Source organism: Salvia miltiorrhiza, chromosome 1 (assembly GCF_028751815.1).
Source record: "Salvia miltiorrhiza cultivar Shanhuang (shh) chromosome 1, IMPLAD_Smil_shh, whole genome shotgun sequence".
Classification (NCBI taxonomy): Eukaryota; Viridiplantae; Streptophyta; class Magnoliopsida; order Lamiales; family Lamiaceae; genus Salvia; species Salvia miltiorrhiza.
The window spans coordinates 69452585-69505918 of NC_080387.1; the positions used below are offsets into that span (position 1 = coordinate 69452585).

General features: G+C 34.6%; 8 protein-coding genes across 11 annotated transcripts; 5 read left to right on the top strand and 3 right to left on the bottom strand.

Moving 5' to 3' along the window:
* The first annotated feature begins 7530 nt into the window (after nucleotides 1-7530).
* On the top strand, nucleotides 7531-15016 carry LOC131005503 (kinesin-like protein KIN-7F). 4 transcript variants are annotated; one of them, XM_057932513.1, is made up of 15 exons: nucleotides 7531-8054; nucleotides 8393-8541; nucleotides 8666-8762; nucleotides 9114-9401; nucleotides 9549-9638; nucleotides 9769-9869; nucleotides 9996-10109; nucleotides 10183-10264; nucleotides 10371-10438; nucleotides 10545-10610; nucleotides 10715-10839; nucleotides 11367-11694; nucleotides 12554-13453; nucleotides 13573-13850; nucleotides 14426-15016. In XM_057932513.1, exons 4-15 carry the CDS (start codon nucleotides 9179-9181, stop codon nucleotides 14745-14747), a joined length of 2697 nt encoding a protein of 898 aa, XP_057788496.1. In that variant the 5' UTR covers nucleotides 7531-8054; nucleotides 8393-8541; nucleotides 8666-8762; nucleotides 9114-9178; the 3' UTR covers nucleotides 14748-15016. The 4 variants fall into 4 exon arrangements, with proteins under 4 accessions (XP_057788496.1, XP_057788493.1, XP_057788495.1 ...); XM_057932510.1 differs by having other exon boundaries at nucleotides 8639-9401; XM_057932512.1 differs by lacking the exon at nucleotides 8666-8762.
* A 751-nt stretch (nucleotides 15017-15767) lies between these two features.
* LOC131005504 (NADH dehydrogenase [ubiquinone] 1 beta subcomplex subunit 9-like) lies at nucleotides 15768-18625 on the top strand. Its single transcript, XM_057932514.1, has 6 exons — nucleotides 15768-16028; nucleotides 16207-16248; nucleotides 16662-16743; nucleotides 17353-17408; nucleotides 17833-17905; nucleotides 18406-18625. Exons 1-5 carry the CDS (start codon nucleotides 15900-15902, stop codon nucleotides 17872-17874), a joined length of 351 nt encoding a protein of 116 aa, XP_057788497.1. The 5' UTR covers nucleotides 15768-15899; the 3' UTR covers nucleotides 17875-17905; nucleotides 18406-18625.
* Nucleotides 18626-20934: 2309 nt separating this feature from the next.
* Nucleotides 20935-21660, bottom strand: LOC131005509 (30S ribosomal protein S31, mitochondrial). Its single transcript, XM_057932518.1, has one exon. It carries the CDS (start codon nucleotides 21497-21499, stop codon nucleotides 21224-21226), a length of 276 nt encoding a protein of 91 aa, XP_057788501.1. The 5' UTR covers nucleotides 21500-21660; the 3' UTR covers nucleotides 20935-21223.
* A 501-nt stretch (nucleotides 21661-22161) lies between these two features.
* Nucleotides 22162-24128, top strand: LOC131005505 (type III polyketide synthase B-like). The gene is made up of 2 exons (XM_057932515.1): nucleotides 22162-22576; nucleotides 22698-24128. The coding sequence occupies exons 1-2, from the start codon at nucleotides 22408-22410 to the stop codon at nucleotides 23687-23689; spliced, it is 1161 nt and encodes a 386-aa protein (XP_057788498.1). The 5' UTR covers nucleotides 22162-22407; the 3' UTR covers nucleotides 23690-24128.
* Nucleotides 23753-25811, bottom strand: LOC131005508 (snakin-2-like). Its single transcript, XM_057932517.1, has 3 exons — nucleotides 24574-25811; nucleotides 24257-24299; nucleotides 23753-24127 (listed from the first exon to the last, which is right to left on the bottom strand). Exons 1-3 carry the CDS (start codon nucleotides 24649-24651, stop codon nucleotides 23946-23948), a joined length of 303 nt encoding a protein of 100 aa, XP_057788500.1. The 5' UTR covers nucleotides 24652-25811; the 3' UTR covers nucleotides 23753-23945.
* A 4154-nt stretch (nucleotides 25812-29965) lies between these two features.
* LOC131005506 (uncharacterized) lies at nucleotides 29966-33443 on the bottom strand. Its single transcript, XM_057932516.1, has 6 exons — nucleotides 32895-33443; nucleotides 32072-32271; nucleotides 31135-31275; nucleotides 30941-31021; nucleotides 30521-30645; nucleotides 29966-30430 (listed from the first exon to the last, which is right to left on the bottom strand). The coding sequence occupies exons 1-6, from the start codon at nucleotides 33115-33117 to the stop codon at nucleotides 30382-30384; spliced, it is 819 nt and encodes a 272-aa protein (XP_057788499.1). The 5' UTR covers nucleotides 33118-33443; the 3' UTR covers nucleotides 29966-30381.
* A 6008-nt stretch (nucleotides 33444-39451) lies between these two features.
* LOC131005510 (uncharacterized) lies at nucleotides 39452-48988 on the top strand. Its single transcript, XM_057932519.1, has 10 exons — nucleotides 39452-39892; nucleotides 40287-41922; nucleotides 42509-43900; nucleotides 44462-44787; nucleotides 45073-46748; nucleotides 47137-47518; nucleotides 47641-47803; nucleotides 48054-48157; nucleotides 48275-48366; nucleotides 48485-48988. The coding sequence occupies exons 1-10, from the start codon at nucleotides 39666-39668 to the stop codon at nucleotides 48559-48561; spliced, it is 6075 nt and encodes a 2024-aa protein (XP_057788502.1). The 5' UTR covers nucleotides 39452-39665; the 3' UTR covers nucleotides 48562-48988.
* A 1710-nt stretch (nucleotides 48989-50698) lies between these two features.
* Nucleotides 50699-51494, top strand: LOC131005511 (uncharacterized). The gene has a single exon (XM_057932520.1). It carries the CDS (start codon nucleotides 50912-50914, stop codon nucleotides 51314-51316), a length of 405 nt encoding a protein of 134 aa, XP_057788503.1. The 5' UTR covers nucleotides 50699-50911; the 3' UTR covers nucleotides 51317-51494.
* The last annotated feature ends 1840 nt before the right edge of the window (nucleotides 51495-53334 follow it).

A 53334-nucleotide genomic window follows, 5' to 3' on the forward strand; every position in this document is an offset into this window, starting at 1 on the left:
CTTAATTAAAATAGTAAAAAATATATATATTTTTTAAAATATTATGTTTAGATAATAAAATTCTATAAATTACTGTGGACGTCGCATGCCACCAAATAATTCCTGCAATAACTACAAATTAGAATAATATAATAGCAAGCAGGGTCGAACCACAAAGAACGGAGTAATCGCAATCAAATTCCTAAAGACCTAAATTGGTGTAGCCATCACGCCTTAAATTGAGAAAAATATTAATTAGCTAAGAAAACAAATAAATCAACGAAAATAACTCTAGAAAATAATCAATGAAAAGTAACTCGACTTGAATAAATCCATACTAATTTAATAACTCTGTTCATCGACGCAAAGATAAATTAATCCTTATCAACCAACCAGTTATAAGATATCGTGAACGCAACGGACGTACCACAATTCCTACTTGCTGTGTCGATAAACAGCTGGACACGTCAGACGTGCTTATTTCCCTTATTAAAATACTCCCTCCGTCCCATTAAAGTCGTCTACATTCTTTTCGGCACGGAGATTAAGAAAGAGATAGTTAGTGGAGATTAAATGTGGTCCAACAAAATTAAAGAGATAGTTAAGTCTTTCTTTAATCAAAATCTGTATCTTCTTCCCCATTTTCCGGCCGACGGGGTCGCCGGCGCCGGCGCCGCCGACGACAACCACCCCAAATTTTCTGGCTATGCGAATTCGTTTGTCACCAAAAAAATCAAAAACCAAAACCAAATCAGACCCCAATTTCCTCAAAACCAAATCAAACCCCAATCAAAACCAAACGGCGTCAGCGGTCGTCCCACCGCCGCTAACCCTCCCTGACTTCGATGTTCAACGGCCCCATGTCTCGATTTTCCGCCGCTCACTCCAACTGGAGCCCTAGGCCCCCAAATCGCGGCCAGGCTTAGATTTTCACCCCTGTTTCTCGCCCCAAAACCAGACGCCGCCGCCGCCGCGTACTCCTTTCTGAACCGCCGCCACCCTCAGAGAGGGGAAAAGGGTCGGCGGTGGTCGCGGCGCAGACCAGAGAGGCGGCGGCCATCGGGTCGCGGTGCAGACAGAGGGACGACGGCCATCGGGTCGCGGTGCAGACAGAGGGACGACGGCCATGGGGTCGCGGCGCAGACAGAGAGACGGCGGCCATGGGGTCGCGCCACCTCAGATCTGGGCGAACCACCCCTAAATCGCGCGAATCGGAACCCTTGCTCACCGGAGACGACGAGAGAGAGAGAGAGAGGGGGAGAGCAGAGGCAAGAGAGGTCGGGGGCGGGGGCGGCGGCCATGGGGGTTGCGTCCGCCGGAGAAGAACAGAGGGGGAGAGAGGGAGAGGCGGCGGCGGAGAATAAGAGAGAGAGGCGAGAGGGAGGTGCGGTGTGAGAGAGAGAAATATGAGTGAGGATAGGTTAGGTTAATAGGTGTAGATTAGTTGACTTAATTATATAGTTTAATTTGGTGTAATTTTTACCCAAAAAGGAAAGTAGCCAACTTTAGTGGGACGCCCAAAAAGGAAATGTGGCCAACTTTAATGGGACGGAGGGAGTATAACATAGCTGGAGACCAGACATAGATTTAATATTCTAATAGCATTAAGATGAATAAATCCAGACAGATTACCTTAGATACGCTAGTAATAATCAGTCTACCAATTTATTCCTACTACAAACATGGTAGCTTTATCACCAATCATCCATATTTATCCAACAATTACATATTGGATGAACCAATTGACTTTAATCCAATTAAATTTAAGTTGATCAGGCTTAAATAAAATCAAAATTGTCTTTAAACACAAGGAATAAATCGAAATCAATAGGTATCAATTATATGAACAATTAGGCCTCACATATATTAAATCAGTATTTCATTATTCTCGTCGAATCAATAAATTAGCTACTCATACTCTTGAAATAAAACATAATAAAATCGAACAAAGCAACTAAGTAATAATCGAATGATGAAATAAATAAAATTGTTACCAAAAACTCTGGAACAAATCTAAATTAGAAAAAGAAAATAAAACCAAGAATAAATCTATAGCTTCCAAAATGATCTGCGCGCACTTCAACATCTGCACTTCAAAACCCGAAATCTGCTCTCGTCTTTGAAATCTGCTCTCGTCCAGCCGCCAATGGGCCGAGACAAAGGAATAATCAAAACTAAATCCTAACCCACTAATAATGATTTAATAAATTAATATAATTTGATAATCTTTCGAGCTCCCTAAAAAATTCCATCAAAATTGCTTCTTTTCAATCTACTTTCTCGACATCGAACTCTTCAATTTATGCACCAAAAATCATCTAATTGTGTATATTAAATTTCATTAAAGCGCAAAATAATTCAAGAATATGAACAACTAAGAGACACACATCAATTACTTATATTATTTTATAAAAGAGCTCTAATAACGATAATAACATAAAATGAAAATGAAACCATCTTATAGTTGGAGGCTAATCAAATAAATGACGAGGATCTTGACAAAAAAAATTTATCTAATGATTATTATTATTTATTTAAAATTTTCACCAAAATATCTAGACATTTTTCTTTCAAATTTTCTATTAGTCTTGAAAGAGTTTTTGGAACTTTTAATTACTTTTTACTAATTTGCATTTAACAATATATTTTTTTAGGCGTTAATTGACTGTAAATCCACAAACTATTAGTGAATTTTGGTATTTTTTTCAACTATATATAGTTGTAATATAAATACATAAACTTTAGCCAATTTTAAAATTTGCCCTTAATTTTAATTTCGTTCAAATTAAAAAATATATGACAAAATTAAAGATGATGTAATATACACACATCGTATTAAAATAACTTACAGAAAATCTCATGTACACCCGGGTGTATGGTACACCCACGATATTTGGTATGTCAGAGACCAATATGCTTAATAGCAAATATTTCCACCCCTTAAATTGTGAATATCTTTTGTGAAATCATAGCTTTGCTGAATGAATTATTGATCCAGAATTTGAATCTTATAGATTGGCTTTTTTTTAATTCATCATTTTTTTAAATTGCAAATTTGTAATGTTACAAAACGAATTCATAGACAACTTATAAATTTGATTTGTATAGTTACAACAACTCCTACAAATGACATTATATATATATATATATATATATATATATATATATATATATATATGTGTATGTATAGATAGATAGATAGATAGAGAGAGAGATGTTATATTTTTGTATAAATTACATTTATTACTTTACAAATAGTAAATTTGGTATCAAATTTTAATTTTATTAGTTTATATTATTCACTATGTCCCAATTCAATATGCCACGAAGCTTAGCCTCCAATTTTAAGTGAAAAAATAGATAATTATTTGTGGGTCATAATGATATTTAATGTAAATAATGAGTCGAGTGAGAGTATTTATTATGTATTGATTTACCATTTAGGAGGCGGCATATTGAATTGGATTATCCAAATAAAAAAAATATGAGTTTGGGACGAGATGAGTAGTAATTATAAAGTACATGCGCAATTTACACGAGTCTAAAATTATAATCACAGGACGAGATGAGTAATAATTATAAAGTATATATACAATTTACGCGACTCGAACACTAGCAAATAAAAAAGGTGAGAGAGAGAGAGAAAAATATGCTCTTCATGAAAAATTGTATCCCTATTTTTTTTTTGAAACCGGAGAATAATATGCACTACTGCCATAATTTCTGCTGCCATAGCACTAGTCGTCGTCGAAGTCTTTTTTGCCGACTTCACTGTAAACAAACTTCACTGTAAACAAACCACTAGGCGTGCATGCCTATTTCATAAAGTATTCAACTTATTTGTGGATCGTACTTTTACTTATTTATATGTGAATTTATTTGTGTTTGAGAATAGTTTTTTTTTTCTTTTAGAATTTCTATACATAAGACAAATTATCTTTTACGTCTACGTCTTTGTCATTTTATTTCAATCTTCTTGCCGCCGTCGATCGTTCCAATTTTAGGGGCGCATCCCCTAAGTCTAAATTTTTGCCGGTGGCCCATTGTCATGAATTTAAATTAGATTGATTAGTTCATTGTAATATATAATTAATTTTATAATATAATATATATATCTTAAATTTAAAGAGGGAATTCTAAAAGAAAAGTTTCTCTTTTTTTTTAACTCCCTAACCGAAAAGTTTCTTCTTCTTTTTTCTTTTTTTTTTCAATCTATTCTTTTAGCTTTTCATTCACAATGAGGAATCTGTAGGGACTATTTGTAGATAAGTTATTATTAAATACTCTATCCGTTTCATGAAATTAGTCCTTTATTTTATTTAAATGTTCTAAGAAGATAATTCACTTTTTAAATTAATATTATATAAAAAAATTATTTTACTAAATTAATATTATTTAATGTTTCCACTTACATGTGAAAATGATGTGTGAAAATAATAATAAGGGTATAAAAGTTAGTATTTTTTAAAATAAGATTAAATATATTTTTTTAATATGTGTGAAAAAGTAAAGAGAATTAAATTGGTGGAAACGAATGGAGTAGTATTACTGATTTTCATAATCATCTCAACTAAGTGAGATACGCTTTAATCAAGTTGTATATTGAAATGATTAAAAGCAAACTTTTGAAACCAACTTATTAAAAAGGTTAAATTAGTTAAAAGTGATAGGACTCATACTTTTTAAATAATTAATTATTACTATTTATAAAAATGAGACAATATTAATAATGAGACAACGCAAAATAGTAAGTGAAAAAACAATAATGAGATGAAGATAGTAATTATTTTCTAAAAAAAAAAAACTACTTATAAAATCTTAAGTGGGCCAAGTCATGGCCCATGTTGGATTCTCAGCCCAAGAGTGGAAAGTTTGAAACCAATCATGCTACATATATTTATATTTGTATAGAGTGTTAGTTTATTATTTTTAAAAATGATTTACTTTTTACACTTATTATTAGATAAAATATTACAAACTGTCTGTCTATGTGTATTCCTAAAATTATCACAATATTTAAAATATGACATTTCAATACCTAATATTTAAAAAATATCACGAATCACATTTTTCGAAACAAAAAATCTATTACCACGCGTAATCTGAAACCTAGCTAAAAATTGAATTAACATTATGCTCATATACCTTATGTTTGGAAATTTAAATAAACGTGAAAGCCTTAAAAAAAAGCATAAGAATATAGAACAAATTTCAATGACAGTCCATCGTTGACTTGCTGCAAATCCAAAAAGCCCATATAATTCGAAAACTGCCTAAAAAGCAAGTTGCAATAACTTTTTTTATATTCTCCTATAAAAATTTAATTTAATTTTATTTAGAGAAATCCTATGCATATTCATGCATAACTAATGTTTTGCATTGTTTGACAGAAAGAAATTGATTTTTTAGGCAAAAATATATTGATTTTAAGCTCAAAATTACGTCAGAGTGACTCAAAATATAATTTAGAGGGCATATCATAAGTTTGATTAATTATAGATTTGATTGTAATTCCTACGTTGGTGTGCATAGGTTGGAATCGTTGGATTGTTGGAAGCCATCATCTTTCCATTAGCTCAAAAAGTCAACAATTTGTAAATAATTAATTTTTTTATTACTTTCATGGGAAAAATATGGGAATCAATAAGTATGCCAACATTCACATTTTTAATATATATATATATAGACTTACTTCAATAACTAAAAAACTTCAAATTTTTATTTTCGAGTAGCAATTAGTGTATATTAATTAAAAAAAATATCAATCAAAAAATTTTATTTAAATTAGATTTACCACTAAGAAGTTTCGATGTGTTGGTGTAGTATATTTATAGAAGTTTTATTTTTGGAGGGGTTTATTTTAATCGTTGTTTTAGTTTATGCATGGTGAAAGGAGCACCACAATCCACAAAGGTCTTCACTAGCTCCTGGCTATTCAAACATAAAGAGAAAACGGACAAAAATGTTGTATTGAATTTCACAAATTGCTTGTTCTTATTTAATTTTGGGGAATTAATTAGTTAGGTAGTCAGTTCTAGTGTTTTTTTTTTTTTTTTTTCTTTTTTTATTCTTCTATCTTTTGAATAGATAATTGGTTAGTATTGACTTTAATATAATTATCATGTTTATATATGTGCGGTGATGATGATTCACACGATGTACCTAAGCCAACAAATTAATTGCTGATATGACATGGTGTTGTTAACGTAATCTCATCCATTGATCTTATCTAATCACACGATCTTATCTTAACGTAATCCTATTCATTGATCTTATCTAATAGTATTATCCATTCAAAATAGAGGGAATAATATTATACTATTGATAATTATTCATACATTTTGAGTATTTAGAATTTAATAGTATAATTTAATGCTCGTAAAATTAAAATATATAAAACTATATGTAAATATATATATCGTGTGATAATATTATTCATCTTTGAAGTGAAAATAAGGAAGGAAAATTGGTAAATTTCTCTTTGTCAAATATTAGAAAAGAATGAAGACATTTAAAGATATAAATATTTGTTATTCATCAAAATAAACGCAACCTAAGTTGTTATTTCTTTTATGACTTCCTATTTAAAGAAGATGCAGGCGAATATACAGTTCCTATTTTGTAATTATACAGATATCCATAAACCATAATTACAACTCTACCATATATAAATAAATTATTGGACGATATATTACTCATGAATTCTCACCCCACCATCAAATTGCTTCATGGGTGATTTAATTACATAATCCTACATAATTTGAAATTACCGATAAATTTCAAACATGTCAACAACATTATAATAATTATCTAACATATCTAACTTGTATACAAATCCACATCCGTTGAATCGTATATAAAATATATCACACGTAAAAAGAAGCGCCACGTTCATATAACTATAATCAATCATCATAGTTGTCTGCACAATTAAATAAATCCATATATCAACCAAAAGATCACCAAAAATTGAAATACATATAATGGTATAGATAATCGTAGAATAATCTTATAAGATTTAATTGTCATGAACCAAGATGCATTTAAACGCATAAAACCAATTCTAACAAACCATAATGTTTCTCCTCTCTCGTGTCAATCGAAAATGACTCAAGCTTTGAGTTTAATATTTTTTTTAAAAAAAAATTGATGTATTACTTTATGTTACTATCATATGGATATTTTTATCTTTTTAATTTAAAATTATTAATTAAATTATGTTTTATGAGTTTGATTATAGTATAAGAATTGTGTCTTATGTTTTTAGCTACTTAGATATATTTAGACTTGCCAATGAGGCCTTGCTCTAGTAATAAAGTTGAGACACTCAAAGTCTCTCATTTGTGAGTGGTCTTGAGTTTAATTTCGCCTGCGTGCGGTGATGTTGTATTCTCGCTCGCATGCGGTGTTGTATTATTTGGTGTTGAGGTCTCACACGCAAGGCGTTTCTCATCTGCGTGCAGTGATATTTTCTTATCGTTTGAGTGGTGGTGAGATCTCGCCTACTTGCGGATTGCATAATTGAATATAATTTCAAAAAAAAGATATATTCAGGGTTTATTAAAAATCTGATATCTATATATCTTTCTCAAATAAAACATACTAAAAAAATTCTGTTGAATATCCAATCATCGTATAGAAACGGAACACACACCACAACGGTAAAGTGATTTTAAGTAGTAGAAAACACAGCCGTTGTCGCTGGTCCCGTATTCTACGCAGGATTCAATACGCTTCACGGACGACGCCCACGTGGCCACGTGCTTCTTTCTCCCACGCATTCTATTTCTTCAAACCGGCCAAGGGCACAAGCGTCATTTCAACATCCCTCTCCCCGCGCTAACAAATACGACATCGTCTTCCGTCATCGCTCTCCTCATTCTCTCACTACGTCTCACTGTGCTAGTGGTGTGTGCAGCTGAATATATATATACTTACATACTCCAATGTATACATACATATATATATATATATATATATTATTAGTTTAGAGAGAGAGAGAGAGAGGTATTAAATTGAGGAGTAATGCAGTTGCTGTTTGGTTCGAAGATTTTTGACTGAGATCGTGTGAGGAGGTAAGATGTTTTCTCGACCTACTGTGTGGTGGCTTCTTATTTTTCTATTATTTTCCTATTTATGGCGGTTTGATTTGCTTTTTCGAAGCGTAAATAAAGTGTATCCACCTTTATAGTTGATCTCGAGTGCTGTTTTTCAATATTGCATTTCACGCTTCAGCTGGTTTACTTTATGACGATAGAGATGCAACTTTATAGTGGAATGCTCACTTTCTAGGAGTAGATGAAGGAAATATTAGCTGGATTACTATTTCAGAGTGTCGAAGATTTTGCCACATTTGTTAGTGATTTGCAGCGTTTAGCTTATTTTGTTCCTTAATTTCACTGTTCGATTGCAGTTATTCTTAATGTAAGATCGGATCCTGCATTTAGTTTGGAGATTCTTGTAAGGATTATATTCCTTTGTTCTTGGCATATTCGGAAGCTAAGCTTCTCTACCATACAATTACAAACCCTAATCTGAGGTCTCGGTTGAGTGCAGCCGAAGGTGAATTCCCTTTCAATATAGTTGTCAGTCTGTGAAATAAATTCTTTGTTTTAATATATTAATATTTGTGCGTGTTTGCATCTTTCTGCGTGTTAAGTGGGGGGCCACTGTTTTTGTTTTCAAGGGCCTTACCAGATTTGGTGTTTAAAAAAAATGAAGAAAGAGCTACAGGGAAATATCATCATTACTTGGAGTCGAAGGATAGTTGGGGTCCCCATTAAGTTAAGCTTTCTGTTTATTTTTTTATTGATGCTGCTGCTTAAAAAGATGGAACTCTTAGGTTTCTGGTGGGAGAAAAGGATTAACAAGGGACATTAAGCAAATTGCTTAATCACCACCAACTACTGATTAGTACTATTTTAGCAAAATTGATATCGTGTTAGTTGGTAAAATCATGTTTAAATAGCTTCGTCCACTGCTGATGAAAAATGCACTGGAGTTGGGGTATTTATTTCGACTGCAAGCACAGCTAACTTTTCTCTAGTAACCTAACTGTCTTGCCTTTTTGAGTACGATGAAGGGTACATCAAATATCTTTGTCATTATATATTGTTTGTTTGGGTTGCTGGTAGGTTTCTGAGTATGGACATCTCATCTTTCGAGTGATTGAAGTGGATTTGAGGAGGTGGAAGAAACAATGGGGGCTATTGGTGCTGAAGAGTTGATGAATTGGGAGAAAATGCAGGGTATTGGGAATGGAAAGGAAGAGAAGATATTGGTACTGGTGAGGTTAAGGCCATTGAGTGAAAAGGAGAGTGCAAGGGCTGAAGTTTCAGACTGGGAATGCATCAACTCAACCACCATTTTGTACCGGAACAGCCTTCGGGAGCGCTCTGGACTACCGACAGCTTACTCATTTGGTATTAGTGTTGACATTGTCATTTACATTGGTCAATTTTTCAAGTATACCATACGAAACTGCAAATGTTCAACAACATTTTGTTATACCTACATCTTATTCTATTTTACTTTGTTCTGCTTTTCCATGTACACTTTTATGATGGTAGATAGAGTATTTCGAGGTGACTGCACAACAAGGGAAGTTTATGATGAGGGTACAAAGGACATTGCTCTATCAGTTGTTGGTGGCATCAATTGTGAGCATTGTGTTATTAAATTGCTGAATCCTTGTCCACTATGAGTGGTCTTTTCTCCAGATATATCTTTTTCTAGCTCTGCTTTCTACAGATGAACTGTTTCAACTAATTTAATCTAATTTTCGTTCAGCAACTATCTTTGCATATGGTCAAACAAGCAGCGGAAAGACTTACACTATGAATGGTATAACTGATTATGCAGTGGCTGATATTTATGATTACATACGGAAGGTGTGTGAGTTTAGTTCAGTTTTTAATCATCCTGGTGATACAAGACTAGACTAGTTATTGTTCTACGAAGTACTTTCTCTTTCCACTTGGAAGTCTTATCGAATTTTTTTCTTCTGCCCGAACCAGCATGAAGAAAGAGCATTTGTCTTAAAGTTCTCTGCAATAGAGATTTACAATGAAGTTGTTAGAGACCTCCTTAGCACAGATAATTCTCCACTAAGGCTCCTTGATGATCCGGAAGTGAGTTTTCCTCTTCTCAATTTCCTACCTTCTTTCATTTATATGCATTTGATATATTTTCTTTGTTCTGTAGAGGGGGACTATAATAGAGAAACTCACAGAAGAAACTTTGAGGGATCGCAATCACCTCAAGGAGTTGTTATCCATATGTGAAGGTTAGATGAATTCCACCTTGATTGTGTGGCTATACTTCAACCATGCATTAGTTGAAACAACTTTTGTATTCTTTTAATTTTTAGTTTCTCTTTAACTCATATACAGCACAAAGGCAAATTGGAGAGACCTTATTGAATGAAACAAGCTCCAGATCCCATCAAATTCTTAGATTGGTCAGCTCCCCCCGCTCTTTGTATTAATAGATTATGTCATAAATGTTCTAATTCTCCAGTAACATTTAACACTTAATTGCGTGTCTTCTTGATATAATTCCTCCAGACAATTGAAAGTTCTGCTCGTGAGTTTTTAGGGAAGGGCAACTCAACCACCCTTGCTGCTAGTGTGGTATATAAAATTTGAATTTGTCATGATTTTCCTAAATGTATGTTTTTCCCTAAATATTTAATAGTATAAATAAATCTAAAAGACATTGAAACATTTCTCTGCAGAACTTTGTTGATTTGGCAGGGAGTGAGCGGGCATCTCAAGCTCACTCAGTTGGGCAGAGGCTGAAAGAAGGCTGTCATATTAATCGTAGTTTGCTCACTCTGGGCACGGTGATTCGCAAGCTAAGGTTTGTTGATTCTTTGACCTGCTGTTCTAGTTTTTTAGCTGCCTGACTCATTTTTTGTAAAATGTAAGTGCTATAAAGGATTCATGAATTTGAACTTCTTTATCTTTCACTTTGAGGCAGGGTTGTTTCTGCTTTCCATTATAATTACAGGCTGAGGTTAATTGTATTTGTTCATTGAGAATCAAGCTTTAGTAATATCATTGTGCAAGTGTCCAAGTGCTATAACACCATTTGTTCCTTATACTTCCCAATAATATCACCCTTGGACGGAGATCCTGGTTGATAGGACATCCAAACATGCATATCATCCATACAAGGATTTTTCTACCCACATGCTCTGCCTCTGACTCGCTCATATAGTCATATATGCACACATGCTTTTGGACAAGTAGGCAAGCTAATAACCGTATGCATAGTCCATAGATGTCCTATTTGGGATGTAATCTAATGAAGTAGCATGCGATGGCATATCATTTTTATTGCAAATTCCATCCGTATCAGCTTTTGAATAATATAATTTCATGCAGCAAAGGGCGACAAGGCCATGTTAATTACAGAGACTCAAAGCTTACACGTATACTGCAGCCCGCTTTGGGAGGCAATGCAAGAACTGCTATCATTTGCACTTTGAGCCCTGCCAGAAGCCATGTTGAGCAATCAAGGAATACACTCTTATTTGCTTGCTGTGCAAAGGAGGTATCAACTAATGCACAGGTCAATGTAGTGATGTCAGATAAGGCATTGGTGAAACATCTGCAGAAAGAGGTAGCAAGGTTGGAGAGTGAGTTAAAAATTCCAGCATCACTATGCGATCATGCGCCATTGCTAAGAAAAAAAGATATGCAGATTGAAAAGGTTATGATCCTAAATATTTAATTTGCGTACTTCGTCTTTTCTACAGGTTTCTGAATACTGTCTAGTGTCTATTGTTTTTAATGTAGAGGGTGTTTGGCTAAGCTTATTTTAAAGAGCTTATAAGCTCTTGGAGCTTATAAGATGTTTCAAGAGCTTATAAGATGTAATTTTTAAGAGCTTATAAATTGTCAAAGTGTTTGGATAATTGAGCTTATAAACTAGAGAGAGAATTTTTTTGCTAGAGAGAGAAAATTGAAGAAAAATAAACTTAAATGATATATGATGGAAATAATAAATTATAGTTAAAAAATATTTGTAAAAAGATTGTTGCATATGAGATTATAAAAAAATAAGTTGGGGTAGAGGAACTTATTTTTTGGGGAGCTTATAAGCTCCTCAAGAGCTTATTTTGCCAAACACTTTGAAGGAGCTTATAAGCTCTTAAACAACTTATAATCTGTTTTGAGGAGCTTATAAGCTCAGCCAAACACCCTCTTAATAGTATTCAATAACCTAAATGTTCATGGTGTTGAGGTGAAATTTATCATTTAGGAAAGGCGATAATCTTGACTAAAGTTTAACTTTGCTTAAGATTCTTCTAGACAATCCTGTTTATTTGGAATGGTGAATCTTTTGTGTCAAGAAATATATAATCTATCAAATATCTATACTACTAAAGAATTTTAGTTTAAACTACAGTTTTCATAAAATATATCTTAAAAAACTTGTAATATCTGTAAGCTCAAAGCTAATCACTATTAAATTAGCCAAATTGACTGCATATTGTCATTATGGATTTTAAGTTTTCTTTCAAAAAATTGCTGAACTTAACCTTCCTCATTTTACACTCTCTGTGCAGTTGGAGAAAGAGGCTAGGGAACTAAAGAGGCAACTAGGCCTTGCCAATTCTAAAATTGAGGAGTTAATCAGAGAGGCTGAAATTAATGGGAACTTTAGGTGTAATGGAGATTCGGAGCTATTGCTTCCAGAGAATAGTGAAGATCATTATTTATCTGATGGTACATCTTATCCAAGTCAAGTTATAAAGGGAACTCCTATAAAAGTTGAAGATTGTGATGACATCAAGGATGTTCGATGTATCGAGATGGATGAATCATCCCAGGATAGAACATGCGAGTCTTTTGGCCAGTCGACTAGTAATGCTGAAGAAATGTTGCAAACATGGACGGAGCCTGGTAATAATGGTCACATTGTGGATCATGAGATGCTATCGGCTTCACCTAGACAAGTAAGTGGCGCTGAAAATGGTTACTCATATGATGCAGAAGAGCGTAAAATTCCAGATGTAAGGAGTACCGCTGATTCTTTTTTGGGGCCCTACCCTGATTCATCGTCTTCTGGTGCTCCATCAACTAGTCTAATGAGTTCCGGGAGCCTAAAGTTAATTAGAAGCCGAAGCTGTAGAGCTAGTTTAATGACTTGCTTATCTGACTTTGAGCCTGCCGAACAAAGTCAGAGCACACCTCCTCATGTCTTTGAGAAGGACTTCACAGGAAGACCTGAAAGTGGCTTCCTCAGGAAGCACTGGAAACTTCCTCCAACAATTTATGGCGCAAATGATGCAAGATTGACGAGAAACGATTCTCTAAACTCTGATTGCAGTAGCTTCATTGATGAAGCTAAAAATCAGAGCAGCGCCCATGGGGAAGAAGATATTCCAACTCTTGGTTCTTTTGTTGCTGGACTCAAGGAGATGGCAAAGCTTCAATACGAACACGAAGCTGCTGGAAATCTGCAGGTGGGCCCTATTCTCATTTACGCTATCAGCATTCCTCATAGTTATTTTCTTATATGGATTCAATTAGTAATCCATCAAGCATTGAGAACTTATGATGTTACCTCACTTTGTTTCCTTAGGTAAAGGGAGACGAAAATGGCTCTAGAGATCTCGTGATGGACCCTATGCAAGATTGGCCCATGAAATTTGAGAAGCTGCAGAGATTGATAATCGAACTATGGCATGCTTGCAATGTTTCGTTAGTCCACAGGACATACTTCATCCTCCTCATTAAAGAAGATTTCACAGATTCCATTTATATGGAGGTAGAGCATAGGAGACTATCCTTCCTAAAGGACACATTTTCTGGGGGCAACTCAGTTGTACAAGACGGCTGTACGCTCACATTGGCATCAAGGTACGTTTATGCCCTCGTTAACATTGAATTTTGGGTTAATCATACTTTGTTTCCGCAACTTACAGCATTTTCAAAAAAAAGTTTCTAACTTGCGTTTTCACTTCAAGAACCCTCAACTTTGGAAAAAGTTTGCTTTATGGAGCCTTATAGAATCCGACAACAGAATAATGATTGCTGGAATCTACATAATTCAATATTCAATATGAAATTTCAGAACACCCCAAACCCTAAGAATCCGGCAAAGTGACTCATCATTTTGTCATCCAATTCCCTAAGGCGGGACATAAATAAAAAAAATTCAAAGTCGAAGGTTTTTGAAGTGAAAACATAAGTTGGGGGACATATTTTAGAAAACGCTGAAAGTTGAGACACAAAGTATGTTAAACCCTTGAATTTATCGGTCACAAATTTGGTACACCATTCATTATGCAGAATTCTGTGGTCTGAATTTTCCACGTTAAAATGCTGTCAAATTTCTATCGAGTTGATAAGAATATTATCTGAAAAGGGACTCCGTAACACATGTTGATAGCTATATTTAATATCCTCGACTGAGTTTGAAACTATGTGAACAGCAAGAGAGCTCTTCGTCGTGAGAGGGAAACACTGAGCAGGCTTATGAATAGAAGGTATACAAAAGAGGAGAGGAGCAGACTCTACATCGAGTGGGGCGTGGATCTCGACTCAAAGAGGAGGAGGCTGCAGCTAGTTAACCGTTTGTATGGCAACACCGGGAACACAGACCATGTGAGTCGGAGCGCTGCTGTCGTGGCAAGGCTCATCGGGTTCTCGCAACACGGGGTGGCCCTCAAGGAGATGTTTGGACTCAGCTTCACACCTCCGCGCATGTGCAGAAGATCGTTTAGCTGGAAAAACAGTATGTACTCCCTTTTGTGAAGTTGCCTTCTATCTATAGGTGGGGATTGGATGGATGGTTTCATCTATGATATTAGATGTAATGACGTCGTTTTAGTAATGAAATTTCTGGCGCCATTTTCCCAGTCAGATGCGGATGCGGCTATGGTACGAGATAACGACGTCGTTTTACTAATGAATTTTTGGCACCATTTTCCCATTGATTGTAAGACTACGCATATTGAAATTAGATTTGTCCATGAATGATCTATGTTACTAATTATTAATAGATTTTATTGTTTTCCCTTAAATACAAGATATATTCCTCCCCTCGTGTTAAAAGTGATTTGTATTCTATTTTGAGTTGTTCACCTAAAAATGACGTATTTCATAAGTAGCCAAAATTATCCCTTAAAAAATTGTAGTATATCTATCATTTTTAATTAATTTATACTATATTTTTTTAATTTATGTGCCTAAAATTATTGTGTCACTTATAATGAGACGGAGAAAAATATTAAATTTGAATGATATGTCAAAAGAGTTCTACTTAACAGTACAACAATCAAACTAGTAAAATTAGATTATATTCAAACAATATGTTGGTGGGATTGGAGCCAAATTAGGCACTAAATACTAGATGAGGCTTGTGCTTTGCAAGGATATTCTTTTTTTACAAAACGGCGACAGCATGATATGTATAACATATGAAGTACATTAAAATTGAATATCTAATTAAGCGTAGTAAATCGAAATTTTTGGTAACGTTGTTACTTTTATCTACATGGTACATTGGTACGAGTAATTTTCAAAGCCAGAAATATATGACCTTTAAACTCTAGCAAACAAATAAAATATCAAAACTACTGAAAAGTGCAGTTCACTCATCTTAATAATGTTTTTGTAGAATCACAGTGGTTGGAGAGAGGGAGAGAAAAATAATTGAAACTAAACTAAACTAAAATAAAATAAAATCACTTTATTCGATATTAGATTAAATCTGGTCGAAAAATGATCATATAGAGTGGGCCGTGAGCAATGGTGTGAAGCCCAAATATTTTTTGATTCAGCCAAGGCCCAAAAACCAGTGAAACGACGTCGCTTGGTAAATGGCAAAATTAGGAACTCAGCGTCGAAATTACTAGAAACTTGGCTGTATCAGAAATCAGAGACCTCGGAAGAGAGAGAGGAGAAATGAGCGTAGCTACGGCGTCGTATGTGGCTCGGCGGGCAGCGCAGAAGGAGAGGGTTAGGATCCTCTACAGGAGAGCTCTCAAGGACACTCTCAATTGGGCGGTTCATCGCCACCTCTTTTACGCCGATGTAATTTTTTTCTAATTCTCTCTCGCTATCTCTATTTCCTCATACATTAATTCGATCTCAGCCTTTGCGTGGACAAAATTGTGTGATAAAACTGTTTCGCTATTTAGACGAGCTTAAATTTATGCTGGATTGGCCGTATGAGTTATTTATTTATTTATTTGTGCGTTTATTTTCTCAGGCCGATGCTCTAAGAGAGAAATTCGAGGCGAATAAACACGTGGTTTGTTTTCTTTTCTTCATCATTTATTTTGGTTTTGTTCGTTATGAATTAGGAGTTTTTTCGCAGTTCAATGTAATGGTGGTTGTTTTGTTTCATAAATTTGGCCTGGGGAAAACGATTGAGCTGTTTGATTGAATCGTGTATGTTCGATAAACTTTTTATGAGCTTATTTGTTGGCCTAGATTTGGTAAGTTATTTTAATGGCATTACTATAATGTAGGTTTTGTGTGTGTGCGTGTGTGTTATCACGTTAAATACAAAAACATTGAGAAATATTGGATCTGGAAAAAGGTGGGATCATAGTACTTAATTCAGAGAGTAATAATTGGAAGTATGTCAATTTTTATTGATAAAGTTCAACCTAGAAGCACAATGTTGGATTGATTGTGGCATCCTTTCTGCTCATCTTCCAGGAGGATATCGAACTGATCGATAGAATGATAACTGCTGGTGAAGCAACCTACGACAAGTGGAGGCATCCCGATCCTTACATTGGTAATTTGATTTAATTGGTAGCGTTATTTTTTTTATATCCATTTGTAGTGTGGAAGTACATTGATGAGCATGGAAATTCCTAAGTTGAAGAGTGTAATAGTTAGGGTGGAATTTTTACCACTCTGTGTTACAGGAGTGCCATATGCTATACTTCCATAAACTAATCATCTTTCATATAAACAGTTTTAGCTTGCGAAAAGATCAAGATACTATATTCTGCAATGCTAATTGTTCTTCACAGAGAGAGGGAACCAGTAGCATTATATATCTTTCTTGGAACTCTAGTATAGGTTAGTCATTTGAATTGGTTTCTAAGGATGATAGTAAGAAGAAAGGAGGACTGACTTTAATGCTTTGCATCAAATAGCAAATTTCAGAGCATTGGGGGAAAAGAAAAAACCAACTGTATTATCTATCTAGACTACGTGCAAGTTAACATAGTTTGTGCATTTATAAACTTATGAATGATGTCTTGTCTATTCCACCTTTACTGAAGCCTGCATAATGTACTATATTCTAGATGAGGGCGCAAGAATCTGTGATAGTAAATTTTAATATAAGAATAATAGTTGTTTTTGTTTAATTAGGTTTCATTTTTTCTTTCTACAGTTCCTTGGGCTCCTGGTGGCTCCAAATTCTGCCGGAATCCAACACCACCTCCTGGGGTAACTGATCAAATACTAATTATTAATTGCCCTGATTTAGTCAAATGGCTATGTATTTAGTTAGCAATTGCAATTTTCTTGTCTTCTATTTCTGTTTTATATTGATTTCACAAAAGGTGTTTGCATTTTGACATTTTAAATTAACATTTGTCATGAAGGCAAACTAAGTCGTCGTTTTTAGTCTGAATTTTATGCATTAGATTTCATTTTAGTACCATTATAAGTGCATCAATGCCTGCCTATTGAATAGATGAGATGCTAGCTCATTATGATATCTTGTTTGGCTTTATGCTCCTGTTTCCACTTATATTCTTTGTGTTGATATTCCAAAAGTACGAAATTCTTCTAACATGTAGTCGCAAGATTTACTCTTAAGTGATAAGGTTTTAATCTGCGACATACTGTTGCTATGTGGTTAATGCAGATTGAGATTATACACAACTATGGCATGGAAGAGCGTGAATGAAGAGGACCATCATCCTCCAAAATAAATGAAGGTTGGTTGTTTTGGTACTATTATTCACATTAATTCTGTCACTCTTATTCTGAGAGGTTGTATTAAACGTGAATTCTACACAGTGACATTCCTCCTGTTTTAGCATTTGGTGGTTGAGTCTTTATTCGGTATTTTTATTTCTTGCTGGTTGCTTTTATAATCCTCCAACCCCATCCCCACCACCCAGGCTAGATGGCAAACCCAAGGGGGGCTTAAGCCCCCACCAAACATTTTTTTTAAAAAAAATCTTTTGAAATTGTCAAATTATTGGTAATTTTTGTATCATTGTACAATAGCCTCCATACCAAATGCAAATTGTGAGAAAATTATCTTTTCGAAATCTCAAACTCAAAATTTAGAAAATATAGCTCCATTACGATTTTTTTCAGCGTTCACCCCTGTGCCTACCAATTTATTATGTGAGAAGCGCACAAGAATGTTTGGAGCCTAGTATGGTTAACAATGAATATGCTGATGAGATCTTGATGAATAATGATGCAGATTGGAGGCTCACAAATCACGATAGAGGATGAATTTCGATCCCCATTTTGTGGTCTGCAGTTTTCAATTTCCTTCGAAAGAGATGTTGATGATCATTATTGTATTTGAGTAGTTTTGACTCCCAAAATTGGATGCTCAAAGATAATGTTGATTTCCCCGCTTTGTTGGATGTTCATACTTATTTGTTTCCATTTGAATAATGCCATGTTCGAAAAACTCACCTAGGCTTGCGTTCTGAAATTTTCAGTTACAATTCTTTACTTAAATCTGAAGTGAATGTTGGTGACAGATGATTATAATACTATATATTTCTGCGTCACATTTTGATTGTAGTTCAATCCTGTAATAAATGAATGTGCCATGTTACTATATAGAAAGAACAACATACATTTGGCGTATTTTCACTTCCAGCTGCCAAAATGTTTCGAAATGGCATTTTAATTCTCTGTCATTTGAGTTAACGGTCATGGGCTCTCAAGTTTGGCAAACTTTGGCCTTTTTATTGAATGGAATTGGCTACACCGTGTGAAAATCAGGTCGTATATGTAAAAGTAGAATTGTAGTTTTATGTGCAAAATTAAAATTAGGCGAAAATCATATATTTGAGGCAGAATTATTAGTGCAAAATTAGAATTAGGCAAAAAAGTAATTGTATATTTAGAGGCTAAATTATTAGTTAAAGAATTTTATCTATTTATCACAATTTTAGATGGATTATATCAAAATAAATTAACTTAATTATATGGATATTTATTAAATAACTGATTAGCATTTAAAAGAAGTAGGGATATTATAATTAATATCAAAATTTGTAAAATAGTAGTAGCTCATTAATCATCTTGAAATTTGTAATTGTACAGTCAAATATGCCGGCTTACCCGGAAAGTGCGAACCAAGATAAAATGACAAAAAAAAAAAAAAAAAAAAAAAAAACCTTTGTGATAACAGATAGACTTGATATAATCTAAAATATTGCAATTCAACTTTTTTTTTTCCCATTTGTAGCTAACAGAATATGTTCATGTCAAAATATTATCTAGCATGCCACACAATTTAATAAAAATTAAAGATCGACCCAATTAAAAAAAACGTAGATAGGGATCATGCATCTTCGCACCGTTACATTGTGCAAAGAAACAGAAAGTCTAAGGCAGTCAATAAAGTCTTTTTAAGAGTGAACTCATTAGTAACAAAACTTCCAACGCTATCAAGAAAAAGGAAATGATAAGACGATCGACAAAGTGCAACTTAGTTGGTAATACACTTCCTTCTAACCAATAGGTCATGGTTTCAAGTTACCTAGTGTGCGCGAGTGCGAGTGTGCGTGAGTTATAACTCTAAAAAATAAAAAAACGGTAAGACTCGTGACAACAATCTAACTACTAACAAAAGGGACAGCTATCCATTGCGCCATTATCAACATATTTCTGACCTAGTTTTTTATTTATAGTAAAGGTACAATTTCTTAATCAACATACCAACTACCTATATCATGTGCTGGTCAGTAGCTAAATGTGATACTGATCTAAGTTAAATAATCTTGAGGCCTATGGCAATAACTCCACTTCTACACATTATCTTGAGGCCAAGGTACTTCGCATTTCTAGTATCTTTAACACCTAGTCTGTGGTCAAGTGGATGCGATACAATTGTAATAATTTTTATAGAGCCACATTATTGTAGGAAAATAATCATCTTCCAGAGTGTGTGATCAAATCATGCATGCCTATGACATGTTTACTACTTGTGGTATATTGGGACAAAAAGGAATTAAACAACAGGAAAATACAAGGTTTCCACTTTGTTTTGCACAAGTGAAATATCCACACAAAAGGGTAGGGAAATGTTATATTAGCACCATATCAAGCGTTCTCAATGAAAATGTTGATTCGTGTATTAATAGGCATTCTCTAGCATCTAGCAACACACACCTAACTCTATCTTTCTAGTTGAACAGAAGGGGCAAAAACTGATATGGGGTGACAACTGTTGCATTATTCTTAATCTAGGAGACACCAGCAGGCGATGCATAAGGCTGACCTTGATATGATATTGTTTTGCTCAGTATTGTCTTAATAGTAGATCCTGAATGCATAAAGAATCTAGATCGAGAACTAGATGATCTAAGCAAGTGATAAACCCAAATAGTCCCTAAACACATCAGTCTCTCACTAACACCTCCTCAAATGAGGAATTACATATGCTACTCAAGCAATCCAGATGTCTCTCAGTAAAACACACACAAGCAGAGGCATCTAAGACTAATTCCAACATGATAATTGACAATCGAGTGCACACATGGTAAGTATCACCTCCATCTAGTGTGGCACCTCCTAAAATCAAGATTCTGAAACAGTTTGAATTATATGGACTCCAATTCTGAGATATGAAAAACCAAATTCTGACTAGAGTAATCGATGATCTATCAACTCCCGAACGATTTTTCACATATTAAAAATGCTAAATACATACAATAATACGGCCATAAGAGCAACAAAAGAAACAAGAAAGATAACACCTATGGAGCAGTATGCAAAAGCTTAAATAGCTTATTCGTCTATTAGTAAATTTTAGAGTAGCTTAGCACATGATCAGCTCATCAAGCAAACCAATGAACATCAATTAGCTACTCAAGATGTTTGGTTCCATTTGATTAACTGAATTCATCAAACCAAACCAAAACACTAATAGAATCTAGCTTCAACCACGAGCTTTTCTGAGTTAATCGATTCAACTGAACACTAGATTTTTCCTATTAACTCATGGAAAAAATGTACATTAAACATCGCAAACAACAACGAAAAATGTGAGCGAAAACTTAGATGAGCTTGAAAGGGAGAGGCCAAGGAGTGGACCTCGGCACCTCTACCTTATCCTTGATCCTCTCGATTTTCTTCTCCCTTTTAGGCCTGGAGTTTCCGAACGAACCTTTGAATCTCTTTCCTTTCTTAGTCTTCTTGTCTCCTCGGCCGCACAATATCGCATCCCCCGGCGGCGCCGCCATGGACGACGCGAGGGAGGAGAATGCCATCCGCAGCTCAGCGGCCGATGCCATCCGCCGCAATGCCGCGTTGCACCGCTGGATCATCGCCATTTCTGCCTCCGATCGAACTGATTTCTCGGTGGAAATTTTCAGGTCTTAAACCCTAGAGAGATGTGGAGCTGGATTACCGAGTTTTGCCGGATTGATTGATCCAGAGTTTTTAAGTATTTAGGCGAAGGGCCGTGTAAATTTAACATTTTACATTTTGCACCCCTGCAAATTTGGAATTTTCAAAGTAGGACATTTGAGTTTTCGTTATTTGATTTTTTTTTACTATGTCAAGGCGGCCAGGCCCAATAACCAATGTTGCAATACATTTTAAGTTTTTTTTTAGAATTTTACTTTGAATTTTTCAATTGTTGATTTTTGTTGGATCGTAATGAACTAAAAATCAATTTTCATAGTTTATTGAATAATAGTTAGGGATTGTATTTCCATTTATTTGGATTTGTTACTAATTTGTACAAATTTGATTTGATTAATTGTAGGTTTTTTTCGAATTATTTCAATTTTTTTATAATATACATGCATTTCAAATTAATTAATAGTCAGGCCGGGACGAAAATTGAAGGTTTGGGCTTGTGGGTCTGCTCAAAAAGTTCGGATTTAATCCGGCCCGATCCGACCCGACCCGACATGACTTCTCTATGGCCCGTGGGCTCTCTGTAACTCTATTCTTAAATTTGAGTTCATTTTGGAATTTCGTGTATTATTTATAGTTATATATATGGTGTGGATGCCTCTTTATGTTTCAAACCAAATATCCACCAAAAACCTGCTAAAACAGTCATGCAGATCTTGCACTTTAACTAATCCAATATAAAAATGAAAAAACATCACAAAATTAAATTCAGTTTTGATATTGATCAGCTCGATGTTAGTGCTATATATATATACAACGGTAGCCTCGTTGATCCAATGTGCAAGAATCCAACTTAGAGATTTGAAAGAATTAATCGATGGGAATCGGTGAATTGTGTAAGAAATTTGATCCGAAAAAGGCAATAATTCTTGGTCTGGGCAAAGCCTTCCCTCACCAGCTCGTGCTCCAAGATTTCTTGGTCGATGCCTACTTCAAAATCACCAACCGCCACGATCCTGATCTCAAGCAGAAGCTTGTCCGACTTTGTATCTCTCTCTCTCTCTCTCTCTCTTGATTTGACATTGCAGACACTACCAAAAAAAACAGCTTTTAGTGGCGACAATCCGAGTAAAAACAAAACGTGTTTTGTGTTTGTTAATTATGCAGGCAAAACGACGTCGGTGAAGACAAGGTACGTTGTGATGTCGGAGGAGATCCTGGCCCGATACCCCGAGCTGGCGAAGGAAGGGATCCCGACGGTGACGCAGCGGCTCGACATCTGCAACTCGGCGGTGACGGAGATGGCGATCGCCGCCTCCAGCTCTTGCATCGAGAAATGGGGCCGGCCGGCTTCGGACATCACCCACTTGGTCTACGTCTCCTCGAGCGAGGCCCGTTTGCCAGGTGGCGATCTCTACCTGGCAAAAGGGCTGGGCCTCAGGCCCGACACCCAGCGAGTCATGCTCTACTTCTCGGGCTGCTCGGGCGGGGTGGCGGGCCTGAGGGTGGCCAAGGATATCGCGGAGAACAACCCGGGCAGCCGGGTGCTCCTAGCAACCTCCGAGACCACGATCATAGGCTATCGGCCCCCTAATGCCGATAGGCCTTATGACCTAGTCGGGGTTGCTCTGTTCGGAGATGGAGCCGGAGCTGCCATCATCGGAACCAACCCTAGCATCGGAACCGAGACGCCGTTGTTCGAGCTGCATTCGTCGTTGCAGCGCTTCTTGCCCGACACCGAGAAGATTATTGACGGGAGATTGACGGAGGAGGGGATAAGTTTTAGGCTGGATAGGGAGCTGCCTCAAATTATTGAGGATAATGTCCAAGGTTTTTGTGATGAGTTATGTGAGGGTAAAATGGACTATAATAAATTGTTTTGGGCCGTACACCCTGGGGGGCCCGCCATCCTGAATAGGATGGAGAAAAAATTGGCGCTGTTGCCGGAGAAGTTGGCCGCTAGTAGGAGGGCACTGGCCGATTACGGCAATGCTAGCAGCAACACAATCGTGTACGTGTTGGAGTACGTTCTAGAGGAGGAGAAACGGCGCCTCGAGATAGGCGGGGACGAAGAGGAAGGGGAGCAGTGGGGTTTGATCTTGGCGTTCGGGCCGGGCATCACCTTTGAAGGGATTCTTGCTAGGAATCTCACGGTGTGAAGTTGTGTGGAAAAAAATAAATTAAAGGGTGATGATTGATCACTTGTTGAGATGTAGCAAAGCTATATTTAACATGGTGTGCAACAAACGTTGCTACACACATGCATGTTCTTTATTTATTTGTTTTACCATATACAATCAAATTACACACAATATACGATTAAATTACACACGATAGAATATGAACGCGCGAAAAAAAAATACAGATCATAATAATACAAGTAAAATTTAGAGATATTTTTTCTGGAGAATGTGATTAAGGGCATTTGCGCTTGTTGCCGTGAGTAGTCAATGAAGCGTAGCACGGGCAGGCGTTGTAGTTGCCGTAGGTGCCCGGTGGCACGCAGCTACACCGGGCACAGCAAGTTCCGCAGGCCCTCTTGCACAGATGGGGCCTGCTTGATAGTTTGCATCTTGTTGCACAAGCACTCTTACAATCTGCATAAATATATATGGAACAAATTTGAATATTTTTTAGAAATGAATACAAGAGTATCTAATCTGATTGATCGAGGTAAGTAAGAATGTGCAAGAATAGTAGTGAGAAAATGAGTTTGATGGATTTACCAATTTTTAAGGCTGATGCCTCTTCTGGTGCAGCATTGCTAGCCTGCAAATAGACAAGATTGTAATTAAGAACATATTGATATAGTTAATAAAAAATTGAAAAATGGTCAAGATGGCATGTGCCTGTGTTGATTGTTGGAGGTTTTGAGTATTTTGCAAGAATCAATTCTCAAATGATATGCTAAGACTCGAGATGAGCGCGTGTTGTGTTGTATTGTGTTGTGAAGATTGACTCGTATATTTCATCAGGTGTAACATCTATGACATTATAATAATAATAATGAAAAAAAATGCAGCAAATGAGTTTGAGGTGTTACCTCTTGGAGTGCTTGGACTCCATTGATGACTAGAATTGCAAGAAGGATTGAAGCTACAAGAAATTTATGAGTTGCCATTGAAGATGAGATGAGTAGTGTAGAAAGAGAGTTAAGTATTGTAGTATTGGATGTGTTTGAATGAGGGAAAAATAGAGTATTTATAGTAGTAGATGTGATTTATGAGAGGGAGAGAGAGTAGAGTCCATGCATGCAAATAAACTATTGGCCAAACATAGCCTGGCGTTTTGCCCTACCCACCTAAAAAGATACTCCTATTATACTTCTTTAAAAAATGTCTGGAAATGGCAAAAAAGGGTCATCGACAATATTCATAAAATCAAATATAATCTTCCCTATAAATAATGTATGTGAGTGGATGATATTACATTCATATGAAAAAAGAAACCAAGAACACCCAACACCAAGCCTACCCTTAAAATCACATCTTTAATTACCCGAAAAAAGAACATGAAAACTTTTATGCGGCCGCACCAATTATATTTTAAATTTTAATTAATAATTAATTAAAATATAGTATTATTTTCAATTTAAAAAGATTTAATTAGGGTGATTGTATTCACCCATATAGCACTCCCTCCGTCCATAAAAAAATTGGGCATAACTACTATTTTTATTGTCCAAAAAAAATGGATCACTTTCTCTTTTAATGCATGGGCCCTCATATTTTTTTTTAAATTTTTTATCCTTACAAATATCTTTTATTTACAAAAGAAAGCCACTTTTAATTCAATTTCAACCACTCATTTCGTATAATGATAAGATACATTTTCCACTATAAAAAAATACCACTCATTTTATTAAAAAATGTGCTCTATTTTTAGTGGCTGGATGGAGTATTATTTAAAATATATTCTCACTGTTTCTCAAATAACTTTTTAGGAGGAAGAGACACGAGTTTTAAAATAAAAGTGTGAAAAAGTAAAAAATAAAAATGAATAAAATAATGATAATGGTGAAAAAATAAATAATATATTATTAATAATAGGGTATAGTTTAAAAATAGAATGAGAAGTTTTTTGGAACCTACTACTAAAGAAAAAGTAAAAAAAATAATTTGGGAGGTGGGAGTATTAATTTAATTGAAATTTTGCAATGCCGCCGTCCACAAAATGACCCTAAAGGATAAACAATAATGATAGGTAGGAAATGGTGATAATCGATAAGATTCACTCAGAAAATAATCATGAAATATGAAAAAATAAAGCTATAATTAAAATGAATTAAGGGGCCCCAAATACCAACATCCACTTAGTAGAGAACTATTACTATACGATAAAAGTATATAAAGCATTATGAAACGCTGAAACTGACTTTTTTGTATATTTTCTGCCTCACAGCTGTATTCTTCTGGATATCTCGATTCTGCCAGCCCAAAAATAATTTATTTTAAGAAAATAAAATACTAGATTTCACATACATTCATGGTTTATAAAAATAAAATAAAATAAAATTGTTGGGACTTGTAAAATGTAGTGTAATGAAGTATCTGGACAATGGAAAAGAGGTGTGTGATTTGGATGTGAATTTTAACGTAAATGAAAAGTTGGGTAAAGTCGCAATATTTGTAGGTTGCTTTCTTAAAAATAGTTTTCGAGCCATTAGGTTACAGCAATTAGATGGTACCCAATTTGGCGAGTGAATTAAATGTAGTATTATCGCTTGCGTGTTTAATATATATTTTTCCAACGTCGGTTATCTCGTTAATTTTATTTTATTTTTATTTGGTTTATGTTAGGTACGAGTACTCTATTCTTATTAATACACTTTTTTGTAAACAATATATATATAGGGAGAGGTTCAAGAAAGAACCATAAATAAAAAAAGAATGGAGAACCATTTTCAGCTATTCGATTATCAAGATCTACGGTGGATGTATCATCTTGTTGGATGAATGCAGATCCTGGGTTCGAATCATGAAGGAGCATTTTTTTTTATTTTTTTGAGTGCATTAATTTTAACAGCGAATGCATTAATTTTTACAGTGAATGCATTAAATTTGATGGTTCTCACGTTCTCACAAATAATATAGTTCTCTCTAAAACCACACCCTATATATATATATATATATATATATATATATAGGGGAGGGCTAGAATAAAAACACTCTTAAGTGTATAAAATATAAATGATTTTCAGCCCTTAGATCATCAAGATCTACGGTTGATTCGTAACCCTTTTGGATGAATTCGTGGTCCTGGGTTCGAATCCCAAAGGTAGTAAAAATTTATTTTTCACAATTCGTAACCATGTTGGATGAATTCGTAACCCTGTTGGATAAAATTCGTACATTAAAAAACGTTTATATTTATATTTTAAGAAGTGTTTTTACTGTAGTCCTCCCCTATATATATATATAGGGTGTGGTTCTAGAGAGAACTACATTATTTGTGAGAACGGGAGAACCATCAAATCTAATGCATCCACTGTAAAAATTAATACATTCGCTGTTAAAATTAATGCACTAAAAAAATAAAAAATAAATGCTCCCTTCAGGATTCGAACCAAGGATCTGTATTCATCCAACAAGATGATGCATCCACCGTAGATCTTGATGATCGAATGGCTGAAAATGGTTCCCCGGTCTTTTTTTATTTATGGTTCTTTCTTGAACCTCTCCCTATATATATATATATATAGGGGAGGGCTAGAATAAAAACACTCTTAAGTGTATAAAATATAAATGATTTTCAGCCTTTAGATCATCAAGATCTACGGTTGATTCGTAACCCTGTTGGATGAATTCGTGGTCCTGAGTTCGAATCCCAAAGGTAACAAAAATTTATTTTTCGCAATTCGTAACTCTGTTGGATAAATTCATAAGTGTTCTACATAAAATTCGTAAATTAAGAAAGATTTATATTTTATACACTTAAAAGTGTTTTTATTCTAGCCCACCCCTATATTTCAAAAATAAATAATTATTGTAATAATTTAATTAAAAAATAGATATGAAAGCATTGTAATCTTATATCAAAAGAAATATTGCCTGATAATTACATTTTCTTGAGAAGGTGAGAATAATACATTTTTCTATAAAATTAATGTATTTAAAATAAATTTTTTTTTAAAAAAAATTCGAAGTTTCGAACTCATATAATGCATTCACTCATCAAAATAATGTATCCATCATAAATTTTTCAGATCCAAAAATTGAGAATAATTCTATGTTCTCGCTTAGGATTCCGATTTGTGGATGAGTTTTGTTATAAATGGATATTGGGCTCATTCCTCCCTTAAAAAGCCTTATAAGGGAGAGGGTTGTCTCACCATATAGAGTAGCTCATGCCACTATCTCCAATCCAATGTGGGACACTTCAATACCATATAGAGTGGCTCATGCCACTATCTCCAATTCAATGTGGGACACTTCAATACACCACCCGCACGCGCAGCGTGGACTATTCCAAACGTCATCTGTTGATAACGATATTGGGGGGGGCCATAATTGGATTGGGTTGGCTCTGATACCATGTTAAAAATGGATATTGGGCTCATTTCTCCCTTAAAAGACCTTATAAGAGAGAGGGTTGCCTCATCATATAAAGTGGCTCATGCCACTATCTCCAATCCAATGTGGGACACTTCAATAGTAACTGTAATATATGAATGCATTATTGTAATATACAAAATGCAGTATCATAAAAATGAGCTTTTGTAATAATACATAATGCACAATTTTGTAAAAATCAATCATGATCATCCACTTTGTCAAGCTACGTGGATCGAATTAGTTTGTAATTTCTACATTAACTACCAAAATCTATTGAAGTGTCTCATTGGATTGGAGATAGTGGCATGAGCCACTTTATATAGTGAGGCAACCCTCTCCTTATGAAGAGTCCCACATTGGATTGGAGATAGTGGCATGAGCCACTTTATATGGTGAGACAACCCTCTCCCTTATAAGGCCTTTTAAGGGAGGAATGAGCTCAATATACATTTCTAACAATTACTGATCATACAAAGATCAATGATCAAAATAAATTTCAATTTTTGGATCATGAAAATTTCCAATGAATATATTATCTTAATGAATAAATGCACTACTTGAGTTTGAATTCTGGAGCAAGCAAAAATTTTACTTTCTTTCATTTTTCTTGAGTGCAATTAATTGCACAACGAATGCAGTAACTTTATGCAACAGTAAAGTGTTCTCGGTTCTCAATTCTCATTTCAAATTGCGATTTTCACTGTAATCAACCAACCCCTCTATACATATATATATATATATAGAAAGATACATTCATCATTTTTCACAGCGGATTACTCTATAAATTTATTTTAAAATACGAACTACAAACATTGAAATCATGATGAATTCTGTGTAAAAAATGATGAATTTAACAAAATAAAAAACTCGCCTATTATGATCATGAATTCATTCTATAAAATGATACATTCATTGTAAGTCTTAGTAATCGGCTAAGGGTTACAAATAATTCATAATTTATATCTTAAAATAAATTTATTTTAGTCTAACTCTAAAATTTCAACACCAAATGTTTAAAAAAATGACTCTCTTGGACTCAATTATTTGGTAGTTGAATTTTCTTTTTCTATTGAATATATGTATATGACAAAGTGCAATACGACTATACTATTTACTGGACAAAGTTTTGAATTGTTTTATCAAGTGCCCAATTATGTTGTACTTTAACAAAAGGGGGGGTTACCCAATTGTGTTGCCATTAAACAAATGTTTAATTCATCATTATCGACCAACTCTTTTGTTGGAACAGATAGCTTCGAATCTCACTAAAGTTCTGTTGTTACACAATTTTTTGAGGTATGCAAAATTGAATTAGAATCGAAAAGTCAAACTAATTAATTTGATTGGGTCCGGTTATATCAAATAAATATAAGAGTGGAATTTATTTTGATTTCGGTATGGTTTGGAATTTAAAAACTCAACTAAGTACAAATTTTATTAGTGTAATTGCTAAATAATGCGCGCACTTTAACTCCATTTATAATTTTAACCCAATATTCAAAACGTTGCAATATCCACCTTTCAATTTATAGTGAATTAGATACTTCTATTTCTTTTACTACTTAGAATCGAATTAATATGTACCAAATTATTTGAAATTATTTGATAATTAACCCCAGTTTCCAGTTCAGTTCAAATTATTTGATAATTAACCCCAGTTTTTAGTTCAGTTCAATATATAATTGTAACTTATTACATTTCGATTATTAAAAAAAATTCTGATTATTTAAATATTTTTATCAGACAATATCCATATTTGATTTCGAGCTCATATTTAATGACCTATTTACAAAGTTCTCAATATTTATTAGTGTTAACAACACCCATACAACATCCTATCAAAAGCCTCCAATTTTCATATAAGAATCAATCTCTCGAAACTGAAAGCAAGCAATGACACTAATATAGCTCAAGTTTACAATGCCTCTGCGACAGAATTTAATCCATTTTGCACAAATTAAATCCAACAATAGCCAATAAAACAGAGAAACAAGAGCTCCCTAACTAAACTGATTAAATAAAAACTACAAGGATAATTGCTAAAATATGGGCATCAATTTTTTTTTCCAAACACATTTACTCTACATTTTTCAGCTAAATATGGCACCGTTAATGCAGATTCGAAACGTGCTTACAACGACGATCCACTCTATAGAAAATTAGTTACTGGTGTAAGCCAAGAATCTGGTGAGTTAAGTCAATTTTGATATCCAGTTTGTTGCAACCTTCTGATTTCTGTTAACCAACCAGAGCCCCATAAGCAACACGAATAAACAACGGGAAGAAGTGGGAACTGGTTAGACCACTCCAGAAGGAAGGCGCAACACGAGCTGACCACCAAAGACGCTGCAGGTAAAAGAACCAAGATTGGTGTATCAATTTATAACACACACTCACACACGTACATACACCAGCAATGGTAGAAGGGATGCATACCTTTCGATATAGTAATAGCAAAAATCCGCAAGAATGAAAGTTTGAACAATTTCAGAAATAAGGACCATTGATGGCCAAAGACCGTAACCCAGTGCGACAAGGAGATGACCTCGACTGTCCAAAACCTGCCAAATGAAACAGAGGTTATGCTACTGAAACCTTCCTAAACTATCTACATATGAGGAATTTCTTCCCTTTATTTTTGGAATCTGTGCGTTGATGATGGAAATTGTCATTTAATACTGTGATTGTACTTATAGAACACAAAAAGTTATAGATAAAATTAAAACAAACACTACTCATATGCACTAAACGGTTTGAGTGCAGGGATGAGAACAGCTCAGCATGAATTTTGCATTCTGCAAAAGAAACAAATGAAATACTTTAAACAACGGGAGATGGTAAGTTCAAGCATCAAACCTGAAGGACCCAGTGAGCACAGCTCAAGAACCTCGCAACCCCCAATGCAAAAACATAATGAGCGGTGAAGGGTTCAACAATCTGCAACCCGAAATTAGAGAGTGTCAAGAGCTTATACATTCTGTCTGTCCAAACGTACAACACAAATTCTAACAATGTGCCTACAGGCGTAGCATTCCCGGAGAATATTCTACCTTAGTGTTTTGCATGACGCGCAGTTGCGGTAGCACAGAAACAGCTTCTAGATAGACACAGAAAGCCCAGAAAATCCTGTTCACGAGGTGGTGTGATGTAGAAGGGTGAATCAGTAAAGCTAAAACGGCGCAAGGGCCCACCTGCACAGGCATGTGAATCTCTTTCAGAAAGTGAAGGTAAAATTGAACAAACGTTTAATTATATGTTCCCAGACATTGTGTATGAAAATTCAATTCAAACTTAGCAAAGTTCAACTTCTTAAGTTATGACCACTACAGTTTATTTAGGCACTAAGTAGCAAAATATTGAGCTTGAAACCATAAACGAGGAAACATGAAGCTACAAAAGAGGTGGGGATTAACGAAACTGCAAATTGAATTGGAGCTGTCACAGCAATAGCATATATAACTAGCTTCAAACTTATTCTATCACACATGTGAATCTCAATCTTATTTCAAGCTACAAACATATTTCAAGAAATAATCCTCTCCCTCGTATACCAAACAACTCCATGGTAAGGAAGTACAGGAAGGACTACGGAGTCCATCCTTTGAACAACCAATCAATGGTAAGAACGCCTATTAAGAGGTTAAGAATAGCTAACAGCTGCAGTAAAGAGCAAACATGTAAATCTTCTGGTTAAACTAAATCAGCCAAAATTTTCCAGAAAAAAAGAGAAAGAGAAAGATATCATGAACTCAATAAAAAATAGGGAAATGATAACATTAATCACCATTGATTAAAGAGTGGGAAAACAGATGTTAGAGAACTCAATAAAAGCTTTATTCTTGAAAATTTGTAAGAGACCATAAAAGTTATGAAGATAAAGGTTACTCTGTAGACTACTATGAAAGATAAAACCATAAAAGTTACTCTATAGACTTCTACTAATTAGGCTAATGATTGAAAAAACTAACATTTCTAAAGAGGGCTTACCACGTAGTATAGCATAAAATTGTCTTTATCTGCCATATAACTTGACTTCAATTTAAATCTAATCATATAAATAACCCACAAGGTAGTAGCCAGCGTAGCCAGGTCAAGCACAGTATGTATGTCATATTCCATGACAAAGCTGCAATACAATCTAACAGCCAAAAAGATTGCTGTTAGCTCCTGGGATTTGAGTGAAAGCCCTGCCACGAGATAAATTATACAAGTGGAGGTAATCAGCATCAACCATATTGCATAGGATAACAAAGTCAATGGAAAATTCTAATCTAATAACTACAATTTATTAGAAGTGGTAAGAATCTCCAAGCTTCAAGCAAAAAAAAAAAAGATCAACACTTAGCAAAGTCCGAGCAAACATCCAACTCGTTACTTTATCTTGATTTTATCAGTTATAGCAGCAGCAATCTAAATGAAACATTTTCAATATTTCTGGTAAAGAACATGCCGAAAAACCATATCTTTCAGACAAATTAGGAACATAAACAACAATTTAGAATAATACAGCAGCAGCATAACATAAGACAACAATAAGAATATGAACAATTATCCTGTCCCACCCATTAATGCCAAAAACAATAGCAGAATCGCGCTGCATTCCGAATAAAAAGCTCTAATTTTAACCTTCAATCAACACAAGGAGGAGAATTGCACACACACACACGCACGCACGCATGGGAGAGGGGAAAACAAAAAAAGAAACATAAAAATATGCTCCAAACGCGTTCCTCCTACCCTAAATTCCAGAATTCAAAGCTCCTAAGCCAAAAACAACGTAAAAAACCGAAAAATTTAACGAACGTCGTACCAGCGCAAGTCTTCTCCTTCATCAATTTATAAATAAGAACGGAAATTCCGACCGAGTGGACAGCTTCCGCAGCGACAAAGAGATTATCGTGATCGTTCACAATGGCGCGGAGGATAACGAGCGCCGCCATGCCGGTGATTACGACGAGGAACGCCTTCACCTTCGACGGCTGCCGCCGCACCCATGCCGCCACGGACTGGATCGGCCTCCTCGGTGGCCTCATCGTCAGATTAATTTACAGGTTATTTCTCTAGGATTTGAAAAATGGGAAGAGAATTTTTGGGGGAAAATTTTGGAGGTGAATAAATGGATTTTTAATTTCTAATGCAGAAGAGTTTGATTTTAGGTTTCAAACAATTCATGACTTTCAAGTTTTCAACATTCCCATTTTTTCTTTTCTTTTTCTTTTTTTTCTTTTCCCCTTTTGCGTTTGAGCGTTTATTTGTTGAATTTGTTATTTCAAGGAAAATTGAATGGAGATGAGAGATTATATTTATTTTAGTAATTTTCTAGGCAGTTACGTATTTATGATGTGAAGTGAAGTGATTTAAGATACTCTTAATGATATGAAGTGATTTAATATATTATTAGATAACAAATATTTGGATTTTATTTTTTTTACTTGAAATATTTGGATTTTTTAAAGTCATCATTTTGATATTTGGATATTTGCTAGATGTACTTATTTGTAGTTGATATGGAATTATTATGGATTACCGCATTAAGATTACGTACTTTTTTGGAACCTCGTAATACATATTTTTATTAATTATGATATGGTAATATTTATTAATTTTTAAATTTATAAAACTCAAAAAATAAGTAAAATATATTAATAAAGATAAAATCATTTCTTAAAATTTAGATACGGCATCATCTTTCACAATATATTTTATCTAATTTTGAATGTTACCAAAAAAGATTAATTTCGATCTTTGAGATATCACACTTAATTTATACTAATTTATAAGATTTTAGAAGTAACAAATATCATAACTGTATAAATATGCATTATTATTATTATTATTATTTAGGCGACATGCATTAAATTTTTTATTCCTGCAGGTATAATAGAAAAATAGTGTGAAACGATATACTCATGGTTGGTGGTTGAGCTAAACACAAATAATAAAGTCTGTATATAGTAAATAGGAGTTGGAGGGTGAGGTAGCTACACCAAAATTAATAGTGGAACCCATTTAAGAGCACTCCCAGCAAATCACTTAGGATGTGTTTATTTGGTAGTAAAATTTTCATTTGAAAATGATACATATGAAAAGATGAGATAATATTATATTTTTCTCCTTTTTTATCATGTGTTTAATTTGTTAGAAATAGATGGATAAACAAATTGAAATGTTGTAAAATATTTTCACACTCTCCCAATAGGATAATATTATCCAACATTTGTGAGAAAATGAGTGAAAATGGGTTGCCCGAATAAATTTTTCAGCCTGGTCGGAGAAAATTATTCATCATAGGAACATGTGAAAATGATGGAAAATATATTTTTTCTAACATTTTCTATCAAAGTAAACACACTCTTAAATGCATCACTAAATTTAGGCTAAAACAATTGAAATTAGATAAAAAATGCATTTAACAGATCTCCTAAATTGGATGTGGCCCATAAAAAATTTTACACCTACCTAAATTCAATCTTAAATTTACACTCACCCTAAATTTATTTTAAGCTTATAATTAATAGGGCCCACACATAATTATTGTTTTTATGTAAAAAAAAATAGGAGATCTGGTGTATGCATTTATAAAATCGAGATCCTAAAATTAAATAGGGAAGTTTTAGGGAGGAATATAGGAGCATAATTTTGGAATTTCTACTGGGAGTACTCTAAAGTTTATAATAGTGACAATAGAACGTTGTTTAATTTGTAAGACGTTTTATCTTTGATCGTAACATCGGAGATTTAATTCATCATATGAAAAAATAGTTAATTATTATTGATTTTCTTTAAAAAGATAAAAATAAAGTGCTTATAAAGTTATAATCATCATTTATATACTCCCTCATCAAGTTCCCTTTTTGGTCTGTCCCACGATGCAAGACCAGTTTCTAAAAGTAACAAAAAATTTACTTTTTATTCACTTTTTAATCTTTTCACCTACCACACTTAACACATAAAATATCAATTTTTTAATTCTCGTACCGAAAAGAACTTGGTCTTGCTTCATGAGACGGAGGGAGTAATATAGTTTGAAAATTTTGCTCTTCCCCAATATATAATCCTACGCGAATTAATTATATATTTGTATTTTATTTTCATGCAATATACTATTTGTGACTATTATACTCCTCTTTAATATTTTATCCTTACTAACACTCTTTATTTACAAAAAAATCACTCAAAATTCAATCTCAACCACTCATTTCATAAAGTGGTGGGACCATTTCTCCACTACATCAAAATCATCACCAATTTTATTAAATCTCGTGCCCAAGCAAATTGTCATAATCTTGACGGACGGAGGGAGTAATTAGTTTGTGACTTGAGGGTAATTTGTTTATGATTTAAGGGGATACAATAACAAAATATATATATTAAATAAATTATCATTATTTTAAAAATTGTGTTTCCATCAATTAAAAGTAGCAAATTTTCATTAAAATTGCTTCTTCTTTTTTTGATAAATTAACAGTATCAAAATAAAGAAATTTAAAGGCCGCGCCACAGGAGACTCGAACCAAAGACCCTTGGCATTAGACATTAACCTCTTACCATTTAGCCAACACACACACATTAAAATTGCATACTTATTTTTGAAAGATCGTGATCGTGCTGTTGAAATCTTGACGTAATGATTGAGTATTGGTATTATTACCGAAAGGGTTAATGCGTTGGGCTCCCCCGTGTCCGGGATTGCTGCGACTTAATGTCGATGTTTATTTCCACGAGAATGGACAACGTATTGGAGTGGGGTTTGCTGCTCGTGATCATTTGGGAACCCTGATTGTTGTTGTGAGCCGTCAAGTTGTAGACAACCACCATTCTTTTTGGTGAATTATATGCTTTGATGTTAGCTATTGGTTATTCTTAAGCAAGATATTGATTCGATGATATTGGAGTGGGGTTGCTCGAGCACTCTCGGACGAGTCACTGCTAGACGCCCCGTATCCTGCGTCGTCATCTCTCCAATCGGCAGCTCTTTCACCTCCGTTCTCCATAATCACCGCGTGTATATGTGTCCTGCCATGCCATTGGACAATTCTTCCACGCCCAATGCATACAATCAAGACTCCCGAGCATCCCGAGAAATTCGTATCGCGCCTCGTACATCTGAAGAAGGCGTTGGATGTCCGTCTACGTAAGACGAAGAATTATCATCGAACCATTCCATTTTTTGAATAAAAAGAGAGGAAGATTGAAGGAAAAATGGAGGAAGATTAAAAGAGAGAATTATTTGTGTGTGTGAATGAAAAAAAAATGAGTGGATGCATTTATAGAAGGGGAAAAAAAATAAAAAAATAAAAAGGGGAGAAAACGGCTATGAAGCCGTTGGAGATAAAAAAATAAATAAAAATGAGATGAACGACTACTTTGGCCGAAAAGTTCAAAATTTTAATTTTTTTAATAGGGACCGCGTTCAATAACAGAGGTCAGGCCAAGCCTGATCTACCAGGTCGAACTCGAGTCCCTTGTGACTGCAGTGGGTGACCTGATCTTGGGGGTGACTCGAATCCCCCCTATCGAGTCCCCATTGTGAGGGCTCTCAATAAATTAAGATTTTGAAGAATGACTTCCGGTCTTGACTTCTTGACATTGTTTATTTTGATTTTGTTTGAATGAAGTTTGATTTCCGCCTTTAAAAAAAAAGTATAACAGTTAAATAAGGCCGATCAACTTATCTACTATAATTTTATTTATTTGTTATTGACCGGGACTTTGTTATGTAAATGGAATCATCAATTTGAAAATAATTTAAATTTCTTCAAAAATTAATAATATTTTTTTCTGCAATATCTATTATATACTTGTTTTCCCTCTTTTTTATTGTTTTGTTACTTCTCAAGATCGTGCTATATTAATTCAAAAAAAAAAAAGATCGTGATATATTGTATATATATATATATATATATATGCAATATGCACCTTAAATTAAAAGTCATCATAAAAATGATGTTTAAAATTTATATTTAAATGAACAAGTTATTACCATTTAAAAATTCGACATGCATCAATTATAGATTTTTTTTTCTTATAATTATTAATCATAATTTTAGTTTTTTACATTTGAATTGGTTTTATTATTTAATTAAATTAAAAATTTATTTGATGAAATTATATAATACTAATAATATTAATGATGATGATGATGATGATGATGATAATAATAATAATAATAATAATAATAATAATAATAATAATAATAATAATAATAATAATAATTATTATTATTATTATTATTATTATTATTATTATTATTATTATTATTATTATGAAATTGATTTTTGTGAGTTGACCATTATAGTAAGGTCGAATCACTAGGCCAAAGTTTCATGTTAGGACGTCCTTACGTGAAGACACATGACTACACACCCAATTAGGGCTTACTAAAGTCAATTAAAAATTATAACTCCCCACTTAGGCTTTATAATATCAAATGTGTGTATCGAATTAAAGATTATAAAAGAACTTTAATTCGATATAGTAAAAATGAATTTAAGATTGAAAAAGTTATAGAAGTTGGACATTTTGAGAAAATTATCTTACCTATTCTCCCTCTTATTATTTTCTCAGTTTATCTTTTATCCTTTTATTTTGCTTTTATTTTTTAATTTAATTTAATTTTATTGATCTCCCTTTAGAAAAATCATATATGCAATTGTAATTTATTATATGGATAAAAATAGATCATCCAATATATAACAAAATATTTTTTTCACTATTTGTTTTATATTTATATTTTAAATGAATGTGTATTATATTAATAATATGGGATGGGATGTTAAAGTGGAAGCAAATTTTTAAAAACATAAACTTATTCATAAATATTGTTTTTCTTCATTGTTTCGTAAAATGTATGGACGATAATTACCGAGAAACGAAATAAATTAAGTAAGTACAAGATTCTTCTGAAATAAAAATAAAAGTATTACAATATAATTATAATATAGTATAATTATAATATATGAATGCATGAAAATATTATTATGACAACATATGTTATAAAGCAATATATATCTATTACAAATACTTTTTAAAGAGTGGATTTTGAAAATGACCTATTTGTTTTAGTAAAAATTTTAAAAATGGCCATTGTTACCATTTTACCCTTTAAACATCACCCTTTTAAAAATTCGCGCATTTCACAACCAGTAGAATTCACAACTAGAATTTTTTAGTTGTGAATTCACAACCAGTCGAATTCGCAATCAGAATTTAATTTACAAGCAGAATTTTTTCCTTATGAATTCACAACCCACAACTAAAACTAGAATTTATTTTGGTTGTGAATTCAAGAATATTAAGTTATGAATTCATCGAGCTGGTTGTGAATTATAGTTTTAGTTGTAAATACATAGATCCGGTTGTGAATTCGAGAATATTAAGTTGTGAATTCATAGATATGGTCGTGAATTCAAGAACATCCAATTTGTGAATTTATAGTTGTGAATTCATAAATTTGATCGTGTATTCAAGAACATTAAATGTGAATTTATAGATCCGATTGTGAATTCAACAAAAATTAATCAATTATACAAAATCTCTTTCTATTTGAATCGATCAATACGCTCCCAAAACACCAGTTAAATTTATTAATAAATTACCAATTATGCGTGGAGAGAGAGAGACTTCTACACAAATCTGGAGCTATCTGCGAACCTTAAGGTTCTCGAAAATTCAAAATATAACGTCAATGTAAAGCATATTTTTCCTTCAAGTAATCAAAATTTTTTGCGCCAATTTGGCTACCACAATCAGAAGGCTACCAATTTAGCCTTCTCGAATTGAATGCGTTGACGCCGTTGAGGTGCAACAGTGGCCTATGTAAGATGGAGATCATGCGTTGAGGCGCAACAGTGGGGAATCATAGAGAGCCTGTGAGGGAAGAAAAAAAGTGGCCAATTTTTAAAATTTTAATGATAAGGGTAATTTTATACTTTTACATAAAGACTGATTATTTTTTAATATTTTTATTTCATAGACTATATTTTAATTTTACAATATGAAAGCGGATACTTCTATATATTAACTCCTTTTAAAAGTATGAGTTAGTGATATGAGTGAACCAAATATTTGAAATTGAACAATTGAATACGTTCAAATCAAAATATTAAATGATTTTATTTCGATTTAAAATATTTTGATTTTATTTCGATTTTTTTAAAATGATTTTTCGATTCGTTTGAGTGTGATTTTTTCAAAGCGAACAAAATAAAAAATTAAATTATATTATTAAAAATAAAAAAATACATTAAATAGTAAAAAATAATTAAAACTAAACTATGGTATATCATACATATAGTTTTGATGTATACAAATTTAAAGCGATACTTACTCTATTTTTAAATGTTTTACAAATTTGAGGATTTTTTTTTGTAAACAACCCAACCCTTCTTCATTTTCGCGGTTAACCTTACACGCCCGCCCCTGCCGCCACTCTTCACCCCTTCAACCACCGTCTCGGCGGCCGCTGCGCACACACTGAGCAAGAGAACAACAGCTCACCGCCGTCTCAATCCGATACCGAGTCTATAGGTTACACACGATTCCAGCGTTCGTTCCTCCACTCAGAACTTGCAACATCGTAATGGACAGCGCAGTTCCGTCGTCGCGGCGGCGAAGCGGCGGTCGTGGAGGAACAAAGCCGCACAGTAAGAAAAGGAAGCAAAGAAGCACTGATGTTATCGAAGAGGTGCGAGAAAATTTAAAATCTGCTCGTGTCGATGAACCGGGCGGGGGGAAGGAAGAGCGTTCGCCGTGGAAGAATTTGCAGCTGATTCTGTCGCTACAAGACAAGAACGTCGATATTCTGAAGTAAGTTTAGTGTGTTTTTATTATGCACATTTTGATTTAATGGATTGAGCTCGTTGTGTTTGGATGATAAATTATTGCGATTTCAGTGAATTATGAGGAAATAGTTTGGGGCATGGGAATGTTTGGTAGCATTCGCGAAGGAAATTAGATGCGAGCAAGATGAGAAAAACGGATTGTTTTAGTGGCGTGAAAGTTTTGAATTCGATCAGTTCTCGAGATATAAATATAGTTTAGGAATTTGTTAGCAATAAAATTTAATTAGTAGTCGTAGCTAGTTTGCGTGCGTGTGTGTGTGTGTGTTCTAGTTGAAGTATTGTATTCTGCTCAACTTTATTAAGTTTACACAATCGTTTGGAATCCAAGACATGCTTAACGATAAAGAGGTCTAATGCAGGAACATTGATTTGGCATTTAATTATGCAAATTCAAGCAATAGTGAAGAGATGGATGATATTTGTCAGAGGTCGCAGGTATTGGATACTTCAAGAACGATAGTTTTCGTAAACAATTGGATCCAATCAGTTCTCATTTCTTCAGAAAAGAAAACAAGGCATGATGAAGAAGCACCTCAGTTTGAAACTTCTGTGTCAATTATGGATTTTAGGTGCTGGAAAATCTTTCATTTCTGCTTGGAGGAGTTGAAAAACCTTCATATGCCGTTGACATGCTCTAGGGACATTTTACGGGTGATTCTTGCAATTGCAAGGGATGCATCATCTTTTATTAATAAAACGGCATCATCTGTTAAGAAAACACTTTCAAGAGAAAGACTACAGATATATGATATTGTGCTTGATTGTGTCTCGATGGTATTCTCATTCCATGGTGGAGTTGCTAACAAAAATTTAGACTTGTGGATTTTACTCATGGAAAAAATGATTGACTCAGCCTTGAAAGTTGTTACGTGCCAGCTTGATGGAAGCAAGCTTGGGGATTTCATCTTGCAGTTAGCTTGTTATTTGTTTGAGCCATTTGCTAAGTTTTTAAGCATTCACCCAACACGTAAAAATGGTTTCCAAAATTTCATTGATAAGCTTCTTGAGCCTCTGCTGCACTTGTTACATGGTTTGCATTCTATACCTTGTGGCAGTGATAATGATTGGAAAGATCTATCTAAATGGGCGGAAGAAGTTTTGGGCCAAGGACTGTTCCACCCTACTCACATTGAAGGATTTCTCAGCCTTCAGAGTTCTGTTAGATATAGAAATTCGTTTGATGTTTCCTTAAAGGATGAAAAGCTGGTGAATAAAAGTTATCACAGGCACCTATTTGATAAAGTGGAGAAGATAGTAGCCAAGAAGAATGACTTGGCGTTAATTGGTTTGGGAAAGTTGCTTCACTTGTTTGTTTGTTGTGTTATGAAGCAAAATGGATTTTCAGTTGGTAATGCAGGTTCTAGGGGATCAGATTTCAGCACGGCCACTCATGTTTCAAGTGCCCCTCATCATAGCCAAACAATGGCTTCAAAAGTGACTCCAGCAAGTCGTAGTCATAGCATGAATGCAGAACTTCGGCGATCGATATTTGACTTTTACATACAGATTATGGAATATCAATTGGCAGATATCAATACATATCTTCAATCCGAAGGGAAAGTAGTTTCTGCATTATATAATGTTTGTAAAACACTAAGATCCATTAATAGTGTACTTTTTAGCCTCGTTTGTGACAAGCTGTACCTAAGAACTGAGGATACCTCTGAAGGGGCTTCCCGGAATTTCTTGAAGTCTATCCATGCTGTGTTGATGTCATTATCTGCCAAAATGGAAACATCATCTTTTCGCGACGATGAAAAATCAAATAGGGAAGTCTTGATTTCTGTGAGGACAGAGCTTATAGTTAGTGTACATCACTTGTTAAATATTGAATATGAGGTTGTTGGGGATGATCTAGAAACCTTATGGATGATGATTTTCTCCTCTGCTGCCTGCTGCTATAGTTCAATGGACATGCCAGGTCAGCCTCATTTGTCCTCAGAGATATTGAATCTGAGCTGCAGGCTTATTGATGTATATAGTGACCTTCGACAGGTTAGAGACCATACATGACTATGTGCTGTTATTTCTCCGTATACCTTTATTTGCTTAGTATATCTGTCTTTGATAAATGATCATAGGATTTTCATCGTTCTGACATAAAAGTTTTAAACATTTTTGTTTCTGAGTTGGGGGAAGGGGGACGGTGAGAGGATTGAACCCTAGACCTCTCTCTTTATACAGAAGAGGTTCACCGCTTGAAGTTTCTCATATTTCCCTAAGAACAAGACATAAGATTGTGGCACTTTTATTTCTTTTTCTTTAATCTCTTAGCGGATGGAATAATTATGAACACAGACTATTTGTTGTATGGAATATGATCAGGCATCATCCACTTTACCTTCTTAGAACAAGTAACTCTTTCAAGTTAGCTTTTGAAGGCATGATTCTAGCCATTTCTCTATGGAGCTGATTGCAAAACTCAGTCATAAACTATTTTGATTTGCCTGAACATGAAAATACTTAGATTTTATGGAAGACTTTCTCTTTCTTCATTGTTATGCATTACTTGGTTTCCATTAAATTGCTTTTAAATTAGTTGAACGGATCATTTTATGACTTGTGTATTAAACTAGTGTAGATGGATTCTGCAATATATGCACTTTGTAAAGCAGTGAGGCAATCTTTGTTACTTGCGGGGGACAGTGAAGCATATTCAAATTCATTGAGCGTGTTGTTCTGCTCTTCAAAATTTAGGCTCTCTCTTAGCAATGCTATTAAAGCCATACCTGAAGGGCAAGGATCTGCGTGCCTTCGGCAGTTTTGTACAGATTTTAAGGAATCTCTAGAGTGGATGAGTTTTGGGGATCACTCAGCTGGTACAGGTGAAACAGGGAAGTCAAATTCATGTAGCTCTGATCCTCTGGAAGGTCATTTGCGAGCAGAACTCCTGGGAAAGGTGTTGTGTGAAGTATATGCAATCATTCTAGACTCACTAACGGTTACTTCTGGTAATAGCTATTCTATTGGTGCTTCTTTGAAGAGTTTCATAGAAATCATACGCCCTAGCTTGGGTAGTCTGGTTACCCACCAGCTGGATTGTGGCATAGAATTTTCTGTTTTGGTAGATGGAAGAATTTTGAGTAAGAGTACTGGACCAGACAGTGTGACTATATGCTGGATCTTGGTGCTCTTCTTGCGATTGATAATATCCTGCAGAAGCTTATTTCGGCAAGCCATCTGCCTTATGCCTCCTGATGCTTCAAAAATGATGTCTGGAGTAATAGATGATTCATTAACTGTTCACTGTGGAAGGGATTGGTTGGAGATGACTGCTTCTGCCAGTGAAGGCTTTCTTTCCTGGATCCTGCCACCTTCAGTGGCCCTCCTTGATGTTATAAATTCTGTTTCAGATATATGCATTCAAGATTCTGCTGTACTTTGTCCACCATTGGTGTATGTTTTAAATGTAATGGCTCTTCAGAGACTTGCTGACTTAAATAGGCTGATAAGGTCTTCTGAGTATATGCTTCAGTGGAACCAAACGATGGATCAGACTAAGTTGAAAGATGAAGCTGATTTGTCTTCTAATCGTAAGAGAATCCGGAAATGGACAAAGTTTGTCCCAAAAATGAGAAAAGAAGCTGCCAGTCTGGCAGAGTTTATGCTGGAATGTCTTCCGTCCATTGCCAATGACAAGGAGTCCTCATCCTTGTTGGATGATGATATAGGTGGTACCCACTTTCATGGTCTGCATGATAATAATTCGTCAAACATCGCCGTAGGCTTCTTGGATGAGAAGTCATGGACATCTATACTGTGGCGGTTAATTTGTAAAAATGTCGATATCTGGTGCTCTTATGCTAGCAAGAAGCACTCGAGGAATTTTCTTACGCATATAATCCAGGCATCCCTTTCCTGTTTAGTCAGCTTTCAAGATCACAATATGAGCACAACTGGGCGCCTGAAGACAGGAACTGCACCGCAGATAGCACTGGAGTTTCTAAGCAACATCATATCTTATGAGCAAAGAGTAAGATACGATTAATACTGCATATAGGAGACATTTTTCTCTGCTATCCATGCTATTTCTTTTCCTCCAGTGCCAACGGTCTCGATCGAAATGTTAAGGGGACAATATGTGCTGCTTCATAAGAAAGTAATCTGTTTAAATGCACGATCTAGTCAAATGTTCTATAGCTAATGGGGGTAACATTCTTCTTGTAATTGTGAATAGATATAGTGGTTAAGGTTCACGCTGAATAAGAAGATGTAGCTAAGTATCCTTTATGTTCTTTGTCTTTTAAGAGAACCATATGTTAGATTGCTTGAAATGAGGATGAAATGGGATTAACTACCTGGTCTGAATGGAGTGAGCAATCAGTGCATGATCTTTAAGAAGTCAATATGTTGAAATTCAAGTCTCCAAGGACATTACATTCTCTCATGACAAATATCTACTTAACTATTCATTTTGCCATTGCATCCTCATTTGACAGTATATACCTGTTACCTACTCACCTTTTTAATCTTCTTCTTCAACCTTAGCTGTTGGTATCTCCACTTGCCTGGTCCTCTCTGACTTCTTTCTCAGTTTGTCCGCAGATATATGGCCTCAAGGTTCTGCAGAATTCTGCAGAAGTCAGTTCTATCTATATTTAATACTTCTACAGTTGATTTGAGTAACTCACCTGATTGGCTCGAGGCAATAGCTGCAGTTGGAAATACATCTGACATGCAAAGCAGTACTTCACCACAGACAATCCAAAATATGGTACAAACTGAGTCTAGCAATAAGCAACTTGATGATGAATTTGCTAGGTGTCAGTGTCTGCTCCATCTTCTGATACGGATGCCAGAAGAATACTTAAGTTTGAAATCTTCGTCATTGTACATTACGTATATTCTCAATTTTGAAAGGCAAGTTATGGACTAGAATTTTACTAGTATTTCTTATTTTCCCTATTAAAACTTATCTACTGTGAATCGAAACAGAAATAACCATTAAGAGGTGGCATATTCAACTGGCTAAAGACAGAATGAATACTGCAATTATTCTACACTGAATGCCTTTTGACTATGTGATGAACACCTTGGAAATTTTATCTTCAAACATAGAGTTAACAACACATTCAACATCTCAGCTTTAGTTTTGTGCTGGGCCTGCTTCTCATTTTATCTAATGTGTCATGATATGCTTTTCAGGATTCTGGTTGGGAGCTTGTTAGGTGGGCACAGCCCAACATGGTCTCTCGATACTTATCAGATATTTCGATTGCTTGTGACCTGTAGAAAGGCTCTTCAGATTTTAGCTGTAGCTTCTAGCAAAGATAACGTGGATGGAAGTCAATCTCCACTTTGCTTGTTTCCTTTGCCATGGCTTCTAAAATCATTGTCAGTGGCAATTGAGTTTCAACATGCATTCCCTAAAGATGTAGCTTTTGAAGCTAGAGCTGCACTTTTCTCATTTTTGGATTACACATCTCATGTGTTGCTGTTGGTTACTAAAAACCAATACGAACATGCAATTAGCTCTGTTGCATCTGTTAGGAATTCCCACACAAAAAGAGATAAAGCAGATCATGTAAGTGAACCGTCTGACCTATCTGACCTTCTATCATATCCGAAAGAGACTTTGGTTGCATCTCGAAGTATCTCGGAATTAGCTAAGGCGTTAGAAGACGACCTGCAAAAGTCTATTACTACTGTCAGGGAGGCATCTGGTGATAAGAAAAGAGAGTGCATAACTGGGCCTCAGGATTTGAATAAGTTATCATCCATAATTGCTTGTTTCCAAGGACTATTATGGGGCATAGCTTCTGCTTTAGGTGACCAAAAAGCAGTTAATAGTAATTCCAGAATGAAATCGTCAAGTTATGATGTTGAACTGATGACTAGAATGAAGTCATGTATAGAAGCATATGTGGAATTTGCAATAATTTTCGTGAAGGCAGTGTTAATTGAGGATAATCCAAATCCCAGCATGTCTGTAAATAGTGATGAATTGAAAGCAAGTGCCTCATCTGGTTGGTGCAGTGTTTTCGGAGATGGCTCAAATGAGGGGTGCCCTACTAAGAAAATGGTGCCCTCTGATATAATGGGTGATCCTACAAAATGTGATCCTAAGAGAAAATCCCGTTTATCATTTCCAGACCTGGAAGCTTTTCTGAGAGAGGTTCCACATAAGAAACTTCATCTTAAGAAATCATTGCTGATGCAAGTTTTCAGAGGTGAGAATCCTGAGGCGGCTTATATTCTTGGACAGCTGTTTATTGCATGTTCAGCTATTTTAAGACTGAACTTGCAGATTGAATCTACTTCCTTATCTTGGAGCTTGTTTCCAATTGTGGTCGACATTTCCGAGTTTATGCTGTTGGAATTTTCCGGAAGTGAATTGCCAGGTCAATTCGCTTTGCTTTGGTTAGATGGTGTTGTGAGGTTCCTTGAAGAGCTAGGCAATTACTTTCCACATATCGATCCTTCCTTGTCCAAAGATTTTTATGTCAAGCTTATAGTCTTGCAACAGAGAGCAATTGGTAAATGCATCTGTTTACAAGGGAAGGAAGCAAAGTTAGCTTCCCAAGAGCGAGGATCACTGACAAAGCTGGCTGGTCAAATGAAGTCCCAATTTTCTTGGGAGAGAAGTCGATGGGCTGAATTGAAGGAAAGGTTAAGGATGTCATTTAGTACGTACGTTAGGAAATCATCTGAATTTCACTTACTATCTATCATTCAGGCTGTTGAGAGAGCTTTAGTTGGGGTATGGGATGGCTCGATGACAAATTATGAAATACTTTGTGGAAGTTTAAATGGAGGGGAGGTCTCCTCTGTAGTTGCCGCTGGTATTGTTTGCTTGGATTCAATTCTTGAATTTGTAACAGGTAAATCTTCCTCATTTTCTTTACTTCTAATGTACTAAAAAATCAATTGTTTCTTTGCTTTATTGTATCCATTCTACATAATCACTTGCTTTACCATCGATTTATACTGTACTGAAAATGGCCATTCTTTTCCATTGGTGGCCTTTGGAAAAAGTCCTTTGTTTTCGAGAGGCAAGGATGTGAGCTCAGATTGGTAAAATGAGCTTCTTCACTATAAGCACAGGTGGCACACAGTCCTTTCTGATAATGCCAAAAATGCAGCACATAAGACCTTTTCTTGACTGTTAAATGTCCATATTTATGGTTAACATAGGTTTAGTTAGTCGTTTCTTATGTTAACTCACACTTTACTGGATACAGTATTCTCAGTTTCTTTTGTAATTTGCAGGGCCTAGGCGTTTGAATATGATCAAGAAACACATCCAGAACCTAGTTGCTGGACTTTTCAATATCATCCTTCATTTGCAGGGTCCCAGAATCTTCTATAGCTATGTCGACTCAACCAAGGATTCTGGCGGACCTGATTCTGGAGCAGTTACTCTCATGTGTATCGAATTACTAACAAAAATATCTGGAAAACCCTCTTTCTTCGAAATAGATGCCTGCCATGTTGCACAGTCCCTGCGCGTACCTGGGGCACTTTTTCAATACTTTCTACAACTTCTGATATCTGAATCTCCTATCAAAGCTGTTGTGGATCGAAAGGCATCAATGGAGCTATATGATGCATGTTGCCGTATGCTATGCACTGCTCTTAAGCATCATAAAAGGTAGTATCTTTCTTCATAATGTTGGCCATTTCAATTCGAGCAGCTGAAAAAAATTATAATCTTTCTTCCTTCCTCTTAAACCATCTACTAACTTTTGCTCCTTGTTCTTCTTGTGTATATAGTGAGACTCGTCAGTGCATAGCTCTTCTTCAAGATTCGGTTAGTATTCTTCTTCATTGCTTACAGACAGTAAATACCGAACATGTTTCTGGAAGAGAGATTTTCGCTTGGGAAATACAAGAGGCCGTAATATGTGCCAGCAGTCTGCGAAGAATATATGAAGAGGTGTGTCTTTATTTGCTCTTCTCATCGCAAATCTGTCATTTTACAGTGTATTTGGTTCTGAAATATTTGTCACTGCTGATATATATCATGTAAACTTAAATTATCTACTCGTTTCTTCATCTCATAAAGTTTTCCATATGTTGGTTATCAGCATTTCTAAGACTAAGACCTGTTTTTTTTTGCAAGTTCTTGATGTTTTAGTTTTATCTACACGTGCCATTAACTTTTCCTCGATGAAACCTCTCTCCAGGTCCGCCAACAGAAGGATGTTTTTGGGCAATTCTCGTTTCAGTTTCTGTCGCGTTACATATGGGTTTACTGTGGATTTGGCCCAGCTAAAACTGGCATCATAAGGTATTTCATACTTCACTTGATTTCGAGTAACTGCTATATATGTTCTTCTCTTTCATTTCATCTACATAATCCTCGACACATTTCACATCTCTTGATCATCTCCCTATTCTTCTCTAGGGAAGTAGACGAGGCTCTGAAGCCCGGCCTATATGCTCTAGTCGACTCATGCTCAGCCGATGATCTCCAACTCCTTCACACTACGTTTGGAGGTAATCTATCTACCTCTGTAACTCAGCTTCTAGATTTAGAAATAGAATACTATGATCTTATCATTCGTGCTCGAATTTGGCCCGTCTCATTTTGTCACTAAGCTCTTGCTTCTCTCAGAGGGTCCCTGCAGAAGTACCCTGGCAGCTCTGCAGCATGATTACAAGGTTCATTTCCAGTTTGAGGGGAAGGTTTGATGATTGATAACACTCTCTCTGCTGTCTACGTACCAAATTTTGTCGGGTCGAACGGCGTTGGGAAGAAGCTTCTAGAAATATCTCCCACATTTGTGAAGTCTTGGTTTGATGAGAAGCTTGATTCGAGAATGGTGGACTCGCATGTTTCTGTGGTGAACTGAATTTTTCAAGATTTTCAGGGTGCAATTCAAGAAGCTCGTGGTACGACATTGCGATTCGGCTGCCTTTTCACATTACATTTTCTTATCTTTTTAATTTTTTTATCTTTTATTTTTGCCCCATAAGTTTTGAAGCATGTTGTAATGAGGTGCAATATTTGTTTTAAGATTCGAATGTAATCTCAAACTTTTGATAGCGATAAAATTGATGTTGTATTTAACTTTTTAAAAGTGTTGGTGGGTAAAAATGCTCATTTTCATTAATTATATGTGAAAAATGTTTTTTTTTTTAAATACAAATATGCATTATGTGCCAAATTTAAGTGAAGTAAAAAAATTAGTTGTTGATGACTTCGTTTGGTTGTTTATAAAAACATGTGATATCGTGAGCTGCGTCTGATTTTGTGAACAATGATGCACTTTATTTTATTTTTTTATTTAGATTAAATGTATCTACTTATTAAAATGTTGAATAAATGTAGTAGACTAAAAAAATTAAAATTGATTTTCTATAATAAAATTTAATTTTTGACTCGAAAATTTATTATTTGCACGGCTTAACTGGATTTAGCCACCTCAACTTTATTGAATTAAGTAATTTGGTGAAAACGTACAAAACAAATAACAAAAACACAAAAACTCCTGTGAAACCAATTTTTTAAAAAAACCACCTTCACAAGACCACCTCTAAGGAAAATAAAAGAATGTTTAAAACTTTGTTCCACAAATACAATTGTAATTGAAATATTAGGAATAATTTAGTTCATTTGGACGTATCTTTATAAAAGTAGTAATTTCTTATGTACATTTATTAGGAGTGTTAATATAAAATTCATTGAGCCGTCGAAGCAAATAATTATAATCGGCTATATTGTTTGTTCTTTAACTAAAGGAATCTATGATGACCTGATAAGTGGATTGTGGGCATAAAAGTAATTAACATATTTATTAATGGTGTTACTGGTGTACGATATCGACCCCAGCCATTACAAAAAGCCTCACAAAAAGAATATAATGCAAAATTATTTCAAAGACATTTGTCACTTGTCATTCAATGAATAATGAGTTTATCAATTGTGAAGATATCTGCAATAGTCATTACTAAAATAGGATTAAATAATTGTTTTTAGGGTCTCGATGTTTAATGATGTTTTTGTCTTATATTCTAAGCCCCCTCGTTATGCAGTGATGTACTCGATTTCTTATTTAACTACTTTAGACCGTGTTTTTATTTTTTTTATTTTTAAATGAGTCAAGTTTCTGATTCAAATTTATATTTATGTTATACACATGCGCGATTAAACCCAATGCCTTTCATGAAGAAGAGTTTTTGAATATCTCAATTTTATCATTTGGACCGAACCTCATTGATGTATGATAAATAGATCTTTCCACTAAGTTGATGAACCCAACAAATACGGATGGTAAAATTATTGAATTGATATATTAGTACATGTACTTACTTCATCAAATTTTTATAGCCTAATTTTGTTGAAACATTTGTGTCAGTTATAAGATGTTATTCATGTTAGAATCCACTTCACATCAATTATAATTACATGATTATTTGGATCAATTTTAAACTTGAGCCCCAATATATGAATATGGCTAACTAAGGAATACAAAGCCCTAACCTTAAGGTGCACTATCTTTGATAAAAGAAATGGTGGAAAATATAAATTTTGATCTTTTTTATTTTTATATGTTTTGTAGTATATTTTTTCCAAACAGGTTAGAAAACAAAACAAAATAAAGCTGCTATTTTATATTCACTTTTAAATTTAAGTCATGATAATATTATTATGTGATATTAATGTGATAATATGTTCTCATCTAAAGCGAAAAAATATGGGATAAGCTTATTTTTCATTCTAAAGAATATAACATTTAAAATGTGAATTTTTATTTTTTATTTTTTATATTAGTATTATTTTCTCATAATAAATTTATATAAAAAAAAGAATATATATAACATGTCCAAATAAACGGCTAGAAACAGTCGACACAAGTTAAATTGAGTAGGCCGCACCACACCCAACCAAAACCGAACACATGCGCTTTCTCTCTCTCTCCATATTCAATAAATCAAATTAGGCCATCATTCTCAACTACCTCAGTAGTAAACACCCCAAAAAAAGAAACACCAACAAAACCCTCACTACTCAAAAACCTCAAATCATCGATCAAAATTCATGGCGTATGGAAGAAATCCGTATTCGTCTTCTTCAATTTTCGACACTTTCTCTCTCAACCCCGTGCCCTACCCGGTCCTGCTGATCCTGGCCGTGGTCGCCCTCTTCCTCGGCTTCCAATGGTACGTCTCCTACGAGGACGTCGTGGAGGCGACGGAGGAGAGCATGGGATGGATGCTCATGGCGGCGCCGCTGCTGCTTCTCTTCGCCGTGCGCTGGATGTCGGACCGGGAGTACCCCGGGGGGTTGATCTTCGGATCCACGCCGTGGGATCGGCGGCGGCGGGAGTACTACCTGACGGCGGCGAATGAGGGGAGCTCGCCGTGGGGGGTGCTGGCGGCGATCGTGCTGCTGCTGGTGCTTGTGCAGTATCAGTCTACTTTTCTCGAGAGCTGGTTTGGCTGATTGGATTTGAATAATATACTTAACAAAGAGTTTTTAGATGGTGGTTTTGGCTTTTTAGTTTTTGTGTTTGTATATTAATATAGTTATCGTTTCTGTGTTCATTTTAATTGCTGCTTTTTTTCACGTTAATTCTTAGTCTTATTTTACGAGCAGAAATTTAGAGTTGGTTCTACCTCAATATAACTCTCTCATCTCTCTCTTATTTTTTTTTTTCTTTTCTTGAGAAATCTACCTCAAAATCTTGTGGCTTAATTACGAGGAATAATACAATATTAAAATTTACAATTTAATTTTTTTATGAAAAACGTCGTAATTAATAGTAGTGTACCACGCAATACTAGAAAGTTCTGAAGCTAAAGGACTTTAATTTATGCTGTCGTAATGGGTCTTTAAATTTAATTTTTAATTTATTAAAAACAAGCTAAGCGGGGCCATTTTCGCCCACTTTCTTCTTTTCGAGAAATCTACTTTAAAAGCTTTTGGCTTAATTACGAGAAATAATACAATATTCAAATTAATTAATGATTTTAATCTTTTTGAAAACGTCTTCGGGCTCCTAAAATGTGTGTTGTTTTTGTGAATACAAATTTCAATAATATTAGTTCGACGAGAGCACCTCTTAAAATAAGAAATAAGAACTAGGAAAAATGTATGAATTTTATGTCTAACACGTATGAATTCGTTGTATAAAGATATAAATTGCAAAAAATAAATTTTTGCTACCTTTGAGATTCGAACTCAGGATCATGAATTCATCATGATGAATCAACCGTATATCTTGATTATCTAAGGTGTGAAAATAATTCTTATTTTATATCTTAAAAAATGTACTTATTTTAGCTCTCCCTATATATATATATGAGACAAACTTTGATGTTCAATGTCGTAATTATAAAGTTGTAAAGGTCATATGAAGATTATAAATTTGGGATAACATTATGTTACATTTGAATAATTAATTCGTATCTATATATGATAAAGTTGGTTTACTTATATTTACCTTTCGAGTAATTAATTTGTATCTATATCATAAAGTTGATTTACTTATATTTAGGATTTGTTTGATACGGAATATGAAATAATGCATGATATATATATATATATACAGATATATATATATATTTGTATGGTATGATAGCAAAAGCTTGATTAAAAAATTGAATGTAATATTCTTAATAGGTAGGTAGTCTATCGCTGTTGTTCGATTACAAGTGAAGTATGAAACCGGTTTAAATGTAGTCAATCAATGAAGACAAAATGAATACCCCCAATTTTAAGGAGTCGTGCCACTGAAAAGAGGAGAGTAGTTTATGAAGAAGCTACAAATAGCTAATATTTTTTTAGGGTATATCTCAAATTATGGAATGTGGCCATGTGGGAAACACAATAAAGTTGTAGTAATCATTTTTCTAAGTTTATGTAATACTAGATTATATTTCACTATATAATGATACTATAAACCCGCCTTGTAGATATTGTTTTTAGAATTACAAGAAGTATCTGTTATATAATCAAATAAGTAATATATATACAGACTGAACCTCTACATCACACAAAAGTGAAAAAGTAACCGCACATAAGCTAAACCACTGAAAAATTATCCGCACGTAGACGAGATTGAACCCAAGACTTCTCACAAATAAAAGTTTTTGAGTGCCTCAACTTTGCCTAGGCCTCAATGGCTCCGCCTTGTACACATTAATATAAGATCGATAATTTTATTTCTTGGCCGACAATTTTGAATTTATTACTACAAAAATTGTATATGCTCACTTTTCATAATTCACAATAATACAAGAAGGCCAAATTAATTTATTATTGAGCAATATTACGAAATAAATAGCATGTAGATTGTAGATGGTGATCACTAGGAATAGTTCAGCATTCTCTACGTCTATAAACGTCAATAAGACAATTATATGTTGAGTGGGGCGTGAGGTGGGCCATGGGCGGTGGGTGGTGGGGTTATATTGAAGTACTTCCTCGTCCACTGAAAATTGACTTATAGTTGAAAAATA

Coding starts and splice junctions, on each gene's coding strand:
- LOC131005503 (XM_057932510.1), top strand. CDS start 9,179: ATGGGGGCTATTGGTGCTGAAGAGTTGATGAATTGGGAGAAAATGCAG. Junction 9,639..9,768: donor AGTTGTTGGTGGCATCAATT/GTGAGCATTGTG, acceptor ATTTTCGTTCAG/CAACTATCTTTGCATATGGT. Junction 13,454..13,572: donor AAGCTGCTGGAAATCTGCAG/GTGGGCCCTATT, acceptor TTGTTTCCTTAG/GTAAAGGGAGACGAAAATGG.
- LOC131005504 (XM_057932514.1), top strand. CDS start 15,900: ATGAGCGTAGCTACGGCGTCGTATGTGGCTCGGCGGGCAGCGCAGAAG. Junction 16,029..16,206: donor GCCACCTCTTTTACGCCGAT/GTAATTTTTTTC, acceptor TTATTTTCTCAG/GCCGATGCTCTAAGAGAGAA. Junction 16,744..17,352: donor GCATCCCGATCCTTACATTG/GTAATTTGATTT, acceptor TTCTTTCTACAG/TTCCTTGGGCTCCTGGTGGC.
- LOC131005509 (XM_057932518.1), bottom strand. CDS start 21,499: ATGGCGATGATCCAGCGGTGCAACGCGGCATTGCGGCGGATGGCATCG.
- LOC131005505 (XM_057932515.1), top strand. CDS start 22,408: ATGGGAATCGGTGAATTGTGTAAGAAATTTGATCCGAAAAAGGCAATA. Junction 22,577..22,697: donor GCAGAAGCTTGTCCGACTTT/GTATCTCTCTCT, acceptor TTAATTATGCAG/GCAAAACGACGTCGGTGAAG.
- LOC131005508 (XM_057932517.1), bottom strand. CDS start 24,651: ATGGCAACTCATAAATTTCTTGTAGCTTCAATCCTTCTTGCAATTCTA. Junction 24,300..24,573: donor GAGTCCAAGCACTCCAAGAG/GTAACACCTCAA, acceptor GTCTATTTGCAG/GCTAGCAATGCTGCACCAGA. Junction 24,128..24,256: donor GGCATCAGCCTTAAAAATTG/GTAAATCCATCA, acceptor ATATTTATGCAG/ATTGTAAGAGTGCTTGTGCA.
- LOC131005506 (XM_057932516.1), bottom strand. CDS start 33,117: ATGAGGCCACCGAGGAGGCCGATCCAGTCCGTGGCGGCATGGGTGCGG. Junction 32,272..32,894: donor GAAGGAGAAGACTTGCGCTG/GTACGACGTTCG, acceptor ATCTCGTGGCAG/GGCTTTCACTCAAATCCCAG. Junction 30,431..30,520: donor TGCTATTACTATATCGAAAG/GTATGCATCCCT, acceptor TTTTACCTGCAG/CGTCTTTGGTGGTCAGCTCG.
- LOC131005510 (XM_057932519.1), top strand. CDS start 39,666: ATGGACAGCGCAGTTCCGTCGTCGCGGCGGCGAAGCGGCGGTCGTGGA. Junction 44,788..45,072: donor TATATTCTCAATTTTGAAAG/GCAAGTTATGGA, acceptor TATGCTTTTCAG/GATTCTGGTTGGGAGCTTGT. Junction 47,804..48,053: donor TGCGAAGAATATATGAAGAG/GTGTGTCTTTAT, acceptor ACCTCTCTCCAG/GTCCGCCAACAGAAGGATGT.
- LOC131005511 (XM_057932520.1), top strand. CDS start 50,912: ATGGCGTATGGAAGAAATCCGTATTCGTCTTCTTCAATTTTCGACACT.